Genomic DNA, 72,089 nt, shown 5'->3' on the forward strand with positions numbered 1-72,089 from the left:
ACGCAGTTATACTAGTTTTTATCGAACATGCGAAGCTAGACGACAAGTCATACATTCGCTGTGGTCTCCACGTAAACCTTGCCGTTCTCTTCTTATATATTTGCTATTTCTACTTTACTTCTGGTGACAGGTTTTCTGCTTCTATGAGTCGTTTGATACCGTCCATTTCGCAATTATTTCACCTTTCCACTGTCCTTTCTTCATTTGGATTGCTCCCTTCTCACGCTATTCTTAGTTTACCTAGCTAGGGGCGTTCCGCTTTCCAGTAGCCTAACCAGGCCTTGTCGCAGTATCTTCTCCATCAATCCATGCAAAACCAGGCGAAGAATTCTGCAGCGATACACACCAGTCTACATGACGGCACTCCTACAATGCCGGTTCGAATTTCGCTCGAGGAAGAGACGCAACCACAGGGTACATGCGTTTTGGTGCCGTACGACACCGTTTGCAACGCAGTGCGCTTATTGTTCAGCCCAGGGCTCTGCGCGCGACGTTAAAACGCGCCGAGCTGACTGGCCAGTATACCAATCCCTGACTGCTCCTAACACAATGGCGTCTTTTGTGTTAAACCAAGGCATATAAACACTCGGAATCGGTATTAATACCGCACTTGCAAGAAAATCGCATTTCCGTGAAGATAAACATGTGATGAGCCTAGTTTCTGAAACTAAACCTACCCCAGCAGCACAGGTTATCGGCCCAATATTGAAAATGTACTGGAAAAAGCCGGTCCTACAAAGGACCACAGTGAAACCATCCATTTTCAATAATGGGCCGATTACATGTACTGCTTGCGAGCTAGGTTTGTCGATGAGAGGAGTCTAACTGCGACAGGCGTAAACAGCCTAATCCGTACAGTGCATATTGCGAATAAAGCCGCCTCACTGGCACATACGAGGTCTGTTAGGATTAGGAAAGTATCAGACTTTTTTTTTACGAACACCTGATGGATTTGAAACAAGCACGCTTGCACCAGCCTACCTTGAACCTTCGTGCGTATGCACAAATTTTTTCTCGCCTGCCAATAGCGTCAGTCACTGGTACGCAGCGTTTGAGTGCGGCAGTGCGCAGTGCTCTCGTCTGTTTTTTATTGCAAGGAAAATGGCGGAGCGACAGGAGTAGCGCTACTTCATCAACTTTTTCCAGAAACTAGGCGACAGCCAAGTGGAAACCATTCGGAATATTCAGACGACTTTCGGTGACAATGCTATGAGCAGCACACAGATTAAGCAGCGGTACAATTGGTTTAAAGACGGCCGCACATCGGTGCAGAGAGAGCCACGCTCCGGTCGGCCATCAACATGCCGAAATGACCAGGTCATTGCCGAAGTGAACGCTGTGGTGACGCGGGACCATCGTGTGACTATCCGAGAAATTGTGGAAGAGGTGGACATCACCAATTTTTCTGAACATTCCATTATCACCGAAAATTTGGCCATGAAGAAAGATGCGGCAAAATTCGCGCCGAAGCTGCTCACGGTGGAGTAAAAGCAGCTTCGTGTTGAAGTCTCACAGGATGTGCTGGATTCCACAAACAGTGACCCCGATTTCATCAACACCATAATCGCTGGTGACGAGTCTTGGGTGTGCGGGTACGACCCGGAAACCAAATCCCAGTCGTCACAATGGCAGCATTCCACGTCACCAAGACCAAAGAATTCCCGCCAAGTGCGCAGCAATGTCAGAGTGATGCTGACTGCTTTCTTTCACTCCCTTTGTGTGGCACACCACGCGTACACACCCCACAAAGTAAACACTGACCAAAAAAATACTGCAGGGATGTCCTCCGTCGCCTGCGTGGTGCTGTGCGGCGCAAGAGGCCGAAGTTGAGGTCAACAGGAAATTGGCGCATCCATCATGATAATGCTCCTGCACATTCCTCGCCCTAAATTCAGACTTTTTTCGCGAAAAACAAAACTGCTGTAGTCGAACAGACTCCTTACTCTCCTAATATGGCCTCCTGTCACTTCTGGCTGTTTCTCAAAATCAAGAGGCCATTGAAAGGAGCGCGATTTCAGACAAGAGAGGACATTATGGCTGCAACGACAGCCGAGCTAAACTCCATTCCGAAAGGGGCCTTTTCGGAATACTTCCAACAATGGCAGCTGCACTGGGAGAAATATGTGGAGTCCCAAGGAAACTACTTTGAAGGTGATTAGGTTTCTAATGCTCCAGCTATGCCAGTTTTTTTTCTTTGGCAAAAGGACGGATACTTTTCTAACAGACCTCGTATACCTCAACCAGTGGAACATTGATGGCGCAACCATTAGCGGCGCCATGTATCGACAGGTACAACCCGCATAAGCTCGGGACTTATGCGGTACCATTCGCACCATTCCTGTAACATAATAGTAGAGCTAAACCAAAAGCACCTGGGAAATGCACCTGACTACCACACCATTCTATGATCAGGTTTGCGAGTTAAATTTAATCCACCTCGGATAAAGATTCCTCTTAACCAAGAGGTCCGTCACTACGAGTCGGTCAGGCCACGTGGGCTTCGCACCGGCCCAAAAATTGCGACGACACTTTGGCAACTCAAGTGTTGAGAGTCGAAAGCCGAGGGCACTATTCCGTGACGACTTCCGGTGGATGTGACGTCACACCGTTCCCGTGGCTATATCTATACCAAAATATACATTTTCCGGGGATCGTAAGTGTTAATTACGCTTAATTATACATTTGTCCATCTAATTTGACACAAATCTGTCGTTTTTCCGACCATTCGGTGACAATTTTCACTATGCCATGACAACGTGCGGCGGCTGTGGCGTCACACTGTTCCCGTGGCTATATCGACGTCCGCGCTAATTCGACGCAATTTTGACATTTTTGTCTATAATTAATCTACAGTCATCAAGCCTTGCTTCTAAGTTCATTTTTCCTCCTCTATCTGAAGCAACCATTGGTTTTCTTCTATCTTTTATGGTTCCCGAGTTAAACGCGTGTGACACGATTTGTAAACGAACGACAATAAGAGCCATTAAAGGCTTTCGCCTTAAAATATTCACAAGGTGCAAGAGGTAGAATTTTTTTTTCCCTCTCATATGTCCATTTTCAAGAGGTCTGTGTTTGCCGTGCAGCGGTGGCGAGAGGAAGATCAGCCAAGCGCTGCGTAGCCAACACTCAGCAGGAGGTTTTCTTGAAGACCTCGCAGAACTGCTCGAGGATGTGGAACGGTCCCGTTCCGCATCGCCCCTCACGGTCTCCCAGGTGCACGTCGAAGAGCAGCCACGAGATGTTCGAAAGGAAGCGGTGATCTTCAACTTTCATGTACTGCACGAAAGGCAGGACCACCCGGTTAGGCTCTCCAGATTAGTGCGAAAGCACTATTTCAAGACGTCCAACCTGCTCACAGAGTTCGTGTATCGTGTGTAGAGAGAGTTCGTGTGCTTGACCTTGAGGCCAAATCATAAATATATCAAGAAAATACATACTGCGATGACAGATCAGCTTCGCTGGCCGCTGTACGAGAGCACTATGTTATCGCCTCAGCTGATCGCGCCTCGTGTTGTTGTTGCTGTTATCCTCGTTCAGCGGCGCATGACCACACCCCCATGCAACACACTCGCGTGCTGTGCATTGCTCATCGCCGTCTTTATCAACTAATCTTATCGAATAAATATCTTCGCCAGGCGTTCCGACGACCCAGCAAGGGAAAACCATGAGCCAGACAGGCTTCACACGTTTTCACACATACAATCTTTGTGCAGCTGCGGCTTCAGTGCGGCAGAAGAAAGCCTTCTAAACCCTGCCTACTGCTTTCCCAAGCTCGTCAGCTTTCCTGGCCAGCGTGGTGTCATTCCTTACATAAGTTCGTTCCAGATCAATCCACGTTTTTCTAATCTCTGTCATTCTGCAATTAACTTCAATGCGCGAAGCGTACGAAAACATTGTGACTAATTTCAATTGACGTTATCTTCTTAGGGTCATACCTCTCCAGCCGTCGTTGTGTCTGAGGAATCGGTTTGAAGCTCCGATAGTAACGTGTACCGTCTTCCGTCTGACTCTCCTGGATTTTGTAATCCTGTTTCTACACAGCATGGTGGTTCTGCCATTTCATTAAGCATAAAATGTAAACGAAGATTAAACCTGCGCTTGAATGTGACTTTTTGAGAGTCAGTTTGGATTGAGATGGATCATTCTGTATTGGCATAGATAATAGGAATGGTTTATGGTTTATGGGGGTTTAAGTTCCCAAAGCGACTCAGGCTATGAGGGACGCCGTAGTGAAGGACTTCGGAATTTTCGACCACCTGGGGCTCTTTTAACGTGCACTGACATAGCACAGCACACAGGCCTCTAGAATTTCGCCTCCATCGAAAATCGAAATTCTGAATTTGATTGTATATAAAAGTCATCCAGTCCGGATATTTCTGCCTTCTGTGTAGTTCTAGATACTGTACTTGATGTCATACTTAAGTAATGTAAGTCTTTCGTTGTTATGGGTGACATAAATATGAATGCATTCGACATTAACACCCAGAGCGGCCATCATATTAACTGTTTTCTTGGTGTGGCCTTGATTCATTATTCCACCTTCCAACTGTTAACATTTCAATCGATTCAGGCTATATCATTCACCATGCATTAACCAACCTTCTCTATCCTCCATCAGCTTTCATCGTAAGGATTGGTGTTACTTATCTTGCCTTCACTTTGCAACATATTCCTGGCGCCGCAGAACACAGTTTTAGTAAGGATATCTTAAATCGTCCAAAATTCTTTCTTATGGTATCTTCTACAGATTGGTTGACTGTATCTTCGTTGACAAAATGGTCAGCTAGCCTACATTACATTCTCATGCATAATTACAGATTGCTTGGCTTCCTGAGCATCAGCTGTTCTAAGCAAAAAGAACTATTCATCTTCTAAGATCCCTTGGCTCACTAAGGCCTTCTTAAAACCGTAAGACAGAAGGAAAATATATACAAGAAATCTAAAAATACAACCGTTTAACACTCGCATACATCAACGTTATCAAAAGTATTGTTGCACCTTGATTGTACTGTTAAAAATGCCAGAAAAAGTAATCATGAAAGTGAAATCCTTATCTCTGGCGCCAATTTCAACAAGCAACGTGCCTCATTAATTTTTTACTCAACAGGAACTCCTACTCATTCGTATCAATTATCATTCATGACGCAATATCTAATGATACCTCTCGAGATCGCTAATTATTTTAAGCCATTCCTTTTACTCTCCCTGCGCACCTCGTACTCTGACCTACCCCGCATTCTTCCTTTTCTCACGTAACCTGACGAGGCCGGAAGGGAGATCATCAATATGAAACTATCTTCCGCAAGTTTAGATAGTATCAATGGAAATGATGTGAAGCTGATTGTAGATGCCATTGCTAATGTTCTCTCAAATATAATGAACTTAATTCTTGAGTATGGCTTATTTCATCAAAACCTAAAGAGAAGTAAGGTCGCGCCTATCTTCTAGGAAGGAGAGAAGGCAAGCGTAGCAGGGGGCGGCAGAAAATTAGGTGGGCGGATGAGATTAACAATTTAGCGGGAATGCGGTGGCCGCAACTGGCGAAGGACAGATTTAATTGGAGACCCATGGGAGAGGCCTTTGCCCTGCAGTGGGCGTAGTCAGGCTGATGATGAAGATGATGATATTGTCTTGAAAAATTTAACATGGTGCATTCGAAATAGTTTAGGTTCCGGCAAGGTTTCGCCACTAATCCGGCTTTGATTTCTTCCACGCACAAATGAAAATTAGAAATAGACAAAGGTGACTACGTTGGTTCTCATTTCCTTGATTTTACTGCGGCTTGACAGTCTGGGTACAATGAAAGAATCAACGAGAGATGCAAATTCAAAATGAAGAATTATTAGATATCCATGGCAAATCTGATTATTCAATCGTTCCAAATAAACAAATCGGTTATTTCCCATTGTGGCGGATGCTGAGCCCCACGATTTTCTTCAGCGAGCCCTCGTTAAGACGAGACTTAAGGAGAGCAACAATTTCTTCCTACAACCATTAACCAACTATATTCATAGAAAGGTTTCTCTGCAACTTTTATATACAGGGTCTGTCTTGAAAGCAGTAGGACTGGTTTTTTCCTGCGCGAACGGGCGGACGAGAGGTGGTCTGCGCGTGCAGGATCGTTGAAGGGGGATATTGGGAATGCTGGGGAAAATCGGCAATCGGCTCTCGGCCGTTTAAGAGAGGAGGTCGCTTGTACTGTGAACCCCTGTCGAAACGTCTCGTCACGCAGAATCATCGAGCGTTCACTGGATTTTAGTGATACGCGATTAAATTTTGAGTAAATCTTGGTAAAACGGGCAAAGAGACTCACAACATGACTAAGGAGGCCTACGGTGAGGCTTCCATGGGTAGATCAGGTGTTTTTTGAGTGGAACAAGCTGTACCGAGAAGGTAAGGAAAGAGTGGAGGAAGACGAACGCTCCAGACGCCCTTCGACCAGCAAGACCAACGAAAATGTGTAGCGAGTGAAACGTTTACTTAACAGTGATCGTAGAATGAGCATCAGAATGATGGCTGATGACTTGATCATTCCTCAAACCCAAGTTTTTGAGATCGTGATAGAAAACTTATCCATGAGGAAAGCGTGCGCGAAGTTGGTGCCGGGAGTGTTGTCAGAGGAGGAAAAGGCCAACCGGTAGGATCTTCATGATGTGAATGAGGACCCCGATTTTTTGCCCAGCACAAGGCGGTAACGATGCCTCAGCCCCCCTACAGCGTCGACTTGGCCCCGCCAGACTTTTTTCTATTCCCGAGAATAAAATCGACGCTCGAGGGGAAACATCACGGATCGGTACAGGTGGTTTAACAGGCCGTGACGAGGGAGCTAAACAGCTTTCCGGTCCAGGCGTTCCTGGAAGCGTACGAAAACTGTGAAACTCATTGGCAGCAGCGTGTAGGTGCGGAAGGGTGCTACCTTGACAAATTGTAATCGTTTGTACTATTCTCTTGAATATGTTTTGTTTAAAAAAATGAGTCCTACTACTTTCAGAACAGACCATGTATGTGGAGGGCCTTACTCCGAATAAATAAAAATGGTGATACAGCCTGGCGACTCAAGGTCCATGTACACCGTTGGATCTGAGGTCGCCATCACTTTTTTATGATCGTTCCCGAGTGATAGAACGCCTCGATGCACGGATATGACGTCGTACAAAGGCCCGGCTGTATCATAGGCGCACACAAAAATTACAAAGCTGCAATGAAATTGTAGAGGATTCAGAAATAAACAGCCAAAATTTTGAACAATACATAAATAAACAGCTCACTCAGCCCGACATAATAGCTCATCGGGAAACCAATTGCGAGCCTAGCATTACGTATGTCTGCCGTACCGAGGGTAGCAGGTTAGCTGTTCTGGTGTCCAAAGCCACAGCAATACAGCATCAGCCAGAAGACATAGAAATAAAAAATTGTAAGAGACTCCAGAAAAACTACCTTCTGCCCAAAACCATGTTCAGCTTTCAACCGCACCTATCGATGCAAGACATCCTCTTTCTACTTAAAGAGGAAGACTCAACATACCCAAGTTTGCTAACAGTATTCGTCCAAGCCATAGATCTGAAAGGAGGCTCTCAAAACGTCAACCATGATGCAGTCCGACGGGGCTAAGTCGACTAGGCAGCGGCGAAAAGATCCACTACTGCGTTAGAGCCACAATAAAGGGCCAATCAATAACAATCGGAGTAGGAGAACCTAGATCGGACAAGCTGGGAATGCCCAACAAAGGCACCTCGCAATGTTCAGGGATCTCTCCTGTACTTGTCAATATAGCCATGTCAAGCCTGCCTGCAAGGCTCGAGCGCATCAAAGACATCAGCCATGCCATGTACTTTGACGATGTCACGGTACGGTGAAACGAGGGATGCCTTGGGGAAAATAACGACCGGTTCCAAGAAGCCATGACCGGCATTAGGCAATACGCCAGGGGACACAGTGTCTCCCGCTCACGAGGAACGCCCGAATTCATACGCATCCAGTCACGTAGATACAACAAGGACCTACGACTCAACATTCACCTTGACGGACCGGAGATTCCAGAAGAAACAACACTGCCGATCCTGAGCATGTGGTTACAATCCAACCACAAAGCTGACCACACACCCAGACTCCTCTACTAATCCACAGCCCAAGTGACTCGCATGATCATCCGAGTAGCCAACAGAAGGCGAGGTTTCAAGGAGTAGGACACGGTCAGACTGATACGAGCTCTAGTGGTCGGTAGAGTCACGTACATCCTACGGCACCAAATCGTTACATACGAAGAGGTCGAGCAAGTAGAGGCTAAGCCTCGGAAGGCATATCACATGGCGCTGGATGTACCTCCGAGAGCTCCTATGCGTAAATTAACGAACCTTGGGGTCTCCAACCCATACCTAAAGCATCAGGAAACACTTCTCATGGCGCAGGAGGAACAACATCTACATAAGACCATGGGCAGGGCTTTACTAGGACGAATAGGCAACTCTGTCAGACACAAGATTATTCAAGAGACGGAGGACGTACTGGACGCCATCAAATCGAACTACACAGTTCTACCCATCCATAAGCCGATATATCAACAACAGCACCGAACCCGGAGGTAAGCAAGGTTTCGGGTGTTAAAACAGCGCATCGCTGGTAAAAAGGAATCCTTCTTTGTAGACGCAGCCAGCTACCCATGACACAGAGGCTTGGTGGCAGCGGCAATCAACTACGCCCACTAGGAGCTAGCAGCGTCAGCATAAGGCGCTGTGCGTCTGCCTAAGCAGAGCAGGCTGCAATTTCACTCGCATTCCCCGAAGGCAACAGAAGGGGCGAGAGAGAGAGAGAGAGAGAAATGGACGGAAAGGCAGGGAGGTTAACCAGGCGATGCCCATTTGGCTACCCTACACTTGGGGAGGGGAACAAAGGGGAAAAAAGGAAAAAGAGCGGCAATGAGATGAGAAGGGGCGAATATATTGTAACCATACCGACTCGCAGACGGCCTGTCTGAATTTCATGAAAAGCCGCATTGGCAAGAATGCTGTCCGCCTTCTAAGCCAAGGTGGCTCAAGCGAAGAAAAACATTCCATCGAGTGGGCACCGGCACACGCCGGCTCGGCCGAGGATCCCGCAGCGGACGCCATGGCCCGAGGACATATCGAGCGAGGAGTGGTGCGTCGGGACTCGAGCCAGCTGCCCTGACACACGACAACATACTGCAAAACCTTAGGAGGCTATTCAATTCAATTCAATTCATTTTATTTCGGACAACAATACATGGTGTCCGCGGGGAGAGGCTAAAGGAGACTATAGTGTCTCCTGACGAGGCCTAACACCGGCATTACACGTCGGTGCAGATGGTGCAGAGTGACATATCCGTGAGAACAGTGGTACATCAAACACAGGGGGACAGGAATTCAACATAAGCACTAACACAAACACTGATCAGGCAGAAAATAATAGTCAAGAAGTCATCAACAATGAGTGATAGTAATTGGAGTAGAAAAGAAAAATACATTCGCACAGAACAAAAAAGAAAGTACAGAACAGTAGGAGTAAAAATGAATGCAGCAGGTATGCATAACAAAATTTCACACGGGGGTGTTCAAGAGATGGCTCATATTCTTCTTGAATTGGTGAATGGTGACACTCTCCTGGGCACAAGCAGTTAATGTTGGATATGTGTTGCATAAAACTTATTTGGTGATTTGTAGCCTGGGTGCCGTAATTAGTGCGAGGCCTAGAAGCAATCAAAGAAAAGTGCGCAAGTTATGTAGGACTTCTCCATTCAAATAAGAACGAGAAAAAGATTCAAAGTCATGTTTTATTTTTTGGTAGATTAGGAGTGCTAAATAGTGCTTATAGCATAGAAAAAACGGTAACACCTTACAAGAAGCAAACATGTCATTAGTACTAGCAGGATACCTACCCAAAATGCGCAAGGCTCTTTTTTGCGGAGAGAACAACCTATCCGAGTCAGTTTTATTACATGTTCTCCACACTAAGATACTATACACAATATGAGAATGAATCAGAGAAAAATATAACTGTTTTTTTTTTTTTTACATGGAATGGAAGAAGATAACGAAGTCATTGAATGAATCCAACTGATCTTGATATTCGTATCCGCAGACTGTTGACGTGATCAGTCCAGCCCAAGTCACTGCGGAAACGAACTCCTAGGAACTTCTGAGAATTCACCTGTTAAATTTCTGTGTTATTAAAATATAGTTGGATATTATGATCAAGGGGCTTATTTTTGGCGCGGAAAAGCACATATTTAGTTTTTTTATGTTTAGTTCAAGCTTATTGGCATCAAGCCATGTTCGCAGTTCATTAAGGAGAATCTATCCCCGACCCCATAGCCAACTCATCAAAGAGCAGACTAAGTTGGAGACAATTCCTAACAAACACGTAACCATGCTTCATCGTCACCATGATCAGCCTGACTACGCCCGCCACAGTACAAATGCCTCTTCCGAGACTTTCCAACAAAACATGTGTTTTGCTAGTTGCAGCCACTGTATCCCCGCGAACTTCTTAATCTCATCCGCCAACTTAACTTTCTGCTGCCCCCTGCTACGCTTGCCTTCTCTTGGAATCCACTCCGTTACCTTTAAAGACCAGCGGTTATCATGCCTTCGAATTACATGCCCTGACCAAGCCCATTCCTTCCTCTTGATTTCGACTAGGATGTAATTACCCCGCGTTTGTTCCCTCACCCACTCTGCCTGCTTCCGACCTCTTAACGTTACACCTATCATTTTTCTTTCCATAGCTCGCTGCGTTGTCCTTAACTGAAGCTGAACCCTCTTTGCTAGCCTCCACGTTTCTGCCCCATAGGTTAGTACCGGTAAGATATAGCTGTTGTATACTTTTTTCTTGACGAGATATTGGTATACTGCCGTTCATGATCTGAGAGACCTGCAATATGCGCTCCACCCCAACCTGATCCTTCGTTATTTATCTCTCATGATCCGGATCAGCGGTCACTACCCGCCCTAAGTACACATATTCTCTTACTACTTCCAGCACCTTGCTACCAAATACAAACTGCTGTTCCCTTGCTAGACTGTTGAACATTACTTTCGTTTTCTGCATGGTTTGGGTAATCTTTAGCCCCACCGTTCTGCTCTGCGTGTCTAACTCAGTGATCGTGCTTTGCATTTCAGGTCTTCAGTGACTTAGTAAGGCAATGGCATCAGCCAATCGCAGATTACTTAGGTATTTCCCAGTAATTCTTATCCCCAACTGTTCCCAATTCCGGCCTCGGAATTCATCCTGTAAACAGGCGGTGTAGGAGTCCTGGACAAGGGGCTCCACCCACGAATGCTCCCATGATCCAGGGAGTAGTGCATAACATTTTTTCTTTCACTCTCACGCTTCAAGCGTGTGCCCTAAAAGACTGCGCGTCATACTCAAAAAAAAAATTACTGAAATGCCGCTTCAGAAAAAAGGTTCGCCGCATAGACTGCTAAGAAAATAATAATTGTTTTCTAAACAAGTTATGATTATGCTTTTATTAGAAGATTTTTTCGGCATTTATATTTTCTTCCAGGTGCTTATAATTTTGCAAATCAATTTGTAAATAACTTTGAAACTCATCCTCGCTTTTTTTTAGTTCTTTAGCAAAAGTACTCACTCAACAAGACATGCGGATACATCTGAACTGACCTTGGTTACAACTGTGTGGTTGAACTCGGATAAGACCACGTGCCTCTTGGAGGTGGCGTTCAGAAACGCACCGACCACTTCGAAGTTGCTGCCTAGGGACTGCTTCGATGCGTCGAAGGCGTCCGGATCCAGCGCACAAAGCTGCAACGATTAGTGAGCCGTCAAGCACTCATCATCCAGGCGCTCCCAGTTCTCATTTTCCCTCTCTCTGGACATTCTGAGAGGGAACTAGTGCTGATGAAAAATTTAGGATTGCAGGTCATCTTGTAGGTTGGAGTTTGCTATATCGGATTGGCCGAAGACAACTTCGGGAGATGTTAACAGTTTCTTTACACCTAATAAATAAAGCACAACACAATATCAAACAAAGAGAAAAATGTTTACAGATGACTGCATCATAGGCTGAATTGACGAAGAAGGCCCTGGTCCATCCAAAGCATCATCATCATCATCAGCCTAACTACGGCTACTGAAGGGCAAACGCCATTCCCTATATCTATCCGATTAACCCCTCCATGTACCAGTAGCGGCCAACAATACTGCAACGTTCCATATCAGCCGCTGGTATGAAATTATGGAAGTATGAAGTCCATAAGATATAGAAAATATATGGAAATCCATATCGTATCTCCATAAACTTCGTATCTCCATAAATCCATATACATTCCACATACTTTCTATACAATTTCATGCAATGTACATCACGCCATATTGTGCCCATAAGCTTCTACACGAGCTTTCCATATAGTTCCAACGACTCCATACGCTGCTTACCGACTCCATACAATCTATATGGAAACGTATGGATTTATGGGAGTTCTCATGTGGCAATTTTCAGTAGGGGCTCTACACTCGAGTACTTCTTGATTTCAACTGCTCAACTTTCCTTATGAGGCCCCCTGCTACTTTTAACTCCTATGTCCCCGTCCCCAATGGGGACCACAACGATCTGGCTAAATGCCCAAATGCCGCAGGGTAGCACAGCAAATGAAACATTCTGCAAAGACGGGAAGTCCTGCCGAGAAAAACAACAAGAGTCTGTACACACTCCGCTCTCGGGATCCCACTGAAGATCCCTTTTCCTGCTAGAGTGGCGAACAGCTTCGCTTTCGCACGGCCGCGATATATTTACAAAGCAGCAACGAGCAAATCTTGTAAACCTAGGTTCGCTAAAACTCGTCTCGGATGCAGGCCTATTTAGTTGCCATCACTTACAAACATCGGGACTCGCATGCAGAGCAGGCGGCCGAACACAGCCTGTCCGAGAAAGCGCTCCTATCTTGTGGCGTTCCGCGCACAGGGCACTTCTTCCGCACTCAGGGCTCGGAGGTGAGGAGGAGCGGGGGGATCTAGCTGCGTTCAGGGCACTGCTTCCGCACTCCGGGCTCGGGGGTGAGGAGGAACGGGTGATCTAGCCGCGCACACAGCACTCCCTCACACTCCGGGCTCCTCGAGGGTGAGGAGCAGTGGGGGATCTAGCCGCGCACAGGGCACTCCTTGCGCACTGCGGGCTAGGGGCTTAAGAGGAGCGAGGGGATCTAGCCGTGTACAGGGCACGTAAAGTGCCCTGTACGCAGGTAAAGTGCACCAGCCCTCTCGTTGACTTCCTTGTCTCGAAGAATTTGAGTGTAGTCTGCGCTGATAAGGAAGGGTGTTTCGTGGTGATGCCGGATATAACTTTTGGAGAAAAGGCTGCAGCTGCCATCAATAAGAACTTCAAAAGAATTGACTTCAAGTGCAAGGAGGTTAAAGAACACGCAGTTTCGTTATTGTTAGGTCACAATTTGGAGAAGCTGGCGAGTTCCGTGAAGAGGTCAGACGGGGGGCAGTTAGCGGTATTTTTCACTGCAAAGACGCACAAAACCGGCATGCCCTTTCGTTCCATTGTGTCAGAGCGTCATACCTGGCAGCGCTTGGTCGCCCTATACCTGCAAGAACATCTCACGTCGTTGGTTGTCCAGGATCCCTTCGGGATACCTAATTCGGACGCTGTGGTCAACCTTCTGAGAACCATGAACCTTGGACAGTGTGGTGTTTTTAGCATAGACGTTGAAGATTTGTATTATTCGATGCCTCATGAAGGATTAATGGAAAGTGTTAAAGTGTGTATCACGGATGACAATGATGAAGTCGCCTTTATGGGCAGGTGCGGTGTTTCAGTAGAGTCCTTCATGGAAATTCTTTCTTTCTATCTTTCCTCAACCGTCATCGGATGGGAAGGAGGCTTGTTCATTAAACGTACAGGGGTTTGCATCGGTTCGTTCGTAGCCCCCATACTTAGTAACATTTTCCTCGCACAGGTGGACCGAAACATTGAACTTAATTCACCAGGTTTGGTTAAAAAAATTTGCAGATATGTTGATGACTACCTTGTGTTTTCATATCAGTGTGATCTAACTCATAGCATACCTGTCATTTTGAACGTTTTTAAAGAATGCAGCTCAGGTTTGAATTTCACCGTTGAGTCACCCAAAGAAGGGGTGCTACAGTTCTTAGACTTGTCGTTGTCCATGTGCAAGGATCACATTTGCTGGACTTACAGCCTCCGTTCAGCCAAGGCCCTTCTTAATTTTGCTTCGGGACACTCAAAAATCGTGAAGAATGGTATCGCGACGTCCTGCATTAAGGCAGCCATCACCAAATCGTGCATTCACTCCTTCCAAAATAGCGTCTCTGCACAGGTGAACAGGCTCAAGGAATCAGGGTTTCCCATGCATGTCATCTCGATGACGTGCGGCAAACTAGTGCGCTGGATTAAAAGGGCACAAAAATCCCAAGACGTTGGAAGGGAGCGGCATAAAGTCGGCGTGGTGCCCTACGTGCATAGAATGGCACATGGGTTAAAGAAGGTAGGGAGCCGCTACGGCGTCCAGGTGGTTTTTTCCGGGCCAAGCAAGCTGAGCAGTTTATGCTCTCAGATACGGAACAGGCAGGAAGGTGTTGGAGATAAGCGAAAAAAGCGCGGATGCACCGTTAGGCACCGCGCCCCGTTTGTTCCCTGCAGCTTGGGTGTAGTGTACAAACTACCGTTGTCCTGCGGAGCTGTCTATGTAGGACAAACGGGGCGATGCCTCAACGTTAGGCTTGGTGAACACCGTAACTCCCTAAAAGATCATTATGGCAATCTTCCTGAGCATTGCCGGGAATGTAGCAAAAAAGAAGAGCAGAAGGGGAAAATTTGCAAACCGATTTTTTCTAGTACCGTCATACTTTTCAGACATCGAGATCAGCGTGTACGCGAGATAATGGAGGCATACCATATTAGGAAATGTCGGAATCCGTGTATCAGTGAGCCCTCTGTTAACTTGGCAGACTGTGAAATCGATTTTTTAGCCTCAGCGTTGCATTGAATTCCTTTTTTGATAAAGGTTTTTTAACTGACCTTCCACAGCGATGATTGGCGCCTGATGCTTCAATTTCAATTTTTTTTCCTCTGACTTGGTCTTTCGAGGAGGGACTGTTTGTGGTTGTTTTTGTTTTTTGTTTTTAAAGTGACTACCTTATATTGCGCGCGTCAGCAATAAACCTCAGTTGCGAGTTAGCGCTTGTCTGCGTCGTTTACTTTCCGTCCCGTGTGTTCCCTGTGCGTTATTTTTTTTTACATCACTCCCTCACACTCCAGGTTCGAGGGCGAGAAGGAGCGGGGGCATCTAGCCACGCACAGGGCACTCCTTCCGGACTCCGGGTTCTGCAGTGAGGACGAACGGGGGCGATGTAGGCCAGCACAGGGCACACCTTCGATACTCTGAGCTTGGGCGTGAGGACAAGCGGGGGGATCTGGCCAAGCACTGGGCACTCCTTCCGCATTGCGGGCTCGGGGGTGAGGAGCAGTGGAGGGATCTAGCCGCGGACAGGGCACTCCTTCCGCACTCCGGCCTCAGAAGTGAGGAGTAGTGGAGGGATCTAGCCGCGCACAGGGCACTCCTTCTGCACTGCTGGCTCCGGGGTGAGGAGGAGCGGGGAGATCTTGCCATGCACAGGGCACTCCTTCTGCACTCTGGGCTCAGTGGTGAGTAGGAGCGCGGAGTCTGGCCATGCACAGGGCACTCCAGGGTCGGGGGTGAGGAGAAGCGGGAGGATCTGGCCGCGCACAGGGCACTCCTTCCATACTCCGGGCTGAGCGGTGACTAGGAGTTGGGGGATCTAGCCGCGCACACGGCACTCCGTGCTCGGGGGTGAGGAGGAGCGGGAGGATCTGGCCGTGCACAGGGCACTCCTTCCGTACTCCGTGCTCGGTGCTGAGTAGGAGCGGGGGATCTAGCCGCGCACACGGCACTCCGGGTTCGGGGGTGAGGATGGGCGGGAGGATCTGGCCGCGCACAGGGCACTCCTTCCAAACTCCGGGCTCGGCGGTGAGTAGGAGCGGGGGATCTAGCCGCGCACACGGCACTCCGTGCTCGGGTGTGAGGAGGAGCGGGAGGATCTGGCCGCGCACAGGATACTCCTTCTGTACTCTGCTCGGTGGTGAGTAGGAGCGGTGGGATCTAGCCGCGCACATGGCACTCCGGGCTCGGGGGTCAGGAGGAGCGAGGGATCTAGCCGCGCATAGGGCACTCCTTCCGCACTCATGGCTCGGGGGTGAGGAGAAGCGGGGGGATCTTGCCACGCACAGGGCACTCCTGCACTCTGAGGTCGGAGGTGAGTAGGAGCGCGGAGTCTGGCCGTGCACAGGGCACTCATTTCACACTCCGGGCTCGGCGGTGAGGAAGAGCGGGGGATCTAGCCGCGCACATGGCACTCCTGGCTCGGGGGTGAGGAGGAGCGGGAGGATCTGGCCGCGCCCAGGGCACTCCTGTACTCTTGGGCTCGGTGGTGAGTAGGAGCGGGCATCTAGCCGAACACACGGCACTCCGAGCTCGAGGGTGAGGAGGAGCAGGAGGGTCTAGCCGCGCATAGGGCACTCTTGCCACACTCATGGCTCGGGGGTGAGGAGCAGCGGAGAGATCTAGCCGTGCACAGGGCACTCCTTCCGCACTGCGGCCTCTGGGGTGAGGAGAAACGGGGGATCTACCCGCGCACACGGCACGCCGGGATCGGAGGTGAGGAGGAGCGGGAGGATCTGGCCGCGCACAGGACACCCCTTCAGTACTCTGGGCTCGGTGGTGAGTAGGAGCGGGGGGATCTAGCCGCGCACACGGCACTCCGGGCTCGGGGGTGAGGAGGAGCGGGGGATCTAGCAGCACACAGGGCAGTCCTTCCACACTCATGGCTCGGGGGTGAAGAGCGGCGGAGGGATCTAGCTGCGCACAGGGCACTCCTTCCTCACTGCGGGCTCAGGGGTGAGGAGAACCGGGGGGATCATGCCACGTACAGGGCACTACTTCTGCACTCCAGGGTCGGGGGTGAGGAGGAGCGTGGGGACCTAGCCGCCCACAGGGCACTCCTTCCATAGTCCGGGCTCGGCAGTGAGGAGGAGCGGGGGGATCTAGCCGCGCATAAGGCACTCCGGGTTCGGGGGTGAGGAGGATCTGGCCGTGCACAGGGCACTCCTTCCACATTCCTGGCTCAGCGGTGAGGAGGAGCGGGGGATATAGCCGCGCATTCGGCACTCCAGGCTGGGGGTGAGGAGGAGCGGGAGGATCTGGCCGCGCACAGGGCACTCCTTCTGCACTCCGGGCTCTGTGGTAAGTAGGAGCTCGGAGTCTGGCTGTGCACAGGGCACTGCTTCCATACTCCGGGCTCGGGGGTGAGGGGGAGCGGCGCATCTAGCCGCGCACACGGCACTTCGGGCTCGGGGGTGAGGAGGAGCAGGAGGATCTGGCCGCGCACAGGGCACTCCTTCCGTATTCCGGGCTCGGGGGTGAGGAGAGGCGGATCTAGCCACGCGCAGGACACCTCCCTTCCAAGTGTGGTGCATAACATCTTGCAGTGATGCACGCTTTGTATAAAGTGCTCACTAAATCGGTAGGAGGTTCCTCGACTAACACGCACGGCACTACCCCAAGTATTCACTCGGGAGGTTTACATACCGACACCAAGCAACGATATGAGAAGAAAAACTATGACATGCAAAACCCAAGATATGCTTCAGTCCTTTCGCAGCCACTAACATGCAGCTGCATACATGGCCTCCAATACATTTCGATTAGTATACATTAGCGTTTTGGGTGCCCACGAGTGACCGACAATGACTGAATTTTTAACCCATTAATTGAATGTTCTTTGGCAGCCATCGTGGAAATTATACAGGGTGGCTTAACATTTCTTTTAAAAGTGGGAGACGCCGGCGCGGTCTCTCGACCTGGACTGTCCAGTCAGGCCGACATTATGAGCCTTATAGAGATCACTGATTGTACTCTTAGTCAACATAAATTAACTGACGAACTTTTTATTTTTGATCTTAGGGGGTAGGTTACACTGCCGTATCGATGGCGGTCTACATCGAAAGTGACCTGTATTTTTTGTTGTTCGCATCGGCAAGGGGGATGGAAACATCGAACACCAAAAATACACATTTGAAAGCTTGTTGAGTTGGCTTTCCAGCGATTGGTATTAACCTGATAGGGTTAAGGAGCTCGCGTCACAGAAAACACGGCGTCGGCGTCGTCGAGCGAGTAATCCACCAAAAATCCCCAGAGAAGCAACCCAAAAAGCAGATTGGCCATCTAGGTCACACAACCATGAGCAGTCATAAAAACCTGCTCACCGAATGGTGAGGTAATTTCCGCACCGTGGCAGGTGGCAGTTCAATTGATGATTGCTCGTGAAAGGTTGCTAAGAAGGGCAACGCGGGTCGCATGCCCCCATTGGTAGAAGCGCCTGCCATTGAAGGAAAGTAGGGCGCCATTTAACCCCTGAAACCACTGCGCCATGTGTTGTATGAGGACTCTCATGGGTCTGTGAATGTTAGTTAAGGAATGAACAATTTTGCGCATAGAGAAATTAACCCATTCAGCTACCGTGTCATACCCTTAACTCGGGGCCTATGTGTCCCCTTCAATATTTCTTATAAAATGGCGTCTGTCGGACTTGTTGCGCATCAAATACATGCATAGTTAGTGTAATTGACACTGTAGAAAGTGATTTCATTTCGGGGACAATTGCCACGATAATTACCGGTAATTAAATAATACGGGAAAGCCTGGTTCAACAAGCTTTCAGGTGTATATTTTTCATGTTCAATATTTCGAAGCACATTGTCGATTAAGAAAAATTAAAATAAGATCTGACCTTCGATGCTGACGGCCATCAGTCCAGCTCAGACCACACTGACGTATTTTTCAGAGTTTTCAAAATAAAAATCTGTACATGATAAATTACCCTGCATTGTGATGCGCATCGTTAAAATAGATTGTTAATTCTTTCTTTTGCCAACTATGAGGCCTGCAAACTACTAACGCACAGTACGGTGCTTCTTAGATTCAAGAGAGGTGACTACTTTCGCACAATATTATTTGCACCTATTTAAAACACTAGGAGGACCTACTTCTAAGTACCTTGTTTTACTAAAACACTTGACTACAGTCTAACTCAGTTAAATGCACCAGTTGCGCGAGTGGTCAGGGGCGGGGGGAGGGGTGGAGGCGTGGCAGCCTGCGCGATTAGCTGGTGGCAGCTGCAGTTTTGGTTTCAGTGCCGATCAATTACGAGACGAGGTACGACCACAAGACACTGAGTCCAGCAAGCCACGGACTTGACAATCCATGAACAACTTACGGCATCCTGGCTTGTGATATCCACGTTGACGCACGGGGCGTAGGCGATGCGCTTGATGTCCGGTGCGTCCGTTCGCAGCTCGTAGACCAGGGCGCCCAGTTCGAATGAGAGGCCCAACAGGGTCCGAGGATTTATGTAGGGTCTGATGAAATTCCTGTGCAGATACTGCGCGTTCGGTGCGAATTAGGATTATCCGTCAGCCGCATCGGTTCAGACACGCCGCGCCACTCGTGCTCACTGAAATATCGCTGTATTCTATCTATATAACTTTCCTAATGAGTCCTATGTCCCCTTGCCACTGGTCGATGCTACGTGTGACGTCAGTGTAGATAGCTACCGAGCACTATACTGCTCAGGTCCAGCAGCGATGCTGGAGCAAGAACAATAGCAAGCAGATAAAGGAATGAACGGCTATAACATTCATTACAAAACGCAGCCTGAGTCGCCTTGAGACGTTAAACCGCCATAAACCTAACCAAACCAAACAAAATGCAGCATCTGGACTGTGTTAGAGCACACCAAGGTTAGACCAACACTAATCTGAGTGGCATTGTGTAGGCGCCGCGGGAGACACTGGCTGTGGCGACTGTCTGCCAAGCTATGGTGGCGTGTTACTGATATGCAATCACGAATACGCTTTGAACCATGCCACAAGAAAAAATGTAGTAGCGTCCCTATTCACACGGAAACTGCGGTGAGTGTAAAGAAAATCGTGCAGTGTTCTTGCGCCTTGGCAACCATGCTGGCAGGCTAGTCATGGTAACGATGTAGGTGTTAATATAATATCACGACCAAACTATCCCTACTGAAAAGTTTCATATGAGGCGTTGATGTGGAATTATTAGAATATAGCGTCCATAAGATATGAAAAAAAAGTATAAAGAAATCCGTATCTTATCTTTACGGAGTATATAAGGATTTCACATTTCTATAGCATTTCACGCAATGTACATGATGTCATATAGACTCCCCATATTCCCATAAGTGCTTCCGTATGGTGCATACCTACTCCATACTCTCCATACTGACTCCATAAAATATATGTAAACATTAAATTATAGAAGTCGTCATATGGAAATTCATTAGAGATCAAGGCGAGGGTATAAGCCAGACTGGTGGGACAAAAACGCATTGTGCATTAGGCCAAGGAATCACCGAGCTTTTTAGATCATTGGTGCGACGACGTCACCTAATATACTGATTCCTCAAATGGCTATTGCAACGTGAAATGACTATATAGAACAAGGTACAGGTTACTACCTGAGGATGGCCCTCAATGCACCACCGAACAGCGTGTTAGTGACGTCGTGCTCATAGAGTTTTACACCTCGTCAAGGCCTCGAGGCATGTTGAAAATTATCCGCCAATCAATCTCTAGTTTGCTCAGGACCGCTTATATCATATTGGGAGCGTAATTGTAGCTTTATCTTCTTATTTGCTTATTATAATTTCGGTGAAGTATGGGAGCGTGTAGGTTACAGGGTTGGGAGGGGGGGGGGGGGGTCGGAAGTTACGAAATAACAGTGAAGTTCGCGTGAAGAAGACGCACCACAGTTGAATGTCTCCATCCTGGGTGCAATTTCTACAATCGCTATAATACCACTTAGGCGTTGCCTGATGTACCTTCTGCAGCGAGCATGTCCGCTGCGACGCGATAAAGAGGAACGCGGCGTAAGCACAGAATACTTTCAGACGTTGAGAGAGAAACCTACTAGGTCGGTTGCACCGTGGAACGGTGCGAAGAGAACGGTAGGAGGCACGGCGAGGCAGTCAGCCTGGCCCTGCACTAATCCTGCAGAGGAGACGGCGATCACCGTGTCCACCGCGAAGTCTCTGCAGTAAAAGCACGCACGAACTCTTAGATACTTTTAGCATAGTGCGCATCGCTACTGCTACCGCTTGCCGCGTACAGCACACTCATTGATTTCTCCCGGCGCGGCAGGCGGGCACGCTGCTGACTGGAACGTGGCGCCATCTGACACCCTGAGGGCGATGTGCGCATGCTCAGTGATGGGGTGTGGTAGGCGGTAAGTGGTAGCGCTAGCGGCACGCGTTATGCTAAGTGTATCTTTTTGAACAGCGGTGGTGGTCAATACGCAAAGCGTAGTTAAGTGCCCAGTGAATAAATAAGACAGCCCGATCTCCGACTAGCAAATAAGCTTTTAAAACCAAGCTGAACACAAATAACTTAGAACGAGAAAATACTGCAGATTTCGACCAGCGAATACAATACACCCCTATTTGTTACGCTGAAGGAAACAAATGGTGCGCATTCAGTATTATTCGAAACGAATCGAATATACTCGCATGCTCTAGTGCAGTGTTCGAATAACTTCCACGAACTTCAAAAAAAAACCTCAGTAGTTTTCTTCCAATACGTTTTAGAAAAGAGTACCCCCTCCGAAGCCGTACATCATGCAGTAGTGACCAGTATAAGAGGGATCGGTATAAGCGAGATGGTGGGTTCAACTACGTGACGCGGTCCATTTGTGTGGCGGCATTATTTCCTTTACGCATGACATGGCGGCGATAGACCTAATATACCGACGTAGTATTACCTGTATAACCCCTAGTGGGGATCAGTGTTGTTTCTTTTCGCAGCTATAGTTATAATTCCTTTAGCTATAGCGCTGTACTGCAATGCCGCTGCCAGCGCTTTGCTAATTTGAATGACTTCTTCCTTATTCTTGGACACAAATTTTAATTGTGAGGCAACTATATAATATACTCAGGTATATTTATGGAAATAATTAAGGCATTAGTCCATTCTTCCTATGCGTAGGAAAATCTTCCTTTTAACGTTTGTCCATCCCTGACATCGAGTAGTTAGACTGCCATAAAAATTGGCAGTGGCTTAGCTCGGCTATGCGAGGATATACGTAGCGAAAGCGAGCGCAACGACGAGGCAAGCGGTGTGACGTCATACCAGACGGCGCGGCGAGTGCGCGGCGTCCGCCAGCTGCGCCGGTTGCTAGGCAACGGTTCAAGGTCAGTCTTTGTGCCTCCTCGGAGCACCGTCACAGCGAAATCGCAAGTTCGTAGCCAATGTAGCTTTCGCTACAAAAACCAAAGCGGAACGTTTTTGACGATAGCAATAAGAAAATGCAAGCCTGCCGGGGAATGTCTTCGGAAATATTGATTGTTATCAAGCACTCTTGTTAAATATGTGAAACTGGCGTTCATAAGCAACTTCATGCTGAAAAATTAGTTTGTCCAGAATTTTTGGCAATGCTTTTTTTCTACAAACATTTCCGCAAGTAGCACGTAGTCGAGAAATATTAGATTCATATTTGATTCACATTCGATTCGCTTTTTTTACTACCACATCCGCTTTGAATTTGATCTTTAGGCACACCATTTGTACTAAGTTGGAGCATTGGTACTCGATCGATTCAATTTTTGAAAAGCACTATCCCACATCTCTGCAAATAACACATATAAGCAAATCCTCAATTCTTTCGTACTAACTCATTTAATTTCTTCTTCTCTGCTTCACGACTGCTGACCCAAAAAAAGTGTGTTCGATCCCGGCCGCGGCGGTCGCATTTTTATGGAGGCGAAATTCTGGAGGCCGTGTGCTGTGTTATGTCAGTGCACGTTAAGGAACCCAAGGTGGTCAAAATTTTCGGAGCCCTTGCCTACGGCATCTCTATCATAGCCTCAGTCGCTTCGGGACGTCAAACTCCCATAAACCATAAAATTATGAGTGCTACAAACTACAAACACACTTACTTAACTGTTGTAGAGATGATGTCATTGTACACTTCAAGAGCATCTATGGTGTAATTGTAAGATGCGATAGCTATTATGGTCTTCCTTGAAGGATCGTCTCCTTGGATCTCCTTGAATTTCTGCAGGAGCATAAAAAGGAGCGATTTTAAGGTCATCAACAAATCCGCGATAGCTATAGGTTAAGTAAGAACTGATATCATGCCTTGAACTAAAGCGTTAAAGGAAAGTTAACTGTTATGACGCTGAATTCACCAGGCCCAAGCAACCAATGCCTGGCAAAGGCGTCTACGTAGGCACCCTCCCACCTGTGACTACCAGGCGCGATCTCCGTGCCTGCGGGGCATGCGGGAATCACAGTGTGAGAAACGCGGTGCTAAATGAGGACTCCGTGGAGTGCCTTCTATTGCCAAGCGAGGTTCATCCAGTTGCCGAGCAGCGCGTGCCGCGAGGCCCAGTCACCTGGCCGCGGACCATGTTAACGCCAACCCCCTCCCTTTGCCCAGAAGCGTGCGTATGGCACGGCTGTGAGGAGGCAGGTTGGAGCAATGAAAATGCGAATGCTTGACTAAGAGTCAGCGTTCAACGACTCTTCCTCAAGGCCATTCATCAGAATTATTCGAGGAGGGATAAATTGCTGGGGAAAATTGGTTCGCATTCGCGGGATGCTTCAAGACTTTGCTGACTTCTGATTTTCCAAACACTAGCGGCCTTGAAAATTTGCGCCATTTTGTATCTGACAAACTAAATATTGTGAAACTCATTCCGCCGGACGGCTGCCGCGCTTTCTTGACACATAGCGCGCACTACGACCGGCTGGAGTTTCAGTAAGCTAAAGGAGAAGTGTTTGAGGAGTGTTTTTTTTTAAAGAAAATGTCCTAAATATTTCTGCACGATGCAAAAGCTTGAGCCAGGGAAGCGACAGGGCTTCCTCACTTATCTGGACAAAGCATGCTCCCTAACAAGAAACATACCTCTTCAAAACAACGTACGCCACCTTTTAGTCTTCTACGCCCGCCCCTTACTTTTTATTAAATCCTAGTTTCGATCTGCCTCCTAGCATGGAGAGGCGAATATAATCCTCGCCAATGACGCCCTCAGTTTCTAAGACGAATACGATTACATTTTGCGGAAACCGTGGTGACCGCACTAAGGCTGACAATGGTTTGACCCCTACTTCCCACTATTCAAGTGTGTGTTTCAGGGACCTTGCATTTCCCTAAGCAATGCCTCTATGGGAGCTTCTTCCCGAGAGCCATGACAATCGTGTACCATTGTGCATTTTAGAAACTCCGTGTGCATTTTAGGAACGCCCGTTCCGCAGTGACATATGGACTATCAGGAGCTGTAAAAGAATTCCCAGCATGCGGCATCGACCGCTGCCCCGTTTCAAAGGGGATACTCTTAAGATCCCCATCTCCCCATCATCCCCTCCATCTCCCCATCATCCCCTCCATCTCCCCATCACCCCATCACCCCCATCTCACCATGATCCCATCATCGCATCCACCTCCCCATTACCCCATCATCGCATCCATCTCCCCATCACCGTATCCATCTCTCCGTCCGTCCGTCCGTCCATCCATCCATCCATCCATCCATCCATCCATCCATCCATCCATCCATCCATCCATCCATCCATCCATCCATCCATCCATCCATCCATCCATCCATCCATCCATCCGTCCATCCATCCACCCACCCACCCGCCCCCCATTCACCCACCCACCCACCCACCCACCCATTTATTCATGTCTAAAATCGCAGACCTCGTTCATAAATCAGGCAAAGGGGCCAGTTATCAAGTATTGGACGTGGCTGCCTTCAGAGCGAGGACGACGCACTTACTTGAAAGACATCATACAGACCGCTCATCGTCACTTTGAGAGCGCGAAGACGACCGATGATGTTGAGGACTCCGTAGTGTTTGATGTTTTTTTGCGCCAGCATATCCAGTGCGTTCCTGGCAGCGTCAAGTTTCTTGGCGGTGATGTAACTGCAAAGGGATGAGATGAGGAGGCTCTAAGTAAACTACACTTTTACCTGAGCCTGCATCTGATGATCTCAAAAAACTAGGCGAAAGGGGTCAACCAGAATGTGCTTTCTGAGACTACGATATGTTTCAGAAACGGGCTAGATTCCAAATTCGGTTTTTGTTGCGCGCTGTGAATATAATACTCTGAATAAAACCGACTAATACCATTGGGTTGCTGGTGTCACTGAAATGCAACGCTATAATAATTTGACGAACCACCCTGGTTATTTCATCCGGATTACACATTCATTTCTCCACAGAAAATAAGGGTCTGCTCCATCAGCAGCTCCTAAGCATCTGCCTTAACAACTAGTTTTCGGTGGTGACGTGCTATACTGGAGAGATTGCCCAGTTCCCTGCGCATGGAGGCCTCTGACCTCTTCCTCCACACCTCCCCCCCCCCCCCCTCCGCGTAAATAAGGAGCTATCTAAAGCCACAAACCTCTCATGTGCCTGGAGCTTCACACCGAATCAGTGTGGCTGACGCGCGCATGGCAAAGTACACATATCTCACTTTATGCTTACGTATAGGGTTTCTTTAAAGCTGCATTATTTTTAAAAAAAGCCTATGAGGAAGCGTTAGCTTGAAATCCCATGCCTTAATTCCAGAAAAACTGTGTCGTAAAATGCTGTTAATTGCAAGTCGAGCGCAGTTCCATCCAGGCCTGCTCCTGCACTCGTGTCCTTATAGGCAGGTTTCGCCCATATACTGTCAACTTGAAAGCTGCAAATTGTGAGTGATACCAAAATGATGGATTTCGTGAAAGGTGATTGTATTGTTATAATTTCACTCCCTTCAAAGGAAGTAAGCGAAATTCTAGAGGAAGACAAGGTTCTTGCAATGTCTTACTTCTAGAGGGCGCCTTAACCAAGGCATGAAATGAATTGAGAGAATAGAGAGAAAGACTACGTGCTGTTTATTGAATGCAAGTGCAAACCACGTACTATAGGCAACAAAGGCGCCCAGAAAACGCTAAAAGCTATGTGGGAGTACTTGTGCCATGTCTGCCACTATTACCTCCGCGCTCTATAACGCATTCACCCACGTGAACCCGACTATCCTCTCCGTAAGTTTGGTCACGAGGCAGTGACCACCAATAGAGATAGCGGCTTCAGTTGCAACTCATAAACGTGGAAACGTCTGTCGCCGATATCATATCCGGTTGTGCAGTGCCCTCACATACAAGGCGGAGCTATGCAGGCTAAAAGTTCCTCCGTAAGTGTCTTTCAAGAAAGTTAGAAATCACGAATTATTACCCAGTATGTTACAGCCCCCCCCCCCCCCCCCCCCTCCTCTAGAAGTTGTGCTGAGGGGACAGTAGTTCCCAGTCTCCAACAGTTTGCGCTGAGATGAGGTTTCTGAAAAACGTTTCTATTCTAGGACGTTATTAATGTAAAGCAATATGACTGAGCTAGTTGATTTCATATAGCCGGTCTGAAATGTCTTCGTTTGTGCAACCTAAACCAATTGTTTCTCAAAGCCTTAAAACCTTCATTTGAGTAACCTAAACTAATAGTTTCCTAACAGAAGTCGTTGATTGGCTGACCGTTGTTCATGAGCATGATTGGCAGAACTGAAACAGACTGTGCGCAGATTTTCTTAATGCGGCCAATCACTTCTTGCATATGTATGTTTATAAAGCCGCCCATGTGGGTATAACTTTTATATGCATTAAACAAAGCCACAAAGCAAGTAAAGAAAACATAAAATGAATATTGAATATAAAAAAGAAATAAAATAAAAAGTTTGAGGTCCTGACCCCCCCTAGAAAAGAAGTTCCGAGGTCCGTGTAAGCGTACAGATTTTTGGACACAGCGTCTTGTAAAAAAAGGATCCCTAATTGTTAAGACTATCTCCACAAACGCAGAAAAAGTGCTGAAGGAGCTGAGTTCGAGTAAACTTCTCGCCAAGTCAGCGCTTTCTCAATGTCGTTATTTTCCCTGTGTCTCCTCCTCTCCACTCGTTTCACATTGCACATCAATAAACCTACGCAATCTTTAGCCAGGAATCCCCGGCGAGCCTTCGGGTTGCATGTGAATACGAAATCTTTGCGCCTTTTAATGTTTTGCTTGCCCTTTCATCGTTATGTACGCTGTCGGAGAGGGGTGTCTCAATAAAATAGGCTAAAGTCTGTAAAAAAGTATCTAAATGCGTTGAAGTCTATAAAAAAAAATGCGATTCCCACCACGGTAATGCCGACTGTCAGCGTGTGCTGTTCATAATTCTGACCTTGCAATTGTTGCATTTGCATGCATGAATGTGGGACGATTGCATTGCTTCTTTAGGAGGGTTAGAGCACGCGGCAAGGGTCGGGCTATATGCACGTGGTGGTCTTGTAGCCCACCACTACTACTTTATTACAGTCGAATACAAACAAAACAAGGCAATGGCGAATGGCATTCAAAGGAGGCCTCTCCTAGCCAATTGGCGTCGATCGGCTCTTGTGGCGTCGCGGTAGCAATACAGCAGAGGCTTTAGGCAGGCAAGAGAAGGAGACAGTCATTTGCTCAGTACTGTGGTAATTCAGTTGTTTGTTGTTCCGGCTAAGGGTGCGGAGGGGTGAAGGGGAAAGCTGGAGAGAGTTTGCTGGACCGCTAGTGCCGAGTAGCCCACTCCCCATGGTAAAGGGACAGAGAACCGCCTCCTACACTTTCCTGCACAGCCTCTCAGCTACAGCGCTATAGAAAGCTGTCGCAAGTATAGCGTGAAATCGCAAGTGCCTCTGTGAAATGGGACTAACTGTGAAGTCATGACAATTCGCTCGACGCCATTGACTGGAGGGCTTCCTTTGAAGTGTATTTTGCCGCTACTCTTTTGACTTGCATGGTATTATAGCCTCCTAGCCACACCATCTATAGGCAGCACTTGCGGTGCACGAATTGTTCGTTCCGTTGGCGCATGAAATCCCCCCCCCCCCTCTACCAAATCACAATACATACCCCTCAACTCGGTGCGCGAGGAGGGCGATGTAGGAGGAAGAATGAGGTTTTCATTGCAGAGCGTTAGCCCTAATACTCGCATACTCAATGTCGAGTTAGTATGAAAGACCGGGACGTTCAAGAGGGACGAGGGGATGGTACCACTGGTACAGAGGTTGTGCACCACCTATTTGGTGTATGATGTTCGAGTGGAATAAAACGATTCAGCGCGCTACGCGGCATAAGATTACTTGTCGAATCAAAGCTTAGCGCATAATAGGGATTCTTACCGACGACCTTTGGTTCCCAAACAATGGCTTCTTGAAACTTCGAACGTTCTTTACGGCCAAACTAATTGACGTAGGACATTCGAAGTGGTGTCAAAGGATGTGTCTTCTTGCGCTGGCATTCAAACGTTTCATATCCGGATATAACGAAAAATTTCCACCGGAAATAGCGAATATGGCTAACGACGCTATTTCAGTTCGATATTGCTAAAACTAGATACTCATACGCTGTCTCAGCGTTTTGCTCCTTTTTTTCTTTAGAGGCTACAGTGGCTGCAAGTGAGAACTCAATCTAATGGTGTTCTACAGCACGTCTCGGTAGCCTATAGCACGCCGAAAGAACGGCTACAAGATTCGTTTAAAGGTGCGAGCGGTGACATCTAAGTTCCTAGCAGTTCTACATAGTTCCTAACGCTGCAATCCAAAGTCCTTGACATTTTTCAGCAAGCACTGATGTTTTTTTTAACACAAAGTGTTCGCTTGGGTCGAGCAGCTGATGCGCCGAGTAAGCTGTAAGTCTGCATGGCAGATATTTCCAGCTGACATTGTTGATTATCGAAATGAGCAAAACCACTGCATTCAAACGAAACGACGATAAGACCGACAGGACGAACGTTGCTCTTATAACTTAATAAAATGCAAACTTTCCAAAAACCTTCGCAAGAATGCGCATGCTCAGTCACCAAAACTATCAGGCAAAACCGATTATAAGAAAGTACGACATAACAACAAACGTAATGAGTAGAGGACAAGCCATGTGAAGAATAGAAAAAAATAATAAAACGTGTAACTTGAAGTTCCCGTCCTGTCTGCGTCTCTTCCTCGTTTTGTTTTAGAGGCGTATTTTCGTTCATTAAGGATGTTTCCCTTATAAAAATGGTCTATAGACAGTGTAATGAGTTGTTGATAGACTCGATTGCCTTCCTATACATATTTCTTTTTGTTTATTCATAGTCTATAGGCAGTGTATAAACAAAAGTTTGCTATAAGTGACTGGCCATAAATCTATAAATTGTCTATAGAGTATTTTGTAGAATTTTCCGCAGAGAGTCTATAGACTTTGTAAACAGCAGTCTATAGACAGTCTATAGACTCTAAAAAAATTGTTGTAAGGGTTATTCCACATGTGTCCTTTGTTCCTCACCTGAAGTGGAAGGCCACTCCGAGTTCGATATGGCTGTAGGCCTTGGCCTGTTCCTGGAACTTCTTCCAGCTGGTCTGCTCTTCCGCGCCTTGCAGGCGATCATCGACGATGATCACATTGTAGTAGTAGAGGTAGTCGCAGAACCGGTCAGGAGGGTACATGGATGCCTCCACAGCAGAAAAGCCCACGGTGCATACCAGCTCCCGGACTGGGAAAGAAAGGTGGTATTGGTAGTATTCATTATTAAAAAAAGGTTTAGGTTTAGGTTTAATGGGGTTTAACGTCCCAAAGCAACTGAGGCTATGAGGGACGCCGAAGTGAAGGGCTCAGGAAATTTCGACCACCTAGGGTTCTTTAACGTGCATTGACATCGCTCAGTACACGGGCCTCTGGAATTTCGCCTTCACTGAAATTCAGCCACCGCGGCCGGGATCGAACCAGCGTCTTTCGGGTCAGCAGCCGAGCACCGTAACCACAGAGCCACCGCGGCGGGTTGTTAAAAAAAAAGAAGGCTGAGGCTTAACTTGGTTAAGCCTGGAGAATGCGAAGCATCATCGTGTCGCGTAATTTGGAGGCGCACAACCACAGCGACGGCGCGAGGTGGGCCCCCGTTTCTCCACTGTCGTGACGTCATCGTGTCACGTGGTGTAACGTCATGTATCACGTGATTTGGAGGCACACAACCACAGCGACGGCGCGAGGTGGGCCCCCGTTTCTCCACTGTCGTGACGTCATCGTGTCACGTGGTGTGACGTCATGTATCACGTGATTTGGAGGCGCACAACCACAGCGACGGCGCGAGGTGGGCCCCCATTTCTCCAGTGTCGTGACGTCATCGTGTCACGTGGTGTGACGTCATGTATCACGTGATTTGGAGGCGCATAACCACGGTGAAGGGCTGAAGTGGTAGCTAAAGTAGTATGCTTCTCATAAAAACTGAAGGAAAAGAATGTTGCCGGCAGCCGCAATTGCTATCTGGTATCTTAAGCACCCGGGATGCAGCCGGCGGATTTGAAAGGAAAAGGGAGAGATAGCGAGGGGAAGTATAGAGGGGAGCAATAGCAAGAAAGGACAGGGGAGAGCTTTGTAGACCATTTACAAAATACAAAAAGTAAACAAGTTCGCGCCGCTCGCGCGCCATGTCCAGGCTCTGTCCGAAAATATGCGCGCGCGAGCAGCCACTGCGCACAATCATTTACAGAACATACAATAAACCGTATAACATGAAATAAACCAATCCGAGTTGCAAATAAAAAATTCTTGCTATACTACCTGTCACCCTGAACACTGGAAGGTGGTCACTCCTCGCGCCAATTATAGCATGGAAAAACTGTAACACATCCTGTCTGGTTTCCTTAATGAGCTAAATGATAATGGACTTGATTTACGTTGCACTACGGTTCACGAGCTACACCACTTTGTTTGCCATGAATGTAAATAGCTTTTTGTTTCGACGTTTTGTCCAGCCACAAACAATACATTTGCAGTGTGTGTGTTTCACGGGTACCTTTGTATCGCCTTGTAGAGGAGACCGTGGGCTGTTTTCAATCTGTTTTGCAGCTTTTAACCACGGCCCCCTCTATCTTTTTGATTGCAATATATATATATATATATATATATATATAGAGAGAGAGAGAGAGAGAGAGAGGCGCTCAAGTAGCGTCCTGTCTGGAACTAATCGTCTGGAACATTATATATATATATATATATATATATATATATATATATATATATATATATATATATGTGTGTGTGTTGCGAAAGAATGGAGTACGTGACTGCTTACGTATATAGCGAAGTATACGCTTCGTTAAAGGAAACATATTTATTCTACTCGACGTTTCGATTGGAAGACCGATCTTCTTCAGGAGTGATTTTACATTGTTAATGCATCCCCTTTTATAGGGGTGCATTAACGATGTAAAATCACTCCTGAAGAAGATCGGTTTTCCGATCGAAACGTCCAGTAGAATAAATATGTTTCCTTTAACGAAGCGTATACTTCGCTATATATATATATATATATATATATATATATATATATATATATATATATATATATATATATATATATATATATATATATATATATATATATAGGTTGCGAAAGCACGGAGTACTTGACTGCTTACAAGAGTATATAGCGAAGTATACGCTTCGTTAAAGGAAACATTTAAGAGGGAGAGAAAGAGAGCGCTAAAATAGCGTCCTGTCTCGCACACATGGAGCGTCCGTGTCACGCGTGTGACGGCAAAATGTAATGAATGAATTCTTCAGCTAACTCTTTATGCACATGTCAAGAAGTCACTGTAAGCACAGGCAGCTGTCCCTGGTAGCGGGGGGGATAGCATGCACGCTTAGGCATGTATTTCATCCTTGTCTCTCGCCACTTAAACTATTCGCTGAGGTGGCACGTTAAATAACCTTCTGCATCAAAGCTGAAGACAATATCACCATAGGAAAATATCGACGCAAAAAGTGGCGGGGCGCAGATATGTCAACTAAAGCGTGCCAGTACTACAATCATTTGTTCACCTGCCGTTATGATGTCATATTCTTCCAAATTCCACATACTAAGGAACGCACTATAGCCCGATTCCATCAAAATCACGACCAGAACCACAGGAGCCTATGGCTTGCCGAGGTATCCGAACAATCTTTCTTGGATCTCGCCACAGCGCTCAGCAACAGCTTGACTTGGCCAGACCCTGCATCGGCTCTACCCTTACCTCGTCCAAAACCGAGACAAATCGACACGATAACTAGGAAGCAGCTCACCCTTCATGTCCCGATCATGACGCGCCCGGCTATGGCGCGAACACATGAGGCCATAAAAAAGCCTGCGCCTTCGCTCGGTGAATACAAACCTACTGTCAGCAAGGAATGAAGCACGAGCAAGACAACTGAGTCACGACCAGCAAAACAAGAAGCTCTTAGCCAGAGGGAGCTCAGTGTTAGCTGAGATTATTTTAACTTCAATGGCGCTAAGACACCTCGTCACAAGTGTTAATCAACCTTACTTATATTTTCATTCCAGGATATAATACATTGGTGTTCTTTGTTGCCACCGCGATTTTCTTCGAGTTTCATTCGTTGGTAATAGTACGTTCTTAGCAAACCAAGCAGATTGTTTTCTTTGAAACTGGACCTACTCGTCATCGATCATGGTGGAAGACAATCCAGGTTCTTCTATCTTTTCTATTCACATGCATCGTCGTATGATTGCTTTTATCAGTACTTTCAATCGCGATCGGTCATCGACCCGAGGCAATGCTAAACAGAAGGCGGGGAGAGCTCGTGCTAGACACGTTAGTGCGAAATTTATTCGTTCGACTTCTAGCTTGCCATATGCGCCTTGCGCCTTATAACAAGGTACACTAGTTTATGCGCTTTCCACAGAGCATGACACTCATTGGCCGAGCGTTGAGTTTCTGAGCAATCTAACATGCCCACAATCAGAAAAATATAATTCATCTAGCTGATGGTGATGATGAAGGCTTGCTGGTACAGGGAGGTATGATTGAACCGACTCTTAAGGGGCCGGCCCTCACAAACACTAGTTGGAGTTCCTAGTACGAGACCCCAGTGGCATCGACCGCTGCCTGGGCGCGCTCAACCACGGCCTTTTGGGCCTGTAGGCTAAAGCAGCCGAGCAGGGTAGCCCAGTCCACCCGGGATGGGTTGGGGTGAGTGGCGATAGCAGGGTTGGAGGGGCAGGCTCACAGCATGTGTTAGATGTCCGAGGACTTCTGCGCACAGGGCGGACAGCTGTCCAATGGTAGAATTCGAGTTCCTGATCGTCGAGGTCGGAAGGAAATGCGGGTGAGAGAGCGTGCAGGCGGCGTCAGCTGCCTTCATTTCCCTCAAGGCCCATGTGAGCAGGAGCCTAACCGATACGCCGGTGAGCGGGGTCCCCGGTGTAGACGCTGTTTTGGAGAAGGCGATAGGCTAGGTATGGTACCCAGCCCTGCTCGGCGTTCAAACGGGCCCCTCGGGAGCCGGAAATAATTGTTTTGGAAGTGGGACGACATGCTGCCGACGCAATGGCGACCTCCTCCGCGTGTGTTATGTCATGGGCTCAGAAAGTAAACTCTTCACTGTTTTGGAATGGTGGACGACAGCGGACGTGTACCGTTCCCCAAGGGTGGGGGGGATCCACGCAGAATACGCCGGATTTCGATCCATAGTGGCCAGCCAGTGCTTCCGCCCGCGCAAGGCACCGGTGATTATGGTCCTCACTGGTCATATTCGAACACGGGCAGGCCCATTATGTACGTTTTCATACAGAATTTGTTGAGTACTTCTTGTGCATTCGTGTCTTTTTTTTCTCTAGATTATGCTTCATTGTTCAGTAAACACACACGCAGGCATGTTCGATACGTTGTTTGACGTGTAACGAATGGCTGATATCTTGACTTCGGCGCAACACCAATTTTCAGTGAAACAACTGGAAAATGATGAACACCCTGCAAAGAATATACGAGTGAGGATACCAAAAACCATTAGATAAGAGCCGTTACCCCAACAGCTCGTACAAGCTCTCTCCTAGTGCTCTCAGCTGACGTTAGCGCTCTGTTGTCAAAAGAAACGCAGAAAATGTGCTTACCACTGTCCGGTTTTGGCCGCGCAGTGCTGGTTGTAGTGGTGGTCGTCGTTGTTGTAGCGGTCGTCGTTGTAGCCCTCGTTGTTGTAGCGGCGGGCTTACGGGACGTAACTGCGAACGCCCCAAACAACCAGTCAGGTAGTTCAGTTCAGAGTGTTGACGTTGCATGGCTCCTTTTTTGGACGCAGCAAAATGCTTATTCGATAGGTTTACGAGGAGAAATAGCAATCCAGCGCTGCATGAGAGATGCTTCATTGCAGTCATCGTGTGCGTTAGTCATTCACATGTTCTGACGATGCGCTATGACATTCGCCAAGCGATATCTCACCAAAAGCCCACATCCGGGGCGGTATTCTAGCCAAACGCCGCATTGCCTGCCGGTGGTTCTGACCGAGACCCTTAGAAAGAGCAATCAGTAGGGTTGAAGCAAGCATCGAGACTGGCGTACGCTGTTGACCATGCAATCTCGCGTACTGAGTGTGTGCCGACTGAAGGGTTAACATGAGCACCGCTGTTGGCGGCGACAGCAATAAGGCTGCAGACACTTGAGAACACCGAATGGAAGAGAAGACGATGTAATTAAGCAAAAAAAAAGCGGAAACACTGGCTAATCCCCCGGCACACTTTTTTCAGTCGGTAAAGGATATTGTATCGCGCCCATCTTCGTCGACAGCGCCGAGATATTGTAGTAGGCGAAATAGAGGCCCACATGACAGGCTCGCATGAACGCACTCTACAATTTCATAGCTGGCACTGTGGCAGGTAGCGATCCCATTGCAACTGCCAGTCATTTGTTTCACCGATAAACTTAGAATGAATTATTTTCTCAATCAAAATAAAGGCACACGCATGCTAAGCAACAGTTGGTATGAGGGAGATTTTTCGGCTCAGAGAGAGTTTCAATGGTGAACGAGCTCCCAGAGCTTGGAAACGGCAGCCCAAAATTTTTATTCATGTATTGCTTTGAAATACATTACAGGCGGGGGGGGGGGGGGGGGGGGGGGGGGGGGGGGGCATCACATTTTGAACACTTTCCTACAGGATAGGCCGTACAGTATGAAAAGAAAAATGAAATATATAGTAAAATTAGATGAATACATGAAAATAGAGCGAAGTAATAAACCTAACAACAGGGAAATAAGAAGAACAGATACCCAGTGAATGTTAAAGCACAACAACAAAATGGTATGAATGCTCGTAGCTCATGTTAGCAGCGCGTTATCAAACGTCATGATAGTGTGCAATTTATCTGTTTTCCGTAGCTAATTTCTGAGCTACACAATAAGAATGCAACCATTCCTATATCAGCTCTGCATTGAGCGCGCCCATGTCATCAATAGGCAACGAATCAGTCATGCCCTTCCCCTTACGGCCACTATGCAGATAACTAGTGTGATTCTTAGTGTGCCTGGCAACGTGCCTATCTGCTCACGTCTGTAAAGTTGAGTTTCAGTTAATTTACCCAGGAAAAATGACCCGTGCGAGAATGTTAGTGACGCGTCGGTACATGTCGGTGACCATGGAAAGAAACGCAGAGGGACGAAACGCAACAGGAACGCTAATGAACAATTCAAGGTTCACCTTCTGGTGACGTAGGCTTGGCGTCCTGCGGTGTAGTCATCGTGGGCTGTTCTTCCCGGACCATAATTTCAACGATCACGGGAGGCCCCGTCATCTGAGTTGGTCCGCTGTCGCCCGTCCCAGAGTCACCGAAGTCAGGCACGTACTCATTCCCAGTGCTGTAGCCACCTGCGCCATCGTGTGACGCTTTTGATCACTATCTCGTCGGAAGTATAGGGAGGCTATAGGACGACGAAGCTGGCGGTATATTGACCGGATTCAGCAGAACTGCAATGTTTCGTGGCAGCTTGACTTAGGTGACTTTTTTATAAGCCTTATATCTTAACCACATAGCTCCTTGATGAAAGTTGAATGTCCTAGAAAGCACTTTTTTTCCTTAGTGACGCGTAAGCATTTTTCGGAAACTGTCACTTGTGCAACGACTGTTGAATTAAGTATGGAACCTAATACCCGCGGCGGCGCGTAGCAAGTGCTTTAAGCACGATAGTTGATCACCTGCATTTCAGTAAGCTGGCTGATTTTGCCACTCCAACGTGGTTTTTTTCTTTCTGTTTTGATGAGAAAATTGAAAATATCAACAATAGGCGTGTTCTGATTCACTTACTCTAAACATTGATATTTTTTTGGTGCTCACCCGAGAAGTCTTATTTGAACCTCACTTTTGACGGTGACCCATGCTGCAGCCATTACAGTTTATGCTATCCTTTGAATATATGAAGATATTCACAAAAGGTGTAATCAACAACCTCGATGAAGAGTGACAAATGTGCAAGGAGCAAATTAGAAAAGATGCGTTTCTCTCTCAACTAGGGTGATCGGGTGCTCCAGCCTCGGTCGAGTTGAAAGTCGGCATGGATTTGGTACTCTGTTCGGGAGGCGTCCACATGGAATGTCTACAGGTTCTTACATGTTATTTTAGTTTCAGAAATGTTGGATTTTTTTGCCCTTTAAACCCATCTAAAAACGCCTCTCATATCCACGAGCCACCTACCAGAATGGCGTTGCGCGCCTCCGTCACAAAATTTCTTTTAGACAGTCTGTAGAGTGTCCATAGACTTTTGTCCATGAAGTCTATAGACTGTCAATAGACAGATCATAGAGAATAGCCTATAGGCAATAAAAATCTTACAGACAGCCTATAGACAATTCATAGATTTATGGCCATACACTTTTAGTACACTTTTGTCTTTACACAGCCTGTAGGCTCTCAACAGACAAAAATAAATACCTATAAGAAGGCAATAGAGTCTATAAGAAGTCTATAGATTGTCTATAGACCATTTTTATGAGAACTATCTGTATAGATATCGCAGGTAGTGGTCCTTACCGTCCATGCCGCCTGCGATTACGACAAAAATCGATGCGACCAGCCCGACGAGGCCAACGAAGAGCATGCAGAAGACGATGGCGACGACGACACTTCTCGGGCTCCTGCAGTGTTGGCGCCAATACGTGCGTGAATGTATACAGCATCACCTCCTCGAACTCCCCGTGAGAGCGCAGCTAGACTTTACTGCCCTATCCGCGTACAATTATTCTTGACCTACCACCGCAAACGTTTTTTCGCTTGCTTTCCTTCGTCACGCAGCGCCACACTAACTGGACAGCGTGCAGTGACGTCACTAATGATGTCACAGCCACGTGGCAAGAAATGCGCCATGCTTTAAGATTAGAACACACTGAAGCCGCAAGTAACAACACAGAGACGACACGTACACTGCACCACAGAAGAAGACAAAAAAAAATGGCTTGGGTTCAACGTGGCTTGAACCTAGTTATACGATCGAGAACTCTGTTAAGCATGGTCTCCACAGTATCAAATGAAATGTCACGGTCATGTACCTAGTGGTCATAGTCATATGATCACGTGATCATACTGCTATAACTTGGACCAAACCCCTGCGTCGTCACGTGTGGTTTGTCCTTACGAGGCATTGGAGGTCATTGTCTCAGAAACATCGAAATCAGAAGTTGTACCCCCAGGAGTAGAGATCTCGCTCTAATATTAATAAATAAGCTGTATTATATCCGCCACCATGAACAGCTATCGCTGAGGCTCATGTCACAGAGTGAAAAACCTTGTGAAGATTTCGCAGTGCTCTGAGAGTTTATTTGCTTGATAATGACAGCACCAAGGCAAACCAAGCAGATGGCGTCCTTGGGAACCAATACCACGTACAACTTACTCAACTTTTCAGGATGACGTTGCGGGTGGCGTCACCGGATGCATTGAATGCGTGGAAATTCAAGCTACTTGATTAAAAATGCTTTCAATGTGTGAAATGAAATAAGCCGGAAAGCACTGTAATGAGCTTAAAATTAGTCTAGAAACTCTGACCTCGTCTTTTAGGCAAATTAATAATACGACAAGTTGCTGTTGCGGTACATTTGGCCTAACAAGCACAAAAACTTCCTTCGTCTGCTAGCACCTTATGTTTAAAGAGTTTTAGCAGCCAGACAGTCAATAGTTTCCGCAGATTTGGCCCCTGCTGCGCTCTAGAAGCCGCTCTGAATCAACTAGTGTCAGTGAAGAGGGCCGATTTACAAATCACTAACAGATGGCGTTGCAAGCTGACCTCCGAAGGAATCATTAGTAAAATTCACAGTGATTCCAGCCTCCGAACTCCGAGTATGCACCCATATCATTCCAGCAAGTATTCACACTGACCGACCTGACCAACAAAAAAGAAGGAAAAAATTCGCTCTGGCTTAGCTTGGTTAAGCCCGGTAATTGCGAAAGCAATATCCGTACCTACGCCATGGTACAGCTGGTAGTGTAGCTGGTGGTGGTGCTTGTGGTCAGACTTGTGGTGATGCATCGGTTATACAATCCAATCCATTCCAATCTAATCCATTCCAATACCATCCAATTCAATCCACTCCAACCCAATCCACTCCTTTGCGCTCGTCCCGTAACCTGTCTTGTGTGTGTGTGTTTCGCGCAACTGCCATGTCTGAAGTATTCAACCAACTAGCCCGACAACACGTTCTACTTAACCACTCCTATACAATCCAATTCAATCTAATCTAATCTAATCTAATCTAATCTAACCTAATCCAATCCAGTCCAGTCCAGTCCAGTCCAGTCCATTCCAATCCAGTCCAATCCAATCTAATCCAATCTAATGCAATCAAGGTCAAATGAAAGTCAACGGTGGTCACCGGCCGCGGCACGGCAAAGGCGTGAAAGTGCAAGTAGTATTGCTTTCGCAATAAAATTGAGGGGACACTTAAACTCCGCCGTATTTGTTTCACTCGATATCGTAATTATTTCCCAGGGCTCTCGGATCCGCGGAAGTCCTCATACGCCTCCTGATGCACTAGGGAAGCAGTTAAGCGATGCGCCACTGCATTGCCACGACAGCTGCTCCAAACGGTGAGCCTTGTACGACACAGGTTGCTGTTCCCCAGCTACAAATCACTTAATTGAACTGCCACCTGTCACGGTGGGCCGTTCGCTCACTATACGAGGGCAGTTTGTGATGACGCCGCAAAGTCCTCTGACCTAAGTGGTCCAACTGCCTCCTACGTTGCTCTCTTAGCACCAACTGCCAGAGTCATGCTCGTGATTTTTCGCTGCACATCACTGCAGCTGCTGCACTTGGGACAATTAAATCGTTGTAGTGCCTAATACTATCCTTTTGCTGGAGCAACAGCGAGTTTAAGAACACGCACGTCTCACTTACCCCAATCAGTTTAACCACACTTCGGACACTCAGCTGCTGACCCGAAAGATGTGGGTTCGATCCCGGCCGCGGCGGTCGAATTTTGATGGAGGCAAAATTCTAGAGGCCCGTGTACTGTGTGATGTCAGTGCGCGTTAAAGAACCCCACGTGGTCGAAATTTCCGGAGCCCTTCACTAGGACATCCCTCATAGCCTGAGTCTCTTTGGGACGTTAAACTCCCATAAACCAAAACAAAGTTCGGACAGCCAACATTACCTAAAAAATCAGGGGGGGCGCTTTATTGACCTACAGCGCGGTGAGTCGGAAGCCTTAAGCGCGGTGGTGCTGCTTGTGTCACTGATGTGTGGTTAAGATGTTAAGCTTCGCCTCTAATAGTGGAACGCGACAGCGTCTTGCAACTGCCAGGGAGTCCACAGAACGCCATCGCCCGTTCGGCTCTACGCCTTGCTCGCCCGTAAATTGGTTTTTGAGGAAAGGAAATGTATCTGTCTCGCATATCTCGGTGGACACCTGAACCTCGCCGTAACGGGAAGGGAGGAAGATGGGAGTGAACGAAGCCACCGTATTTACTCGACGCGCCTTTGTTCATTCCAAACCATCGAGCTGGCATGGTGGAGTGATAGGTCTCGCACTCCGGAGGGCCTGGTTCGATTCTCCAACTCGACCAATTTCCTACTGGGTTGTATTTACTTATCTGGTCTGACTAGAACGGTTAATTAGGCTACTTGGTCAATTAAGCAATTAACTAACCTCAGTCCCACTTACTTGGAGCATCACTATACCATCCCTTTAATTGGTTGCACGGTTACTAGCCAAAGTACAATTGGCCCGTTTGAAATTCGCGACTGTGACGTCACGACCATTTCGACCAATTGAAAAGCGTGACATTTCTGTCGACAACTGCTGCTTACAACGAAGAGGCATTAAATGCTTCCGCCTTAACATTCGCAAAGTCTTTTGGATGCTTGTTTGGGAAAGCGAATGCTGGTACTAGGCGCCCATTCATGCACTCGAGTGGGAGCTTAGTGTTCGGGACAGTACACGTACGCAACCCCAGCAGCACAGCTAATGGGGCCAATATTGGCCACATATTGGCAAAGGCCGGTCCTACATAGGGTCTGAAAGAAACCATTCATTTCCAATATAGGACCGATTACCTGTGGTGATTAGGCAGAGGACACAGCCCGTAAACGGGCGGAGGGTGCAAAAAAAGGCTGAGGCTTAACTTGGTTAAGCCTGGAGAATGCGGAGCATCATCGTGTCGAGTAATTTGGAGGCGCACAACCACAGCGACGGCGCGAGGTGGGTCCCCGTTTCTCCACTGTCGTGACGTCATCAAGTCACGTGGTGTGACGTCATGTATCACGTGATTTGGAGGCGCACAACCACAGCGACGGCGCGAGGTGGGCCCCCGTTTCTCCACTGCCGTGACGTCATCGTGTCACGTGGTGTGACGTCGTTGTCGTGACGTAATCGTGTCACGTGGTGTGACGTCGTGTCACGTGATTTGGAGGCGCACAACCACAGCGACGGCGCGAGGTGGGCCCCCGTTTCTCCACTGTCGTGACGTCATCGTGTCACGTGGTGTGACGTCATGTATCACTTGATTTGGAGGCGCATAACCACGGTGAAGGGCTGAAGTGGTAGCTAAAGTAGTATGCTTCGCATAAAAAGAGGAACGCGCTGGGAACGCTGACCGCGAACGCGTTGCGCGACATGATTCCGCATATCCAAAGAACCAGTGTAGGTGCAGCTCATGTAGCGGCAATTGTGTGCAGGAGAAAACATGTGGCGCCAAAGTAAACGGACATTCTCGTTGCAAGGGCTAGACCTCCGGTGAGATTTTCGAGGCAGTTAAATAAAATACGGGGCGCTGACTGTACATAAACCTTGAGATAATCTGATAAGGCAGCAAAACATGGTTTCACGGCTATAGAATGCTGCCGCGCCATCAAGACTATGATGTCACCATCGTCTTAGGCCGTGCATCTCTCATTGCTATATTTCATGCCAACCATTGCCTGCAGCTTGCTGTACGCGAAGGGAAGTTCTAAGACAACTGCTCATTGTTTTGTTAGGCAAATTTATTTCTCGGCACTTTTAGAGGAATCAAGAGCACTGGTATATCCTCCGCAGTTCCGCCTCACCTGAAGGCAATTTTTTTCTTCAGAGGCAAAATTTCTACCAAAAGCCAACGCTCTCTGAAGCAAGCAGCCACAAATAAAGTGTCAGTTCGTGGCAACTGTGCAGCCTTGCTTAGTTTAGCCTTCCCTTCAGGCCGGCGAAGTTAATACAATACCAACAGTCTCTGTGTCAAAGATGGCTCTCTGCACGCGACTCTAGCTGAGTGAAAGACTGTTCACGCATTAGGTACAAGATGGATCCGGATAAGGCCCCAGTAACTGCGGGACTTATATGGGACTCATTGGAAACGTAAGTATTCCGATTTACTTATGGCTGAAAAGGGTATTGAATACTATTGGCAGAAACGCTCATAAACTCCACTTCGAAAGAATCTAGGTGGAAGCTTACGAGGGAGGCTTATTTAAGCTCATGAATTCACCTTGAAACGTATCACAAGATGTTACTAAAGACAACGCTTAGAAAAGACGTGCACACGGCACGGCAACCTCAAACGACTGCCGAAGAAAAGCAGTCTCATGGAATGGTGGAATGGAATGGAATAGCTTGCAGCATTACTTACTGTTCATCGTGATCTGAAGCAGAGGAAAACGTGGGGTCAACGTTCTGAAGCAAGGAAGCTATCATTTCTTGTCGTATAAGGACACATCAGTGGTTTTAGCAGGTGACTAAGATAGGTATAGCTCAAATGCCTCAGTGCTATATGCAACGAATCTAAAACAAAATCTGTAATAAATTTGAAAAAGGCCTATTAATTTATTATCATTTACACTAAATAAATAGCGCCTTCCATCTGAATCGCAGTCAGATGCAAGTCACCGTAGAGACCAATTTTTACGGCAACAGAAAGAAATTAGTGTTTGCTAGGGAATCCTCGACCTGTGGCTGCATTTGTCGCGGCAGTTTATTTTTTTACTTTTTACAGCTTTCAAGGTCAGGTTTCTGTTTTCAGGGGCGTAGTGTGCAACGCGTCGAGCTCAGTGGTCAGAATTAAGTGAAACGACGCGTGACCTCAAGACAACAATCCACGCTGCCTGGACAGCATGCTAATTACTAACTTGTCCGAAAAAAGTTACTTCACTCATTACGTCACGAGCTCTCTTCTCCATTCTTTCACCGATCTTTCTCGCTGCATATGCCAAGCTGTAAGCCCGAATTATAAGAATGGGTACAGATGGACGTAAAATCGGCCACAGCTTATCTAGGGGTGAAAAAATTGTAGGGTAATTTTTGCAGCACGTACGTGTGGCCCCACTGTTTGTATGTGCCTGAAAGCCCTGAAAACACACACTCGCCTATAAAGATACAATCGTCGAAACGTGGACTTTCTCGTGTGACATATTTCTTGGTATGACTGGCGTGATTTCCTTAACGCCAAATCAAGAAGCGATGTCCGGGGTTTCACCGCACGTAACGGCACATTGGCTATGAAGGATACCGTTGTGGTGTTCTCTGAATTAAGTCCCACCATCTGCAGTTATGGGCGCTCACACCGACAGCGCACAGCATAAGGGTGGTCTTGCATTTATACGCCAATGAAATGCGGTCGACGAGACTGGGGTTCGAACCCCAGACCGTGGTATTAGCAGCCGAATGCCAAAGCCACTGAGTCACAGCAACGGTACAACTCAAGAAGCCCGGCGGAGGGTACAGCCTCAGAATATGCCCACATAGTCGGTAAGACAGGTTGGTGTGCTTTCGTCAAGCCGATGTAAAGCCGATGTGAAGCTTACCAGAAGGCTTAGATAGCATATTCAAGTCTTCACTGATGAGGACCATGCTAGCTTCCTCTTCGCTTGCTGGAAGCAAGAAAAAGCAGTTGCATAAAAAAAAGGCATATCAATTTTTTCTGGATCCGATACGGGCCAGCTGCCCTAAATACAGCGCAGACATCACAATGAAAACGTTCGCAAAACCAACTATAAAGTAATGTTGCGGAACGGAAGTTTACTACTCACCCATATTGAAGCCTCCTTTCGAATCTTGTACCAGAGAGCACAGTAGTCGCTGACGAGCACGAGCCCAAAACGAGGTGAGCTATCGAGCTGAAAAACGAAAATAAAAGAAAAACGTTTACAGATTTCGTGATATTGAGTCGGATAGTTTAACCTTGAGTTAAACATGCAATATATGCTGAGTGCACAAAACGAAATATTTATTGCATTTGGAGTTACCCTTTCGTTAAACCGCGCAGTGACGTTAGTTAAGCGGGACCTACTGTCTAAGGTCATTTTACATAATTCACAGCTATTGGAGCATGCAGTACAAGCGAAACAAAAAAAAAATGGAGGGGACATTTATGCTCCACCTTAAAGTTATGACACCTTGGCGTTAATAGGTTATTGCTCATATATGCGAAATTGGTCGGTTTGTAATTCTCTACCTAACGTTCATACATCGTTGGGAGTCCTAATACCACTTTGACGTAGTGGCGCAGCGGTTAAACGATGCGTCATTGCCCCACGATGGCAGGTGTGGCCAGAGGTTTGGCTTGTGCGACCCATGTTGTTCTTCCCGAGCAACCTCTCCCGATCAATCATTTACTTACCTGACACCTGCCACAGTGCCCAGTTTGCTCACAATCCAGTGGAAAAGTTGTGATGACACCACATGGTCGCGTACACCTAGGCGACATACCTTCCCTGCTTAACTCGGTATTTTTCGTAGATTTTTCGCTCACAGTCGACGACGTTGACACCGGCGACCACATCGACGCCGGCTTTATTTCGACACGAGTTACTTAACGCTCTCCCGTTAAAACTGCAGAGGGAAATTATTGCCCATAGGTCATGGAGATAGTAGCCCACACGAAAGCTGGAGGGGCATTCGTAAATGGGCACTGCATGGCGTACAAAGCGGTCCACATCCCCTTTTCCCGTTGTCTTGACAATGGACCACTACGCCCGCTTCGCACAGACGTTCTGCCAATATCAATGTGCAGTTTAGAATATGTACCGAAAATGAAAACAACTGCCGAATTGGCTAGAGCACTACCGTAATGAGGCGAGAGAAGTAGTAACGGGGCATAGTATTCAAAACAGCGATAGCCTTGATGCAGCGGCAGTTATGGACCGCCAGCCGCTCCATTTGTAATGTCATGACGGGTTCGAATACAACAGTGACACGACAGTCAGCGAACTGACAGTGCTGACTCACTTACGTGGATCACTGGTTGCCCCAGAAGCATGAATTACGTTAGAGAACAGCTGCCTGCGTGAGGGAGCCTAAAAGCAGGAATCAACTCACAGGAGGAGGCTGGACCTGAGGGCTGCTCGATGGCGGAGACGACAACGGGTAGTGAAAGAGCGGAAGTCAGGCTGCCGCTTCGCCTCAGATCTGAGCTGCTTCTTCGCTTTCTCGTGACGACGAGCTCGAGACCCCGTGCAAGCAGCTCGAGATCAAGATGAAGAAGAAAGAAAAATATTGAAGTGTTGCTTCTGCCGTACAGGCTGGATTAGACTCGAAAGCTGTTATTGAATAAACGACGCTACGATCGATTTTTCTTCTATATGTGCTTTAGGACACATAAAACAGCTATATATTACCGGTACTCATTTATGGGGGAGGAACGTGGAGGCTAACGAAAAGGGTTCAGCTTAAGTTAAGTACAACGCAGCGAGCTATGGGAAGAAAAATGATAGGTGTAACGTTAAGAGACCGGAAGCGGGCAGAGTGGGTGAGGGAACGAACGCGGGTTAATGACATCCTAGTAGGAATCAAGAGGAAGAAATGTACTTGGGAATGGCATGTAATGCGAAGGCAAGATAACCGCTGGTGCCTTAGGGAACGGAGTGGATTCCAAGAGAAGGCAAGCGTAGAAGCGGGCGGCAGAAAGTTAGTTCGGCGAATGAGATTAAGAAGTTTGCGGTGATACGGTGGCCGCAGCTGGCGAAAGAAAGGCTTTAATGGAGAAACAAGGGAGCGGCCTCTGCCCTGCAGTAGGCGTAGCCAGGCGGATGATGATGATATGATGACGTGCTTTACGTCATGCGACATGCCCCCAAAACGTTTATGATGTAGCGAGAAGCCAACTGGCTAGGTTGATCCTTTGCATAGTCTATTCAGCCCTGAGGCTGCTGCAAGCAGGTTACAACCCCAACTCCTGAATGAACCGCCCCCCCCCCCCTCCCCCCCTCTTTCCACTTCATCGCGGTAATACATCACCACCGAGAAAGAGGAGCCGCGTGAGAGCTCCGCAGTCTGTTCTCTCTTGATGCAAGAGTTGAAAAATGTGCTTACACATAGTGCGCAAACTTCTCTGCAGTTCGAATTTCGAGGAGAGACGCAGCTTTTGTGGCATTATAGCGGAGACCATGAAAAGAAGATAAAAGCGAGGTCGCGAACGGCAATCAATCTTGCCACTACAGCGTGAAAGTTTCTTCCCATCTCAAGTAGGTGAAAGCGCTACGAAAATTTTAGAAGAATGAACATTTTTAGGAGCTTGTGAGAGGGAACGAAGCTCTTCTAGAAAAGTTATTTTTCTCAGTTGATTGAAGAGGTCGTGTGATTTAGGTATGTGGCAGGCAACCTTGAAGCTATCACGAACGCGTGCGCCCGAGAACAGAGTGCATGGGGACACCGAATATAAGGCCTAAGAGAATGCTTCGTGGAAGGAGGAAGTTCACATGAGTGTTTTATTCCTGTATTTTATTTATACGCTACTCCCTCCCGACATGCATAGGCTTAATTGGGGTGGGATATTGAAACTTAAGGGCCTAATGTCTCAGAGACAGGAAACTGTGTCTCCTCAACGATGATGTTCATTTATAAATATTCTGCGCTCTCCGATGCCCGTTGTTCATCGCTCAAAGATTACGTATTAATACTTTCGCGCGTTTTAGAATTAACTAACGAACTCGTCACGCAGGAAAAAAGACTTAAGGAGGCTCGTAAGCTTAAGGGTCTGACACGGGAGAGTTAAAGGGTCAATGCCCATATATGTGGAATGGGACATTTTCTAACAGCCATCGCTGGGGCTTACAAGACCCAGTTTGATCTTCCCGAGTGACCTCTCGCTACCAGTCATCAATTTAACTACCACCCGTCACGACGGCCAGTTTGCTCAAACGCGGTGAGTCAGTTGCAAAACCACTGTCATGTTTCAGTCATTCCTTCCGCGCACCTCTGCTGAGTGAATTCACTTTCCCGCATGAACCGCTACAATTATTAACAACCAACGCTTCAAGAGAGCATTAGAAAACACTGCATAAATAGTAGCATCTATTTCTTTTTTTTGTACAATTTTCACTCTATTGCTGCACTGTATGTAGTGCTTTATATTCTATTAACCAGCACATCAAGAACCTAGTAGATAACATTTTATAGCTAGTCAAATGTTCAGGGGATTCGCTCTCACCCTACCATAAGCTTGCCGTCCTGGTTAGCTCAATTGGTAGAGCGACTGCTCCGGTGAAGCGGTGGTCCTGGGTTCGAACCCCGGACCAGGACGAATTTTTCTTTAACTACGAAGTTTCTGAGAAAGCTGTATAGCTTTACTTTGTAGCCGTATGGCTGCGCTCGGGTGGATGCCAATGAGTAATTACTCCCTTGTTATTTTATAGCTAGGATCAGTTATTTCTGTATCACTAGTTACTTTGCTGCACTGTACGTTTTTTTTTCTTTAAGTTGATGTAACTACTCCCCTCTGTAACGCCTCGGGCCCTGAGGGCGCACGAAATAAATAATAAACAAGGCAATGTGATCTAGGTGGCCTACCTGTTTACTAGGACGGGGAGTTCTTGTGGATTTTTCGCTCACGTCCAATGACGCCGACGACGACGCCAGCTTTCCTATAAGATGGAGCTCTTAACGTTCTTGCACTAAAACATAACTGATTTTGTTTTATACCAGTTAAATTATAGAGAACCTAGCTGGTGCCATGTATACTAAATCTGACTGTGCAGCCTGCTCGTGCCCCCCCCCCCCCCCCCCCCCGCCACCGGATACGGGCCGGTGTAGTTTCGGCTACTAGGCTTTGTCCCGGTGCAACGCCAGCAGTGGGGATGGGACGGCAGGGACCCATCCCCTGGGGATGCATAACCTCATGGGAGTGGCAGCGACTCCCAGTAGACTGTGAGGGCCAGTCGCGCGCGTGAGGTCCGATGCCTGAGCGGAGGCAGGCCTGGGATTATATTCAGGTTGGACCCACGAAATCCGGCCCGGAAGGCATGTCCAAAGATGAAAAGGTTTTCAAAAACATGCTATCATCCTCCGCACGTGGGGGCGTGCAAGTCTGGCTACGGACGCGTCGGTTTCTGGTTACGGAGAAACCAGATCCGCGCGGGGGTTCATAGTGGCCAGGCTCTGAGGACACGGCGCCTCGGGGAAGCGGCCTCACGGCCGGCCGCAGGCTTAACCGCCTTGCGGGACGCCGGGGGATGGGCGCCTAGTACGACCTCGGAAGAGTCTGACAAAAACCATCGATGTTGTGGAGTACCGGTGGAGTAGGCCCGGGTCATCTCACCCTAAGCCACGTCCTTGGTTAGTGGCCCGGTCCCCCGGCCTTGAACAGTCTCTCCTCAGTAAGAGAAGAGCAAGCTAGGGGAGGAAATAAGTGCATGGATGGATGGTAGGAAGCACAGATGGGTCCCCACGGAGGGGTCAATTCTGAGGCCGCGAGGCCGTTGACGTTCTGGGCCTCTACTGACCGGACCCTTCACACATACTTCCGGAGTGTGAAAAACCGCGAAAAGCACTCGATGGCGAGTAGCCGGCAGGTTGGAAAAGCCTCCTAGTGTCGTGGAGGAGCCCCAGGTAGCTACTAACCCCGTGTTAGGTTTTCCTGTCTCCGACGGTCGGAGCCCGTTGCGTATGGTGGGTGGTCGGGCATCCCGTGAGTGGGGCCGCACCATTGGGTAATCTCGATGCTATCCCTGCCCTGGCCAGGCAGGCCAGCAATGGAGTCGAGACAATCGAAGGATATATGAACAAAAACCTCGCTGTCCCCATTCCCAGCCTTTGTCCCAACCTATTCCTTACAACCATTCTTCCCATCCATTTGCCCATCCTCTCCGCTACTTCCCAAGGGAGATCAGGGGAGTCTACCCGGGCCCGCTCACCCGGCTGTGGGTGGCTATAGTAGCTTTTCCCTTTTATTTTACTTTTCTGCCCACGGGTGGGGAAATTACAATTTGCCTACGAGCCTATTCTTTCATTTTCGAATTGGGTTAAGCCTGTTGTAAGTACGTGGTGCAGGCAGGGGCTTATTATTTTTATTTCCTTTTCGGTTGCCCCAACCTATTCTTTGTATATTCGGCAAAGCAGACATGCCTCTACTCGAACTGCGCTCTTTAGACTTCTTCGAAGGCACGAAGGTTGCGTCGTCTCGGTAAATAATTTCTACGTGCCTTGCGTTTGCATTCACCACTGTAATGCAAAGAACAAAATAATCTAACTGTCACCGTCTTCTGATAAAACTGTCAGCAGTTTTCGGCGCGCTTCTACAAAGCACTGGCTGGTACGCAAATATAGAGATCCGTTGCTAGCCTGACTGACTGCCTCCAATGTGCTTATTTTCACATCAGCTCAACAACTCCTCGCGAACGCAACCTGAAAGGAGCTGGTCCAGCAGTTATTGGAAACAACAGATACAAAAGAGACGGATATGATTCCGTTCAGCAGTTTTTACGATGCTCAGAAAACACTCTATCACGATACAATGAAGAGTGCTACGCTTCGTGCCCGCATCGGTGCGCTCGTATCCTGTCTCATAAAATGCCTTTACTAAACTCGTCCTGGGTCGTCACAGATAAGTACCTTCGTAAGTGGTTGCTTTTCCTGATGCGGCCGTTAGGCCTATCAGCCGGAAGCTTTGCCCACACATCAGCCAGGCGTATCAAACGCTTTGTGTCCACGCCTGCATAGTGCCGTTTATTACCCCAAGCCGAGAGGAAGTGAAAGAGTGAGAAAAAAAGCTTATCAGCGGCTGGAGAAAACATCCGTGGTTAGTGGCGGTGCAAAGAGTTATATGCAATATTCATGAAAAAAATGTAAACAAATCTCCTTCGCGTTTTTAAGGCCCTTAAAAGCCAAATACCTACATTCGGTAATATCGCGTGAGTGAAAATAAAACCAAAGCTAGGTTTGCGTTATACCATTTTCTAATAAGTAGGTTGTGAGTTCAAGTGCTTCAGAACGCATTACTGCAAGCGCGATGCGAAAACGCTGCACTCAGAAAAAATAGCGGGAAACGGTACACAGCCATGCCCTTGAGCGAAGGCACGTAGATAGAAAGAAAACAAATATATATTGGTTGGTTTATGGGGTTTAACGTCCCAAAGCGACTAAGGCTATGAGAGACGCCGTAGTGGACGGCTCCGGAAATTTCGACCACGTGGGGTTCTTTATCGTGCACTGACATCGCACAGTACACGTGCCTCTCGAATTTCTCCTCCAAAAAAATTCAACGACCGCGGCCGGGATCGAACCCGCGTCTTTCGGGTCAGCAGCCGAGCACCATAGCCACTGAGCAACCGCGGCGGCCAAATATATATTAGCGAGGCGGAAAAAGTGGAGGGAGTGGTTTATGGTAGGCGTAAAGACAAATGACAACCACGGCTCTGCAAGTTTCCTAAAAAGATTACAGTTACTATAGTTTCCAGTACCGTCTGCTTGCTTCTGAATCCGACGTCTGTCTTTAAGCTCCGGGCTGGCACTTTCACTTATAAATTTGCGGAGACAACAAGCTGACAAGTTCATCCAAGCCAATTACAGTCACGATAGGATCGGAGACAAAGAACTGCAAAGCGACGCCAGGCCTGTGGAGCTCGTCCAAGGGAAGCTCCTGGGATACCAATATTAAGACGGTACGAGAAAAGTAAGAACAAAGAATTATGAAAGAATTAGAAGAAAGAAAGAATTATATTACCCTTTGTCACAGCTGTTAGCGGTCTTTATGAGTGGAGGAGCCAACCAACGGTCGGAAGGTGTCCGGAGTGCGAGACTGGATAGAGCCTTCACTCGCCGGGACTCGTAAAGTTAAGTACCTTTGGTCATAAAGAGCCATCGGGAGCATCCTTCCGTATGACTGAACCCCTGGACATATATGCTAGGGGACGGGGGGCGTCGGAAAAACAACCTTGCGACGTGGACCGCATTTCAGGAGATACTCGCGAGGGGCGTACGAGCGCAAACATCCTATTTCTCAATCACGGTTGACGTTCTCGCTCAAGCATTGTAGGCTTAGGCGTTCGAAGGCCAGTATAGTGAAAAGTGCGAAGGAACCAAATGGTTCAAGCCTGTCAGCCACGCTTACACTCCGAGACACACACTCGTAGAGACACAGCGCAGGCAGCGATGATGTGCATTTAACATGAGTGTCTCATGGGTTTGAAATCGTTATTTGCACATATGTATGCGCACACGCGTCTCATTCATGTCACTCGGAAGAGGGACCATTTTGTGCATTGCACTCACGCCGTGAAGTTACGACCGGTTTTCTGTTATACGCTCTCTACGAAACGCGTCTTGGGGAACTAAATTGCGACCAGGTACCGTACTCACGACCACAAATGATACGGATACGGGATCGTCACTATTCGTATATAAAGATGCCTGGCACGAACCTGACGTAGATTATGTATTAAATATGACCGACCGACCACTCTTTTGAGCGTTATACAACAGGCACGTGCAATGTGAAAGGAAACACACTATCTGCGTTCAAAGAATATTGCACAGAAATAGCTTTGCTGAGGGAGGATAATGCCCTTGAGTCACTTATCTTCACTCTGAAAGGAAAAAAATATAATTCATTCTTGTGTGCAAATTTAAGGCTTCCTTTTATATTGGGGATACCTGCACATAGAGCTTTCAATTTAACGATACTATAGTGTAGAGTAGTGTGATCAAGCACCTTTAAACATCCCTCCGTACATATGTCACCTCCTATAACAAAATCCCACTCATTGTTCTCTGCAGTGGTAAATTATTTTTTTGGTGTTTGTGACAAGCCTGTCGTCCGGCATGGAGCATTTCTTGGACATGAACACGATACGCATAGACGGCATCAATTAACAATTTGCTGGAGTAGCCAACAAAGGAACATGAATTCCGTTTTTGTCATTCGTGGTTCTGTTGGCGCTCAGTCATATTCAAGAATAAATAGCAGTTATTCGCTTAGCCTGCATCATATTACACTTCATATTCTACTTCTTAAAAATAAGGTGCTTAAAAATTTGATTGGAAATCAAGCTATGCAATTAAAACAAACTCCTCTTTAATTATTTGTTAATTATTTAGAGGAATACCTGATTATGCAGCATATTTCTCAGCTCTAAAGCTGAGAAAGCTGTATAGCTCTTTTTGAAGCCGTATGGATGCGGTGGGGTGGATGCCAATGAGTAATTTGGTTTTACAAACCTACTCCACCTTGGAAGATTACCGTAATCATTTGACATGCATTGTTCTCACTTCGAGTTATGATCATTTCGTCTCGTCCCACCATAAGCTAGCTGTCCCGGTTAGCTCAGTTTGTGGAGCGACTGTTTCGGTGAAGCGGTGACCCCGGGTCCCAACAGTTGAATAGAAAGACTTTTTCTTTGACTACAAAGTGTCTCAGAGAGCTCTATAGCCTTCCATTTCAGCCGTATGGCAGCGCTTAGGTGGATGCCCATGAGTAATTACTTCCTTATAGCAAGTCTACAGGCGTGATTGCTAGCTAAGATCATGCACGAGTTTAAAGGTGTTGGGGAAAGTGCTTCCAAGAAATCTCCGGTTCGTGGCGATTTAGTTTAACAGAGGTCCTTCCCTCAATCCGGCATTGTTGGCGCATTTACAGGGCTCGAAGCTGGAATATTGTCATGTAGCCAAGTCATGGCGCATACTTCTGCAGCGTGGAGGCAGAAACGATCGAAAACCGGAAGTGCGTGCTGCCATGATTTGTTCACTGGTGGGGTAAGGAGTACGATCCGCGTGCGCTATTGACTGCAGCTTCTGCAGGCATTTGAGTGTTCGATCCCTCGTAGTGCTTCGCAGAATGCCTTAAAGCCTCTCATTACAACGTTCGCTGCATTTCACGAATGCCGAAAATTGTCAGAATAAGTTGATAAACGTGCACATATAGCTCTTCTGTGACGTCGAAGGAGTTCTTAGCTGGCTAGCGCAGAAGGTAATTCTTCCAGGAGACTGCAGTGACCCTGCGCTGTCTTGGAACTCGGCTCTCCAGAAGACAAATGTCGTTTCGCCTTAGTAACGAATCACCGAGTCACAAACGCTGCCCAAAAACACTGTAGTCGTGTCCAGAGCCGCCCAATAAAACGGCGATTGTTCGAATCCGGCTATGGCAGTTTCTGGTGAGAGCCACTTCGCGTTCTGCTGAAAGAAGCAAGATTTTAAGCTGCGTGAACCGGCGGTCTGAATTCTGACGCTCCTTAGCCCTTAGTGTGGTGTCACCCGCACGTACGGCGTATGAAGTTGGAGCTTTGGCAGTGCCCGGATGCTCATGAGGCATATGGAATGCCAAGTGGCGTCAGAAAACTGTTATGTTCGTTATAAGTGGAGTAGGATAGTTTCTGCTTGTTGGACTGTGTTAATGTACGGCTTTGAATACAGACAGTTTCAAGCAGATTACCTGCAGCGATGCAGCATGGGTCCATCACGAGCCACTGCTAGCACCGCCAGAGTAGCCTCAGCAACCGGCAACACAAAGATTGAATGGCGTTAATGAAGCAACCGTTTTCTTGCCTGTCGACTTCGTCACGTCGGGCATAAATTGACTATAAAATGTGACGCAAAAAAAAAATAACGAAAGGGGTTCAGGCAGTAATGAACTGCGGAAAGTTAACGGACAGAAAGCGGCACGGAAGGCGGAAGATAAAATGACAGGAGCAGCGACGGAGCAATACTGATAAAGGTGTGTTGCAAGCACTTCAATTCATTGCCCTTCAGGACGGTAGTTTTAGCTTTGTTTTTTTTTTGTGACGTTTGGTCTGCTTCATTTGTGTGCGCCATCCCAATTCTTCTCCTTCCCATCGTGCAGCCGTAGGAGAAGCTGTGCAACGTTTCAGTATTATTGATTTTCCTGCAAGCTGTGGAGCGAAGTGTTCCTCCTTGCTTTGGATGCGTTGTTGATTCCTGGCTCCCGATACCGGTTGCCGCGACGCCTCGAGTGTGAAACTGTCAGATTCTTCGCGTTTCTTGTGCGCACCGGATCCTTCGATCCCTCTCCGGGGCGTGCCGAAAAGCCTGTGTACGTCCTTCCTTGTTTCTTGTGTCCCGTCCTTTGCGCTGCTCCACCACGATGTCACAGTACCAACTAGCCCAACAACTTGCTCTTCTGGACTTGCTCTTCCGAAAAGAAAGTTTGAAGCGACGGCGCACAGCCGCGGGAAGTGCAGGCCGCGAAGCAGAGGAGGAGGAGGAGAATGACGAGGGAAAGTGGAAGAGAGTAATGAGAGCGCGATAACCGCGCTTCCAACTGTGACGACAGCGATAAATCACAGTCAGCAGCCTTGGCTCCATGCTCGCAGTTTTCCCCGAAGCTGGTACTGCCGGCACCGCGAACTCTTCTTTGTAATCTGTTTCTCTTAGCCGAAGTTCTCTTTCCGGGTCGAAGAAGACGTTTTTAGTGTCACATTGTTTCATTCCGAGTGGCTTAGGGTTATTGGAAGCAAGCGTGAAAGGGCATGCAACAAAATCTGGACACTTGTCTGTGACAGCGCAATAATCCGGAGAGCAGGCTGAAGAGAAAAACGGAAAGAGCCGGCGCATGGCTGCGCTGAAGGAATGTTACTGCGGGGTTAGTCTTGGATGTAATTGCACCTCTAAGTTATTTTTTCTAGCAAGGTTATCTTTAGAGAGAGAAAAACCGATAATGCGGTGCTGACGCACGCGCAACTAGAAAAACAGCTCGGAGGACGCAGACGAAGAAGAGAAGACAAAAACACAGCGCTGACTGACAACTGATATTTATTTGCAGAAGTGTGCAAATATATATACATGGCTTGATGAGCGACAGAAAACAAAAACAGATGATGCGCATGCCTAAGATGAAGCAAATCATCTAGTCCTTCGCACTGTTTTTCTAATGAGCAACCAACTAGCCCTCACTTCGACGCTTGTAAACTTTTGTTAAGCCTGGAGAGAACAGCGGAGTGTGGTTGAGTCTGCTTAGGATTTAAATCGCTTTTCCGCCTGTTTTTTTTTTCCCCCTAGTCGTCAACCTATATTCAGCAGAGTTTAGGAGTTGAAACAAGGCTTCCTACTTGTTTTCTTCTTCTTTACTAATCTCGCATTTTCTTTTAAATGGTAAGATGAAAAGATTTTTTCCGCCTGTGGGAGAAAATTTATGAAACCTAGCATGCTTTGAAGCCGTCAAACTTAGATAAGCTTGCCGTCCCGGTTAGCTCATTTGGCAGAGCGACTGATCCTGTGAAGCGGTGGTGGCGGGTTCGAACCACGGACCAGGACGAATTTTTCTTTAACTACGAAGTTTCTGAGAAAGCTGTATAGCTTTCCTCTGTAGCCGCATGGCTGCGCTCGGGTGGATGTCAATGAGTAATTACTCCCTTATTACAAATCTACTCCACATTGGGGGATTCCCCAAAACATTTGACCAGCTGCTGTGTTGGGGCCAATCCAAACAATGGTTAGCACAACCATACAATCTTGGCAGTGGAGCGTCAGATGTCGGGAGTGCCCTCCGAGTCAGGCAGGTAAGGGCTAAAGAGAGAGGGGAGAGAGATGTTCAGGTTCATGTGGCACGTGTTGCAAGTTTTTGACCTCAAAAGGCATGCCCCGCAAAACTGGACATAAGGAACTTGGCATTGCAGTGATGACGTCGGCGAAAAGGGCACTGCAAAGGACTGAGAGAGTGCTGCATCTGCGTTTTAAAAGTTTGGTCGATGGCTCAGCTGCGGCTGAAGGACCACTGATTAAAGGGACCATGAAAAGAATTAAAAGCCGCTTGCAAATGTTAGAAGTGATGCTCAGAAGCATTGACACCAAGTATGAGTCTTCGGAACTTAGCCGGCAATTTATTATGAATTTTTAAAAACCGTGTTTTTCAAAATTCGCGGGCCGCTTGGTGTCTTCGTAGGGAGCAATTCTGAAACCAAAACCGGGAAGATAGACGTCACTAGTCCCATGACGTCGGCAGGCCACCACACGCTGTCATTCGCTAGAGCCGCCGCAGCTTTGACGTCACGGGCACACTTCCGGTAGCGGTGAAAATCGTCTGCTCGAGCTGCCGCGCGACCCCCTGGGGCAAGCGCGAGCGAGGGCACTGCCTTCGCGCATATGGTTTTAATTTACCTCTGCCGCCTCTTTCTGTCGCGAGTTCGGGAGCCACTAGCAGTGCCTTTTTCGACCGCCCAAGATGAATACGCCTTGCTGTGTCGTCGGCTGCAAACCCAGTGACTGGCGAGGTGTTGAACTCAGGCATGTTACTCCTAGAGACGTGCGTGAGCGAGCAGCCTGGATGGAGCGCATCGGACTGCCAGCGTCGCACGCACGCCGAAGACTCCGCGTTTGCGGTCGACACTTCGCACCTGACGCTTACTACTATAACCCAGCGCTCGTTCGATAGTCAGGCATGAATGTCAAGCAGCTGAAGCTTCGACCGAAGTCGCTGCCGACACTGTTTCTTCCCGCCGGGAAGGTGAGTTTCCAGCTTACAGCGATCGGTATGGACGTTTACACGATATGATCTGCGATGGAAGACAATTTTATCTACGAGAACTTAATAAAAGGTGCCGCATTTACTTAGGGCACAGGACGAATTCGAAACGTTAGCTGTCGCGGAGGGCCTTGGCCTGACGGCTACGTACTGCTGCTGTTCACATTCGGCTGCTGCTTCGACATGCAGACTCGGTCCCGACCTTCTTTGACTCTCCCGTCCGTTTTACGACCGTAATACCGTATGTTCCTTGTGTTCTAAGTCGGGCGGCGCGATTTTGCGATCCCGCAGCCGGGTGTCCAACATCATTCGAGAGCTAGGCTCAGTATATGCACGGTGTTTCACACCAAGACTTGGCAGCATCGGTGTGACGGCCGAACCAGCGCACAAAAAAATAAAACATTGTGTGAGCCGGGAACAGGTCCGGGTCCATTCTGCCAACTAGCAAAGAAACCCGACGCGCGCCGCAATCCAAGAAAGCGCCGAGACCGGAGAGACGCTGCCGACGCACGCTGCTCCTCGCGAGTGCGACAACCGGAAGTTGTAAACCGAACGTCAGCGAATGACGTTTTCATGGGCGGAGCCCAGTCCCGGAGCTGTTTTCTTTATTTTTTTATGGTGCCCCGCGCGTACGAGTTGAGGGGGGAGAGGAGGAGGGTGATTTTTAATCGCCTATAACTTCGTTGTTATTGATGCTAGCTCAAAAATTCTTGCGCTGGAGTGACGAGTGATGGATTGCCTATCTTTACATAATCTCAATAAATTTGTTTCATAGTCCCTTTAATGGCTGAGTGTGGCAGAGTAGTGGCGCTGGCAAAACGACGGAGAAGCCGGAACACTTGCAGGTTGAGCCGACGCCAAGTGTATGGCTGACTGGCAAAGCTCCATATCAAGAAGTGAAGTTAGGAATCGCACCATTTTTAGGTACAAAGGCGAGGTTTGGAACGGATTGACTGCTTGGGAAGGCGCTCGTGACGTTGAGTTCAGCGTCCAAACTTGCGGTCAGGCACTGGAGTAATTCTTCTTTACAACCTGCCTCGTAAGTTACGGCGAGCCAACTCGTTCTCTACGAATTCATAACTGAAGCAGGCTATGGTAACAGCGTCGAGCTCAGTGCAGATCACGTACATGACGGCGCGATGTGAGCGGAGGAACGAATCGAACAAAGTCCGACGGCTACGCGAGGCTCAGTTGTGGGCTGCGCCAAGTGAGAGGGAGAGGTTCAGGCGAGGCAGCTGAGGCTGAAGGGGGCTTGAGAGAACGACGTTCAATAACTAGGACGATTTCAAGCACGGCGACTAGGGATTGTGTGTGCTGCCACGCGACACACGCGGTTCAAGGCTACAACACACCGTCACCACGATGGAAACACTCCGAGTGCTCACTGACGACTGGCGGGGTCGTCGGCTAGAAGCGCGGCGGAGAGTGAATCACAACTGCTGCCATCTATTGGCAGGTGGCGAAGTAGGTCTGGCGCTGCCTGGATCGGGCGCGCGGCGGGTTTAGTCCCGCCGTCCTATTTTAAAGTTCGGAAGTGCCGGAATATTGTTAATGCTTCACGATTTGAACACACCGAACCGATTTTTGCATCTCTTAGCATTACCCCCCTCCCACAAGTTTTTGAAAGTATACTGTTAAGGCGGTATAAAACAAGTATTAGACAAAACAATCCATTTATGATGAACCTGTCGAACTTAAAATGTAAAGAACAGAAGTACACCACCCGTACTGGTTTCACATGGTTCGTGCCAAAAACTCGAACTAATTACGGTCGCCAAATGCTTTGCTATACCCTTCCGTACTCATTAAATAAGGCATCTAAATTGCTGTAACCCTAGGTACCGTCAGCACTTCGTGCCACGGAGATTTTTACTCATGATTTGTATTTTTTTATTATTTATTTCTTTATTTTTTTTTCCTGTGTGCTCACTTGCCGTGGACTGTACAACATTCTGGTGCTGCTGTCAAGTTATTGTAGGGTGTGTCGACCTCTGTCAAGCCTTCTCTCTGGCTTTTTGTCGGCGCACCCAACATCCTCAAGATGTTGAATAAAGTTGAATTGAATTGAATTGAATTGAATTGAAATTCAACTAAAAAAAGCGCAAGCCAGTAAGATGTGATTAGGACCAAAAAATTAGAAGTCAGAGGAAACTCAGCACGCTACGATTTAATAGGTAGAAATCTTAGAACAAATTAATAATAAAAATGTAATAATTATCGCCAGCTACACATAAGGGAGATCATACTAATTATATATGTATCTATCTCAGTCCGCTGTTGCCCCCGCCGCCGCGGCTGTGTTCGAACCCGAAAACACCGGCTCAGTAGCCAAGCGCTTTAACCACTGAGCCGTAACTGCTACTCTATTGGGCGCCCTGAGTTTTTCCTTGCAGTTTTACTTGCTTTCTTCTTTTCTCTTGTGGGTTATTCCACTTAATTCTGTTTTTACAAAAGGTACATTTTGATTGCAGGACCCTGGACACACACACTGCTTAGTTGCTTAGTTGCAGCATTTCGTCTAGCGTCGATGCCACCTCGTTTACATGAAGAGGAAAATGCATTAAATTGAATTAAACGTTTCGTTAGTACTTGCATTTTGCTTCACTTATGAGTCGTGCTTGTGCTACATGCATTCGCCACCATCATGTGATCCGCCGCGAGCCTTTACAGATGACAGCCGCCGTGGCAGTTCAGTGGTTATGGCGCTCGGCTACTGACCCGAAAGACGTAGGTTCGATCCCAGCCGTGGCTGCCGAATTTCAATGGAGGCGAAATTCTAGGGGCCCGTGTACTGTGCGATGTCAGTGCACGTTAAAGAACCCCAGGCGGACGAAATATCTGGAGCCCTTCACAACGGCGTCCCTCATAGCCTGAGTCGCTTTGGGACGTTAAACCACACAAACCATAAACCTTTACGGATGACAATTGAGTACGACGATGAAGACGACGATCTCTTAATGATGATAGCATCTACGATGAACACCGCAACAGCCACAGACTACGGTGCCAACAGGCTAAGCGCAAGCATCTTTCCGTTGTCGTCATCGCAACCGCGCGCAGCGCAACTCTCGGGGCGCACAACGTTTCTTCCGGCAAACGTTACCGCTCGAATGGGCGCAGAATAAGTTAAGGAGAAGTGCGCAGAGACTTAGATCCAAGAGCTGTCTGCTGCAAATATGCACAAGACAGAACGCAGGAAGCATGGCGTTGCATTATGAAGCGGTATATAAGGCCGTGCATTGTTACAAAAGGCTGACGCGCAGATGAGATATTTAGGGAGGCCTTTTTGTCCTCTTTTATTTCTGATGTCGGGATAATTTCGCGTCTCCTGACCGGTGCGAGTGAGATGTGAAAGCAGTTAAGATACGCAAGGCGGTCAGTAAGAAGGAAAACAGCATTATTCATGCCACCGCCGAGGCATATTTTAACGCTCGAACGGGATTTAATAATGTCATTGCTTTTCCGAGGCTTTCAACAGACTGCCCTCCTCCTCCCCCCCCCCCCCCCCCCCCCCCCACCCCTAGCGCATGGCTATTTCACTGGAGGAGGGGAAGGCTGTCGTAATGACTCCATGCCAGGCAGGACTTGTTTCCTTCTGACGTTTTGCGAACGCTCCCCGACCGATATAAAGCAGAGAAGAGTGTTATAAATAAGGAAACAAGAAAGCTAACAGCGGTGACAGGTTTTCCAGCAAAGCGATGATAGGAACAGCCACAGCAGCCACTTTCTAGCGAAAGGTTTTCGTTCTCCAGTTTCTGCCGTTACACGGTCCGGCGAGCGTTTTTGCGCCCAAAGCAAGAGCGTCGCAGGAAAGCGCAAGGCACAGGGGAAAAGAAGTCGTGCCGCGCGTGCTCGTTTCAAGTGCTCCCAAGAGAATGCGCTGGCTGCTGCAGGGAGCCCTGGCGGCGCCGAATAATAATTAAGGAAGGGGGGGGGGGGGGGGGGGGGGTTATAAACAAATTTTTATTTGCGCAAAGAAACTTGAGCGTGCACATGACGCAGGGTGAAAATTGCGCATCGCGTAATTTACAGGCTGGCCACGGCGTGGGCCCCACCAATGTTAAAATGACCCGCCGCTAGCGGGAAGTGCGTCGTAAACTCGACGACGCCGGCTTTGACCAGACCGCGTGCGCTTAAAGAAAGCCCGCGCTCGGGACGACGACGGGGCAATCGCAGCGCTCGGAACACGGCCAAGTCGCTTGCGCACCTTCTAGAGAGGCCTTTTATTTTTAGCTTTCTGGTTTCTTTTAAAGGCGCGTCTTCTAATATTGGCGGTGTTTTTGCGCATGTCACATGGTAGTGCTAAGTGTATAAAGCGTGACACTTAAAGTGCACTTGCCTTGCTCGCATCGAGCACAAGCTCCCCATCATATCACGCTGCTCACGCTGATAACATAAAACCAGAGAACGGGAAGCATACACGCAATCCTAATTGATGGCGATTAAGAGGAGAAACCCGGTAGTAACAGGCTTGCGCTTCGCAAACCAAAGCATAATGAGGTATTTTTGTAGCGAAAGCTACACTACTACATGTGCGATGCATGTCGCCGTGAGTCTCCGAAAGACCTTGAAACGACCTTGAAAAAAGTCATGGTTAGTGTTGCTATGCACATATACCTAACTATGCGTGACCCACGACCACATTTGACCTTGAACCTTGATCTTCAACTTTTGACCTTGACCTTTGCTCGTTGGCCTATGACCTTTGACCTTGACTTTTGAAACTATAGTGTTTGTTCTTAAGAATCCTTCTACATGTGCAACCGTCCATGTCACCTTTGTCAGGCTGTGGTAACGGCGTCAAGACCTTTCTTTGGGATGGGCCGGACCATCGATCAGTCGTTGTCTTCATGAAGCCAATCAATGAAGGCGAACAAGTGGTTGTGAAGTGGTGGGGGAATTAAGAAATAATAAAATAGGTAACAAAGATAAACCTTGTTTTATCGCGCTTATGTAGCTTTTGCTACGTGATGCTCGGTTCGGCAGAGTTGAACCGCTGCCTAACTTTGTTTGCCGGTTTATTACTTCTTACTCTCGTAGTGTTGCTCAGGGGGCATAGTTCAAGTGAACGAGGGATGTTGCAGCATTGTAAACCGCGCCAACACGTGCTCATATATAGTTTCTAATATCATCCGTATTTTTATTCTCGTATGTTTTGTGTGCCTTAGTTCGCCTCAAATAATTAGCTGTGCTAATAAATTGTGACGCAGCACTACACCGTGGAAAAAAAAAGTAGACACTATGCAGCGCACGTGCGTCACCTGTCCCTTCTTTCGCGCTTTTTATGGCAGTGTTGAGTTGGTAGTCGTTTGAAGGCAGTGTTTCTGTTGGACTGTGTAGTCCAACATCAAGATTACTAGAAGGCCATACTGGCAACGTGTCGGTTCTTGCCTGCATTTATGATTGATTCACTACCCTCGTGACAAATTCATGCTCCCGCTTATGCAGGCAAGACCAGGTATCTCATTTGAGACCCTCACCGGTTATTTTGCTTGTGTTCTTTGTTCAAATTGAAGTGGGGAGCAAGCTTTTGGATCCAAAAGTAAACTAATCATCATAAAGAAAACTCTATTGAAGCCTCAAGCAGAAAGAAACTTAAAACCGTTGTACCCCTGACTGGTTTTGAGGCCGTCTGGCGCAATGCACGCGCCTATTCAGACAAGGCAGCGTTAGTGAGCTGGAGTTCTTACCGAGGTGTTCTCTTTTGCCTATATTAAAGTACCACTCCAGTATGAACTGCTCTCACTGCTGGCTAGATTTTAAGTATATTCGAAGCATGAAAATAAGTGGAACTATAGATGGGAATCAAGGTATTTGCTAAGGTACAGACATTTAATGCTAATTTCCCCTGCTTAATCTGAGTAAAACTACCACGAAGAACGCGCCACGCTCGCAGTAAGAGCAGAGCTCTATTTCGAAACAGGTCTAGACGCTTAGGAATAGCACGGTCAAGCTAAGCAGGGAATGGCAGTAGAGCGCAGTTTCCATTACTGCTGGGAACTCGTGCGTACACGCAGATGATTTCGAGGCATGCATTCGCTATCAGCAAGTAGTTGAAGACTACGGGCAGTCCTTCTGCCCGAGCCTGATTGCATGCTCCCAAGCGGCAGTGAAACGTATTGCGCCAGCGAAACTTCCTAGACACTAGTTTGTTGGCTCATGCGTTATGAGTACTCCGAACTAAGGACGCTGAATAAATAAAGGGGAAAAAATTCCAATGATTTACCTGGTTAATATGAACGCGGCTTAGGTGGGGAGACTCATCTGCCTTTGTTTAGCTTCGCTTATCCTTATTTAGCATTTTATAAGCTTCTGGTTACCCCCGACTCTTCTTGCTGTCTTTTCTCGTCTTGGCTCATGCGAAGAGCCGCCTGAGCTGCGCGTCGCGATTCGAGCCGCCGTTCAATCTGTTCGGCTTTCTCTGAAGCAAGCTCTCGACTGCATGTTCCTCCGGCGGCTTCATCATTCGCCTGTAGCTACTGCTTCTTCTTCTTCGTTGTCTTTCACCTTCCTTCCATTGGCTGCCATTGGCACGACGCTTCTCCGAGCTTACCCGAGCCTCTTCTCCTTGTCTGAAGTTGGCACGACGCTCCTCTGAACTTACCAGGGATTACCCGACTTACTCCAAGGCTTCATTCCCAACCCTGCCTTTTTTTTCTTGTCCCAGAGAAGCCAGCGAAGCAGAAAAGACCGAAAACTAAGTCTCACTACCAGTATGCGATTATATTCACGACTATATAATGGTTTCAGGTAGATTCCTCTGCTAGAATGAGAATTCACTTTTTTCTTTTCTTTTTTTTTTGGTACAAATTCCAGTCTAAGTCACAAAATTATCTATGTACTCCACACCTTGTACATGACTGCGTTTGTATCCTCTATGCACCCTGACCAATCCCTGGCCATGGGTACGTGCCATTAAGCCTTAGGACATCATCACCATCATCTCACTACCGCCTTCCTACGTGCATATCTGCGGCCAAAGACGGGCGACATGTTCTCTGCGCTCTCGCCCATTTGCAGAGCGTTGCCTTTACGCTCAGTGTATCGACGTTCTAGGGAAGGATCGAAGTACTTGCGGGCGGCAACCCTCTGGCGAGAAGTGTGAGGAGCCAGGGGGGGGGGGGGGGTGCCTTTGCGGGGCTGCCCCCTACCAGTTTTAATTTCCGCTCTCGGAAGCCGACTACCGATTAGTTCATGACTGATTTCTCGCCCAGGCGTCTTTGTCTCCACGGTATCGGGCGACCGCCGGTACTATATGTGCACGCACCGCCGATGTCCGCACAACCGGCCAGCAGCTTCTCGCAAGACTGGCTCTCGAAAGTAACGCGTGCGCACGCTGAGCACCAGACAGGCTCGAGTGAGTAAGATGCGTTTACAGGAGTCTCCGTACTCGAATGACATAACGGTGTTTCTTTTCGTGTGTAGATGAACTGCCGTGGTTGAAACTGCGACCGCCGCTGACGAGTGACATGTTGTCGCCACAGAACTAGCTATAGGGTAGAGAGATGACATTCTGTACTGCAGGTGATCTTGGCTGATTTCTTCTGACACACTGCGCCTAAACAAAATACGATGTGGATACGCTTCACACTTTGTGTATGTGTACACACACTCTGCCTGTCACAAGGGGACACAAAACAGCTCCGGTTGAATCGTATAATTCGCGTAGGTTTGGGACGCACCCTAATGTCCGCGTCCTCTTTGCATATTCGTCCACGCGATTTGACACGGAGATGCCCATAGGGATGGCGATCCTTCCTGGGCTGCCCCTCTGGGGGCATTAGGAAAAAAAATAAAGCTGAACCCAGATTGCCCGCAGCAAAATTTACGATGCCTAAATCGGACGAGTGGTGGCGGATGGATGGCACGAGGAGCAGGGTGAGTAAGAGGGCGGGAGAGAAGAATAGGGGCTCGCGGTGTGTTTCCTGTATAAAAACTCGACTGCGACAAAAAATTAGGTAATGTCTTGAATGGCACATCGATAAGCTGCGCCGAGCCTCCATCATCGCTCACGCGGACAATCTAGTGCGCCGGGGCAGGCCGGACGTCGTCCTGCCAAAAAAGAAACCGCGCGCACGCGCTGACTCGATGGCGAACCGTTTCTGCAGTGGCCGTTCATTTGTCATTCGCTGCTGGCCAATGCACCAAACCACAAAGCGCCCGCGCTCTTCGCTTCGAAACGTAGTACTGTACGCCCCTGCTTCGAAACGTAGTACTGTACGCCCCTGCAGAAAAAAAGAAACATCGGCCGAGCCTACTTGAGGCACACAGGGACATAGCAATCTGTAGACTCCGCGTGTGTTTGTGTATGTGCCGACCGCCACGTACAACGCGGATTGCTGGCACGTGCTTGCCCTGGAACGAATGCGTGATGTCATCCTCTCTGCTTTGCATTGCGTTTCGTATTTCAGTACTCTTCAGCCGGGAAAACCGGCCGGGTCGCAGCTTCAGGCCCATCCTGCAGTGCGCTCGGTCGTTGAGGTCTTTTGTTTGTCTCTCAGTCACTCACGTTCACTTAGAGCAGAGAATCAGAAAATTTTCTGCCGCGATCACGTCTACTGCCTTCCGTTACCGGGAGACCTCCTCCTCCTCCTCAATTCCAGTCTCCCTTCATTACTTACTCGCCGCAGCTGCCCCCTCTAGCAATTTTTTAGGTTTTCTTCTTGTTTCTGTATTAGTGTCCCTTGAAACCTGCAATACCCGGGTGAGTGGATACAACCACGCAGGAACTGAACGTCGAATAGAACGCGCAGGTTGGAAGAGAAAGATGCGGGCTGAGATCAGCGATACAAAGGAGAGCTCGTGGCTCAAAGAGTGATTGGTGCTGTTACAAAACTAGACATGAAAAAGCAGAGACTCCGTTTGTCACACATAAACAGGCATGGTGTAATCAATGCGACATTTCGCTTTTCCGGAGTTTTGCGCACTATTTGCGGAAACAAAAAAAACACAAACAACACACGTGCAAACACAAAAGCGCGTATTCATTCTGCATGACAAGCTGTATACCCTGTCTAGATATAAAATCATGCGCACTTCCATAAGCTAAAGGAGAGTTGGTGATTTAGCGGCCTCAGAGCGGCATTTAGACGCAATGAACTGCCCGACAGCTGACGCTCAGGGCAACACCGAAGCGTTCTTACGTGAGAGATAGCGTTGCGAACAGCTTACGCCAGCTCTTCAGCTTCCACAGCGCTGAACAGAATTAGTGACTGAGGTGTAAGAACTGACTGATTCAGCGCTAACAGAGTCGTTGTTGTTGGGACTGAGAGAAGAATGAAAAGGAAATTGAACGGTACGGCCAACTGGCTCCAGCCGAGCCACCACCGCTGCCATGTGCAGATAGAGGATAGTTAAAACATAAGAGGAAAGAGCGAAAGAAAAGAAAAGGCGCGCGTCGCAACAACAACCGCCTCCGCCGGAGCGGACTCTGGCTGAAAAAACAGATAAGCGGCCGTAGTCGCGATTCGTCACGCTAACAGAGTATGTTGTTGTTGTTGTTGTGACAGAGAGAAGGATGAAAAGGAAATCGCATGGGCCTGCCTACTGGCTCGAGCCAAGCCACCACCGCTGCCACGTCCAGATAGAGGAGAGTTAAAAGATCAGAGGAAAGAGAAAAAAAAATGCCCAGGCTTAGCTTGGTTAAGCCAAGAATGCGTAGCATATTGCGTGGTCTTTTTGCGCGAGGTATTGCTTGGCGGCACTCGATTTTCTCTGCAGCTTTTCCTCCGTGACGTATGGATGGATGGATGGATGGATAGGAGCGCCCCCTTTGAAACGGGGCGGTGACAACCGCCACCATGCTCAGCCGTCCTTTTTTTTCTTTTTTCTTTTTATTTCTTATTTTATTTTTTTTTTCACGGCCACCAAACCACGTGACGTCACGTCACGTGGTTTGGTGGCTGCCCGGCCGCGCCCAAGGGCTGACTGAGTGATTGCAATATGCTACGCATAAAAAGGAAAGAAAAGACGATGAGTATCTGTTCTCGCTTCGGCGAGCGCGGCTTCGGCCGCCTATCTGTTTTTTGAGCAGCGTCCGCTCCGGCGGACGCAGTTGTTGCTGCGACGCGCGTCTTTCCTTTCCTCTCTCTCCTTCCTCTGATCTTTGAACTATCCTCTATCTGCACGTGGCAGCGGTGGTGGCTTGGCTCGAGCCAGTAGCAGGCCCGTGCAATTTCCTTTTCATCCTTCTCTCAGTCACAACAACAACAACAACAACAACAGCGCGTCGCAGCAACAACTGCGTCCGCCGGAGCGGACGCTGCTGAAAAAACAGATAAGCGGCCGAAGCCGCGCTCGCCGAAGCGAGGACAGATACTCCCCTAACAGAGTATCTACATCCACGCCGAAGTCGGTTATTCCGGTAACGTGTATTGTCCCCCCCATTACAACCAGCAGAATTCGAGGCTTATTTTCTGGCACATTCGATCTCGATGTATGATTCATAGCTAGTGTGCAGCCTATGAAAAGAAAACGCTCAATCACGATGCCATACTTATGCACTGTTTTCTTTCACTTGAGGGAAGTCTTTATGGCGACCCGCTCTTAGAACAGATGGCTAACAATTTGGAAATAAAAACTATTCTGCACTAGTCGAATAATTTAATAGTATCTTCGTTTGATCGAAATCACCTCAAGTATTATTGCTATAAACTAGACTGGGTGGCAGTTCAATCTGGCAGATTGATAGGCGTTAACAGACTATCCACATCCACGCCGAAGTCGGTTATTCTGGTAACGCCCATCAATCTGCCAGATGGAACAGCCAGTTGATATCAATAACACTTGAGGTGATTTCGATCGAATGAAGATACTATTAAATTATTCGACTGGTGCAGAATAGTTATTTCCAAATTGTTAGCCGTCTATTCTAAGAGCGGGTCGCCATAAAGACTTCCCTCAAGTGAAAGAAAACAGTGCATAAGTACGGCATCGTGATTGAGCGTTTTCTTTTCATAGGCTGCACACTAGCTATGAATCATTCATCGAGATCGAATGTGCCAGCAAATAAGCCTCGAAAACTGCTGGTTGTAATGTGGGGGGGGGGGGGGGTATGCACGTATGCACTTAAAGGGGCTGCGAAACACTGCCTCGGGGAATACCAGCTATACTTCAGGTGGGTTCTTTATGTCACACAGATGCTGACTTAAAAAGAATTACAGGAATCGATGCACAGGAACGGGAGTTATTCAGTGAAGAAATTTCAAAATACAAGCAAACAAAACGCTGCCCTCAACTCGATTTTGGCGGGGCTTCCCACTCCTATTTCGCTCTCCCAATGACGGCACCTGGCGCAACCAATCAAAACAGCCAGCCAGAGCACGTCGCGGAAGTTTGTACTCCATGGTTGCCTGCTCTCTGTAACTCGTTCTTCCTGAGACTGGCAGCGTTGTTTCCATGCCAGAGCGCCCCTGGTGGTGTATTTTTATTTTACTTGCTTTGCAGGGCTTTTATCTAAAACAAGCAAGTTATTTTTGTTGATCTAATATAAAACGCAGACAGGTTACAAAATATGTCTCTATTTATTCACACAATATGCAGTATATTTACTGTTTGTCCGGTCATCAAGCTCGCGCCAGGTGATGTCATTCCGCTGCTAAAAACCCGCCACCGTGTGGCGACACCATCAGAGCCATGAAGTTGTTTTTGGGAGGACATTAAAATATTAAAAAACGGAATGTACGCGGTATTACCGACGCTAATAGCACCATTATAACTCACTGTATGCAATCAACAGGCAAAACAGTTAACTAAGATTGTGTTTCTGGGCCCCTTTAAGAGTATTTAGATAAGCTCAAAGTTGCCGCCTTCAAAGTCAAGTCTATAAACAAAGCGTTAGGTGACGAATCCCTCATGCTACGCGGTATTACCGACGCTAATAGCACCATTATAACTCACTGTATGCAATCAACAGGCAAAACAGTTAACTAAGATTGTGTTTCTGGGCCCCTTTAAGAGTATTTAGATAAGCTCAAAGTTGCCGCCTTCAAAGTCAAGTCTATAAACAAAGCGTTAGGTGACGAATCCCTCATGCTTTACGTTGCTGCTTATGGAGAAATAGATATTTTGTACCTCTCCCGGGCTTTCTATGTGCGTTCCAAAGCGAGAAGAGAGAGAGAGAGAGAAAAACTTTATTTACACAGGAATTCGGGGCACGCCCCTGGGTCCCCGCATCACCCCACTGCACTCAAGTATCGGCAAAGCGAGAAGAAGCCATAAAAAGGCTCACAGTGATGGCATGACCCAATGCCACAGACGCAAAGAATCAATAGATGATTGTTGATCAAACCATCCACAACAATTGCACTGACTGATTGTACTGTCTGCGGAGCACAGTTTAAAAATCTGCCTCATTTGGTTCTTGCAGTCAAGTACAGTATCCAGTCACTGTGCTTTCTACCATGCACTTGACTTAGCGTCAAAATTAAGCTCACCATAATGAACTGCAGATGTCGCTAAACACCGCTGCCAGCAGGTATTCTTTGCTGCGGTAGACGCCGCTTCGGCGCCATGCGTTACTTGGTAGTAGATGGCGTCTTTTAGGCTCTGTTACAAACCTACCTGTGCAATGCTTCGGCGACAGCCGTGTGCATATTGTAGCCCACAACTGTCGTTTGATGTCGCTTACTGGAAGTCCCAGTGGCCTCACGGCCTGGAGGTTACGTGCAGCGTATGTACAACCAGTATGCACAAAACATGTGCATTGAAAACATTGAGCGCTCCGATGTGCGCCGACACAGAGACTAAAGCCTCTCGCCGATACTGCTAATAAGAACGCCGAGGAGCAACTCAAACTATCGCTCGCGTGTGCGTGCGACCGCAACAGACGTGGTTAGAGAGGACAGCTTTTTTTCCTTGATGCAGGGAGTTGTTGCCCTAAAGGTATTACTCAATATTTCCTAGTAAAAACAAGAATGTGAGTGCTGATGTAATTATCTTAGAAAACATTTCATGTCTGATGCCCCCTACTCCTTTCTGTCTCTAGCGGCCCTCGTCGCAGATGTCAGGATGCTTGCTGTCGGCTTCTTCTTCTCCACCTTGGGACAAAACATACCCCATGATCACATTTCTTTGTAATTTACTACAACTTCCTATAGATGGTAGCCCCTCTCAGAGTAGGGCGGCCAGTCGTTGTAGACGCAACGGTTGACATACAAAAACGGGAAGGAACCATGAGTGCGCAGCTCCTTTCCAACAGATAGGCGTTGCAAATTCCTGCCCGGACAACTGCGAACACTACTCAGTATACCCAACGCGCCAATCAGAAACCGAGCCGGCCAGAAATAAGGCGTAGCCTTTGGTATCGAATTACTTTCCGAATCCGGCACGACGGACAACAAGGCTCCCCGCTCGACGGGCGGAGTAGCGGAAGGGGCTGAAGTCTCGGCGAGGGCTGAGCAGGGGGGGGGGGGGGTACATTGACGAGTTCTCCGGCTTCGGGAGACGCATACATCAGGGACGCATACATCATACATAGCCGCGCTGTGGGAGAGTCACACCGACAAGAGGGGCGCAGCGCTCGAGGCCCAACAGGGCCGCCGTCACCACCGCCACCAGCCCCACTTGCGCGCTGTGAACAAATAAATAGAAGCCAGAGCGATGGGAGAGTGACGAACAGGAACGCGTCCCCAACTCGGCTGCCTTCGAGGCGTCGAAGCGACAGGGAAAAGTGCATCGCTCGCGCGCACTTCGTCGCAAAAAGAAGGGTGCAGTACGCGGGGCCATGCATGAGCCGACTTCGCTTCGAGTGAGTAAAAAAAAAAAAAGCGAAAGGAAAAGGAACGGAAACGAATGGAGTCGAGAGGCTCTCAAAAGGACGCGAAAGCGTGAAAGAAGCTATGCGACGTGTTTATACCATGCCCGCCTTTTGGGAGGCTCTTCATAGCTGTCTGCCGCATGCGTCGTGCGATCATGACGCGATGACTCCCGAGCAGCAAACTTTTCGGTCCTCCGATTGGTGCAAAGTTTCGGCTTCGCAAAGTTCACCGGTGCGTGAAAAGCTCCACACAACCAAACCACGCGCTGAGGGCAGGGCCGGGTCGGTCTTTGAGAAACATCGCGCCCTCATTGCACGCTCTGCCGACGCCACTGTGTTCACCTTGGTCCTTCGTCGCTTGTAGCCCCGTACCCAATCCCGAAGAAGAACGTGTATAGCACTGTGCAAGAGGCGGCCGCGACGCTAACTTATTTTCCCACGAACAAAGTTGCCGTCATGTCGCCGTCACGTTACGGACGCGGCATGAAAGCCCCTACAAAGAGGACAAGGTGCCTTTGGCTGAGAGGCGTGCTGGTGCTCTTTGCTTCTTATGAAGATGAAAGTGGCAGCTGCCGCTTGGACGTGTCTTTCATATCTTATGTCGCGTATAGGTCTGCTTTTAGGAGAAGAAAATTGTTCATATGCAGCGAAAATTCCGCGCCGCGTCGTCTTCATCCCTGGCAGCGCTTTCTTCAGCGATCGGTGCAGCGTCAGTGCTGCTTACATTCGTAGCACTGTGCAGATGTATGCGAGGAGGCCATGTCACGCGAAACAAGAGGGAGAGTCCTGTAAGCGGGAGCTTATTGAAAAGGGGCGGATGATGCGCAAGTTTTCAATCAGGTGCTCTCTGCATCTTTGCAGAGGGTTGTTGACGGGGCCTTTGACTGGATTCTATACCACATAGTTGTCATTCAGCGGGAAGACTCGCTTTTGTTCTTCCCGGATCCGTCCCGCCTTTTGTGACTGGTCTTTGGTTTTTCTTTTCAAGCCTTTCGCCATTTAGAAAAAAAAATAGAGGGAGAGGAAAAGAAGGCGCGAGGGGGCTTTGTCGAGTTTGTGTCTCGTGACCTGGGATATCTGGGCGTCTGTATCCAGCGATGGCTCCTGCAAGCGTTGCCTTCATCCGCCGTTGCTCTGCGCGTCCAGATTTCACAGCAGGCTGTCGCTTGCATGCGCACACGTCAAAAATGGGACGCGTGACCGTGACCGGCAGCATTCAGAGAGGCACGGAGCAATTGAGGCTCTACATACGCCAACGACTCTGCATACGCCAACGGACGGAAGGGAGCGGAAACGTGCCAAGCTGGCGGCAGAGATCGACGAAGAGCGGGAGCATGGACTGGCTAAGTGGCGATTGAAAGACGCCGAAAGACGACAACGAAGAACTGTGGAGGCTGCAGCTACTTCTGTGACCATCAATTTGTGTTTGTAGCAATTGAGCCAAGAAAGGAGCAATAAATGTTGATAATCTTAGTCTATGTCTCTGTTTAAATAGCAGTCAATCAAACAGGACCACGGCATAAAATTGCGAGGACAGTTTGGCAATTAAAGTGTTGAGAGGTGAAAGCCGAGGACACTATTATAGTGCCCAGAATATACTGGCCAGTATATTCTGGCCAGTATATTCTAGGCACTATAACACTATGCCATGAGGACTTCCCGTGGATGTGACGTCACATCGCTCCCGGGGCTACATTGATACCAAAATTATACATATTTCGGGGATCTGAAATGTTAATTACGCTCAGTTACACGTTTTTCCATCGAATTTGACACAAATCTGACGTTTTTTCGACCATTCTGTGGCAATTTTCACTATGCCGTGACGACTTCCGGAGGATGTGTCGTCACGCCGTTCCAGTGGTTCTGTCGACGTCCGCGCTTTTTTTAAGCAATTTTGACATTTTTACTGCAATTAATTAGCTAATTACTCCACAGTCATCAAATGTGGCTGCTAGGTTCTTTTTTTTCCTCCTCTATCTGAACAAGCCATTCGTTTTCTCCTATCTTTCTTAGTTCACACGTTAACACGAGTTAAACTGTGCCAAAGGTGTGACACCCTCAGCTAACGAAAGACAGTATGAGCCATTGAAGGCTTTCGCCTTAATAAAGCTGTAGCTTTTATATCCAGGCGTAGCTGAGCTAACCCACAGCCAATTTGTTTATGTGCAAACGTTTTTGCTTGTTGTTTTTTTCTGTCTCTCTGCTGTCTTGGGTTATTCTTTTTTCGGTGCAGTTGGTGGCGTTTCCATTAGAATTTTGAGGGCAACCGGTGGAATGGCAATCCGTGAACGCTGCT

At 47.9% G+C, this 72,089-nt stretch overlaps 1 protein-coding gene across 1 annotated transcript; it reads right to left on the minus strand.

Annotated features, from left to right (window-relative positions):
* Positions 1-3,126: 3,126 nt before the first annotated feature.
* On the minus strand, positions 3,127-29,568 carry LOC149332269 (uncharacterized). Its single transcript, XM_089557501.1, has 7 exons — positions 29,408-29,568; positions 24,871-25,018; positions 23,026-23,144; positions 21,006-21,126; positions 19,294-19,458; positions 11,638-11,778; positions 3,127-3,276 (listed from the first exon to the last, which is right to left on the minus strand). The coding sequence occupies exons 1-7, from the start codon at positions 29,566-29,568 to the stop codon at positions 3,127-3,129; spliced, it is 1,005 nt and encodes a 334-aa protein (XP_089413627.1).
* Between the last annotated feature and the right edge of the window lie 42,521 nt (positions 29,569-72,089).

Source organism: Amblyomma mixtum, chromosome 8 (genome assembly GCF_055824585.1).
Source record: "Amblyomma mixtum isolate Tamu chromosome 8, ASM5582458v1, whole genome shotgun sequence".
Taxonomy (NCBI): Eukaryota; Metazoa; Arthropoda; class Arachnida; order Ixodida; family Ixodidae; genus Amblyomma; species Amblyomma mixtum.

Bases quoted from the DNA above. Each gene is read 5' to 3' on its own strand.
- LOC149332269 (XM_089557501.1), bottom strand. From the start codon at position 29,568: ATGTACCCTCCTGACCGGTTCTGCGACTACCTCTACTACTACAATGTG. The intron at 25,019-29,407 runs GTGAGGAACAAA...ATCCCTTTGCAG, and splicing joins GGAGTGGCCTTCCACTTCAG to TTACATCACCGCCAAGAAAC. The intron at 21,127-23,025 runs GTAAGTGTGTTT...CTTTTACTGCAG, and splicing joins ATCATCTCTACAACAGTTAA to AGACTTCGCGGTGGACACGG.